Here is a 72,089-nt window from a genome sequence, read left to right as displayed (position 1 = left end):
AAATGCTGGGGCCCTGCCCAAGCAAGGGGGGCCCACTCGTGGGCGTCGGTACTGGCACTGGGCCCCTCAAAGTACAGCGGTGTGTCTGACGGCGGGTGTGCACCACCACCGTCAGAGACACTTGATTGCACTATGAGGGACCCTGTGCCAGTGCCCGCGCCCAAGAGTCGGCCTACCCACCTGTCCAGGGCAACGGCACTCGCACGGTGTCGTGCGGTAGGTGGTGACCCCGGCCATGGGGGGGGAGGCAGCACAGTTAGGGAGTTTTAGAAAGTGGCATATGTTGATGTTGGACATTCAGCTGATGCAAAAGGCGAAATAGGTGAAGTACCAGGAAGAGGTGGACCAAAGCAAGCCATTTTTCTGTCACCCTATGTGTCATCAGGGGAAGGTGGGACAAAATCCTTGGAAACCCATGCGTGGTTCATTTTAATGAAGGTTAGATCATCCACATTTTGGGTTGACAGACGGGTCCTTTTTTCTGTCAGGATTGATCCAGCTGCACTGAAGACTCTTTCCGATAGCACACTTGCAGCTGGGCAAGCGAGCTCCTGTAAGGCATATTGTGCCAATTCAGGCCAGGTGTCCAGTTTAGCGGCCCAATAGTCAAAGGGGAATGACCTGTATGGGAGAACATCGATATGGGAGGAAAAGTAGTTTGTAACCATAGTTGACAACTGCTGTCTCCTGTCACTTTCCATCGATGCAGTATTACCAGTTGTGTGAGCGGTATTTGAAAAATCAGTCCACAACATTGTCATGAAACCCCTGTCTCCAACGCCACTTCTGCTGTGTGCACCACGAACACCTCTGCCAAGCTGCCCCCGGCCCGTACGGCTCGTGTGAGAACCATCACCGCTGCTGTGTGCTGGGAATGCCTCAAGCAACCGATTTACCAGAGTTGCTTGTTTATTAGCCAATATTAGGTCAAGGTTCTCCTGTGGCATGATGTTTTGTAATTTGCCTTTATAGCGTGGATCCAGGATGCTGGCCAACCAGTAGTCGTCATCGTTCATCATTTTGGCAATGCGGGGGTCCCTTTTTAGGATCCGCAAAGCATAATCTGACATGTGGGCCAATGTTCCCGGTGTCAATGATGCACTGCGAGTGCTGGTTGGAGGAGCACTTTCTGGCAAATCCACATCCCTCCAGTCACGCACAAACCCTGTACCAGACCTTGCCACGCCAACATTTTCACTTGCCCCAAGAGATGCATCCTCCTCCCCTAAGTAATCATCCCCATCATCCTCCTCCTCTTCTTCCTCCACCTCGTCCAGGAGAGGTCCCTGAGCAGACAATGGCTGAATGTCATCAAGGATTCCCTCCTCCTCATCAACATTGGCTGCAGACGCCTGCTCCTTAAGGTGCGTCAAAGTTTGCATGAGCAGACGCATAAGTGGGATGCTCATGCTTAGGATGGCGTCGTCTGCGCTTACCAGCCGTGTGCATTCCTCAAAACACTGAAGGACTTTACAAAGGTCTTTCAGCTTCGACCACTGCACACCTGTCAACTCCATGTCTGCTCTCAAAGTGCCTGGCCGTGTATCCTCCCACAAATGCATTATGGCCTGCCTCTGCTCGCACAGCCGCTCCACCATGTGCAGGGTGGAGTTCCACCTTGTTGCAATGTCGATAATGAGGCGGTGGTTGGGAAGGTGGAGCAATCGCTACAGCTTCTGCATACGAACGGAGTGTACAGGCGACCGGCGGATGTGCGCGCACAGTCTTCGCACCTTCTGGAGCAGGGCTGTTAACTCCGGATAATTTTTGAGGAAGCACTGCACCACCAGGTTCAAGGTGTGAGCCAAGCAATGTATGTGGCTGAGTTTTGAAAGGGCTATGGCTGCCACAAAATTACGGCCATTATCACTAACTACCTTGCCTGCCTCAAGATGTACACTGCCCAGCCATGACTCAGTTTGTCGCTTCAAGTACTCGGCCAGCACCTCGGCGGTGTGTCTGTCGCCCAAACACATCATCTGCAACACAGCCTGCTGACGCTTTCCACTAGCTGCTCGATAGGGGGACACATCGTGTGCAACAGTGGCAGCTGCAGATGGAGTGCTCGTACGACTGCGCTCTGTGGACGAGCTTTCGCTTCTGGAGGAGGAGCAGGAGGAGGAGGGTCGAACGCCTACAGCCAACTGTTTCCTATACCGTGGGCTAGGCAGCACTGTCCCACCACCGCTGTCCCCTGTGGACCCTGCATCCACCACATTAACCCAGTGCGCAGTGATGGACACGTAACGGCCCTGGCCATGCCGACTGGACCATGCATCAGTTGTGAGGTGCACCTTTCCGCTCACTGACTGCTTGAGTGAATGGACAATGCGGTCTTTCACATGATGGTGGAGGGCTGGGATGGCTTTGCGAGAGAAGAAGTGGCGACTGGGTAGGTCATAGCGTGGTACTGCATAGGCCATGAGTTCGCGGAAAGCTGTGCTTTCCACCAACCGAAAGGGCATCATCTCAAACGAGATTAGTTTGGCAATGTGGGCGTTCAAACCCAGTGTACGCGGATGAGAGACTGAGTACTTTCTTGACCTACTCATAGTGTCTGGGAGGGTGAGCTGGACTTGAGAGCTGCATATGGTGGAAGTAGCGGTGGACAGGGCGGACTGAGAGAGGGTTGATGATGGTGATGGAGTTGGTGTTCTTTCTGATGGCCTAGAATCAGTCTTTCGTTGATATAACAGTGGGATTCCCTGACTGCTGTGGTCTTGCAACGACACCTCAACATTTGCTGCTGTGCTAACCGGTGGGCTTACAGTGGGGGAAACAATGTAGCGTTGCTGACTACCTTCGTTGTGATCAGTTGCACATGTGGCACTTGAGGTTTGGTGTTGTGTCCACGCTTGCAAGTGCATGCTGGTTAAATGTCTAAGCATGCAACTGGTATTCAAATTTTTCAGATTTTTCCCTCGGCTAAAGGTCTTTGCGCACTTCTTACAGATAACCTTGGCCTGATCATGAGGATTTTGTTCAAAAAAGTGCCACACTGCACTCTTCCTACTTTGGCAGACATTTTGCGGCCTAGCACGCTGTGATCTTTTGACCCTCTGGACAAGCTGTCCAGCAACTCTTTTGATGTTTGGAACCTGTCTTTGGAGTGCTCCGGGCCTGCCAGATAACAGCTGTTGCAATGTCGATGTCTGCTGTGGATGCTCCTCATCTGAGCTATTGGAAGCAGCACCCTCTTCCTCCAATGGATGCCAATCTGGGTCAACAACTGGGTCATCCATCACCTCCTCTTCTATGTCATGTGCACCTTCCTCTGTGTCACCGTGTATGGTGGTATAGTGTGCGGGAAGGGGCACCTGAGTCTCATCAGGGTCAGAATCTGGCTCTGTACACTGCGAGGACAATGTAGTGCTCTGAGTGAATGTACCAGCAGAATCATCCATCAGCGGCTGTGCATCAGTGCACTCCATGTCAGATTCATCTTGGCCTGGGTAATTCACCATTTCACTTGATAATCCAGGCATGGTATGTGAAAACAGCTCCATGGAGTAATCAGTAGTATGGCCTGCGTCATCCTTCAATCTTGGTTGGGGTGAAGGACACAAGGAAAGGTGTGGTTCATGAACATGAGCCTCCAATGACGACTCAGTGCTTTTACTTTTTACAACTGAAGAAGAGGAGGCGATAGAGCTGGAGGCTGAGTCAGCAATGTAAGACAAAACTTTTTCCTGATGCTCTGGCTTTAAAAGCGGTTTGCCAACTCCTAGAAAACTAAGCGTTCGAGGCCTTATGTAGCCAGACGATGACGCAGGGTCAGCACCTCCTGCATTCGGTCCTATTTTGCTCTTGCCACTACCATCAGATCCACCACCAACACCATCATTACCAGCTGCCAACCCCCGCCCAATTCCACGGCCTCTTCCACCAGCCTTCCTCATTTTTGGTAGAAATGTAGACAAAATCCAACAAACTATATAGTAATGTAAAACAAGGTACAAGGTGTCTATAGGACAGGGGAGATTTTGAATTTCTGCACACACTTTTGGACACTGGACACTTTTGGATTGTGTGAGGCCCACTGATATCTGAGCGCTATGTGACAGGCTCGATGGCACAGCTGTGACAAAAGTGACTAGAGGATAAGGGAGATTTTGAATCTCTGCACACACTTTTGGACACTGGACACTTTTGGATTGTGTGAGGCCCAATGAATATCTGAGCGCTATGTGACAGGCTCGATGGCACAGCTGTGACAAAAGTGACTAGAGGATAAGGGAGATTTTGAATTTCTGCACACACTTGTGGACAGTGGACACTTTTGGATTGTGTGAGGCCCACTGATATCTGAGCGCTATGTGACAGGCTCGATGGCACAGCTGTGACAAAAGTGACTAGAGGATAAGGGAGATTTTGAATCTCTGCACACACTTTTGGACACTGGACACTTTTGGATTGTGTGAGGCCCAATGAATATCTGAGCGCTATGTGACAGGCTCGATGGCACAGCTGTGACAAAAGTGACTAGAGGATAAGGGAGATTTTGAATCTCTGCACACACTTTTGGACACTGGACACTTTTGGATTGTGTGAGGCCCACTGATATCTGAGCGCTATGTGACAGGCTCGATGGCACAGCTGTGACAAAAGTGACTAGAGGATAAGGGAGATTTTGAATTTCTGCACACACTTTTGGACACTGGACACTTTTGGATTGTGTGAGGCCCACTGATATCTGAGCGCTATGTGACAGGCTTGATGGCACAGCTGTGACAAAAGTGACTAGAGGATAAGGGAGATTTTGAATCTCTGCACACACTTTTGGACACTGGACACTTTTGGATTGTGTGAGGCCCAATGAATAACTGAGCGCTATGTGACAGGCTCGATGGCACAGCTGTGACAAAAGTGACTAGAGGATAAGGGAGATTTTGAATCTCTGCACACACTTTTGGACACTGGACACTTTTGGATTGTGTGAGGCCCACTGATATCTGAGCGCTATGTGACAGGCTCGATGGCACAGCTGTGACAAAAGTGACTAGAGGATAAGGGAGATTTTGAATCTCTGCACACACTTTTGGACACTGGACACTTTTGGATTGTGTGAGGCCCAATGAATATCTGAGCGCTATGTGACAGGCTCGATGGCACAGCTGTGACAAAAGTGACTAGAGGATAAGGGAGATTTTGAATCTCTGCACACACTTTTGGACACTGGACACTTTTGGATTGTGTGAGGCTCAATGAATATCTGAGCGCTATGTGACAGGCTCGATGGCACAGCTGTGACAAAAGTGACTAGAGGATAAGGGAGATTTTGAATCTCTGCACACACTTTTGGACACTGGACAGTTTTGGATTGTGTGAGGCCCAATGAATATCTGAGCGCTATGTGACAGGCTCGATGGCACAGCTGTGACAAAAGTGACTAGAGGATAAGGGAGATTTTGAATCTCTGCACACACTTTTGGACACTGGACACTTTTGGATTGTGTGAGGCCCACTGATATCTGAGCGCTATGTGACAGGCTCGATGGCACAGCTGTGACAAAAGTGACTAGAGGATAAGCGAGATTTTGAATTTCTGCACACACTTTTGGACACTGGACACTTTTGGATTGTGTGAGGCCCACTGATATCTGAGCGCTATGTGACAGGCTCGATGGCACAGCTGTGACAAAAGTGACTAGAGGATAAGGGAGATTTTGAATCTCTGCACACACTTTTGGACACTGGACACTTTTGGATTGTGTGAGGCCCAATGAATATCTGAGCGCTATGTGACAGGCTCGATGGCACAGCTGTGACAAAAGTGACTAGAGGATAAGGGAGATTTTGAATTTCAGCACACACTTGTGGACAGTGGACACTTTTGGATTGTGTGAGGCCCACTGATATCTGAGCGCTATGTAACAAGGCTCGATGGCACAGCTGTGACAAAAGTGACTAGAGGATAAGGGAGATTTTGAATCTCTGCACACACTTTTGGACACTGGACACTTTTGGATTGTGTGAGGCCCAATGAATATCTGAGCACTATGTGACAGCCAGGCTCGATGGCACAGCTGTGACAAAAGTGACTAGAGGATAAGGGAGATTGGATTGCTTTTAAAAAAGCAGTTTGCGGAGCAGTGGGTAAACAGCAATGCAGGAATGTCAGGAAGCCTTAGAAGGCAGCCCAACAACCAACACCACTGATACACCACTATATAGCCTCCCCTTGCACTGCACACACAGTGACTGGTGTGTTGTGCAGGCCAAATTGCTAGCAGCAGAAGCAGTTTTTTTTTCTTCTCAGCAGGACAAAAAAAAAAAATTGGGATTGCTTTTAAAAAAGCAGTTTGCGGAGCAGTGGGTAAACAGCAATGCAGGAATGTCAGGAAGCCTTAGAAGGCAGCCCAACAACCAACACCACTGATACACCACTATATAGCCTCCCCTTGCACTGCACACACAGTGACTGGTGTGTTGTGCAGGCCAAATCGCTAGCAGCAGAAGCAGTTTTTTTGTCTTCTTCCCTGCCTAACGCTCTCCCTACAGAATCAGCAGCAACCTCTCCCTATACTAAGATCGGCAGAAGTAAGATGGCGGTTGGCGTGCACGCCCTTTTATACCCCCTGTGACGCCCACCAAAGCAAGCCAATCACTTGGATGCCCTTCTGAAAGATGGTGGTGACCCGTGCCTATGTCATCACGTTGCCCACAGTGTCCGTGGATCCTGATTGGCTGAAAAAGAGCGCAAAACAAACTTTTGAAACGCGACTTTGGCGCGTAAGTCGCCGACCTCGTGGCCGACCTCATCCTAGGGTCGGGTTTCGTTTCATGAAACCCGACTTTGCCAAAAGTCGGTGACTTTTGAATTTTTTCGACCCGTTTCGCTCAACTCTACTGAGGGTTATTTACATATTAGTGTTTTGTTTCTTTTTCTTTCTTCCTGAGATCCTTTAATGAATATTGATTGTATACATATTATATGTGACGATTATGAATTTTATGGTATATATCATATGTATTTTGTATTTGATCAAAGTGGGCAGTACCTTATGAGTGATTGGTGTGCATGTGCCACCACACTATATAAGGCTGCCATTTTATGCAATGTGTATGCTTGACAAAGAACTGTATTGTTCAAAATGTTGGATCATGGCCGAATAAAATTCACTTTAATTTTTTCATCACCTGGATTGGATGCTGTTCCTTTTTTATATGCTGGACTGATCTGTTTCCAATTGGGTCATACTCATTGGACTGGAGCGGGCATCCCAGCATTGATGTACTGTCGTCTGTCTTATACCTTCATTAGTAATGGATAGGTGTCTTATAGACGCATCTTAATTAATAATCCGTGGGCTTAACGTCACCTGACAATACAAAGGTGATATCAACCGGACAAATATTTACCCACTTACCACCGCTACAGGGCAAGTGGGAATAGCCAGGCAAATCACCATAATTGGCTCATCTAATAGATGTGCCTATTCTGGGCGGCTGTGGGCTGCTTTTTTTAGGCTGGGGGGCCAATATCCATGGCCCCTTACTAGCCTGAAAATAACAACCTCCAGCTGTCTGCTTTAGCAAGGCTGTTTGTCAAAAATGGGGGGACCCCATGCCATTTTTTGAAATTTTTTTTATTTAAATAATTTTAAAAAATATGGCTTGGGGACCCCTCTATTCTTGATATCCAAACTTTTGAAGCTGACAGCTGAGGGTGACAGCCCCCAGCTGTGAGTTTTGCTTTGCTGGTTATGAAAAATACAGGGGAACCCATGCTGTTTTTATTTAAACTATTTGTTTACAGTGCAGGAGCTGGCTGATGACACCAGTGAGAGGAGGTGAATTTTACACCTCCAATCACAGTTGAGCGCTCACGCTGTCTTTTGACAGCGTGGGAATTGCGGCTCTCTGACCGATGGGAATGATTTCACCACCGATCAAAAGCGGTGTTTGTTGTGCTGTCATGCACATGACTGCGTGACAAACACCCGGTGTTGAGGCCCCCCATTCAAGTGAATGTGGTCTGGTTCCGGGACCAGGTAATGTTCTGGTACCCAAACCGGAATTTTTTGTCACTGTCCAGCTGAACATGCTGGACCTGAACATCCAGGTGTTTGCCCATCTCTACTGAAGACACGTTTTGAGAGAATGCTGACTGCCGGGCATGACAAAACCTCCAAGGCATGACAGGTGATCTCAGGCCACTCTTCCATTTTTTAAGATCTCAAGAAGAAAAGAGCTCAAACCCCCCCTTTACGGTATTGATATTGAGCTTGAGATACTCCTGCACCATCCTCTCCAGTCGTTGACAATGTTTCAGGCTTGTGCTCTGTTCTGCTGTTGCACAGACTGGTCCAAAAAATATGTGAAGTGACTCACCGAACTTGCCTATGACACTAACACTGCTGTTGCTGCTGCTAATGTTTTTGCGATGATGCCTTGATGTTCCCGAGGTTAGACATCTAGTACTTGGATGCACACTGTGTTCCTCACTACTATCTTGGGTAAAACCACACTTAAGATAGTCTGAAAGCATGTTTTCATACTCCAGCATGTGCATGTCCCTTTCCAGGTGGGGAAGCATCTGTCTAAATTTACTTTTGTACCGTGGATCTAACAGAGTAGCAACTCAGTAGTCGGCACTATTTGTAACCCTAAGAATACGGCCATCATAGTGAAGCAAGAAGGTGCTCATGTGTCGGGCGCTTTCATGAGGTACAAATCTTTGATGTGTTGGTGGCGGGGTAACACTCAAGGTTGCTTTCCCCGTCCCCTCCCCCAAACCATGGACAATAGAGATGGGATCATTATCCTCTTCATCTCCTGACTGTTGTGCGTCCATCACCTTTTACTCCTCCATGTGTTCCTCAGCTCCTGCACCTTCACTTATAGTTTGTGTGGTACCATGAGTCCCCTTCAATCGCTGTAATCACCCTCCCATGGCACCCGCCTGTGCGACGACAGTCCAGAAATTTGAGATGGTATCCCTTCCACATCCTCCTCTGTTTCCACCTCTTCCTCTTGACCACCACCCCCCCACACAGACTATTAAAAGTATGCTCCAGCATGTAGATGACCGGGATAGTGAGGCTGATGACGGCATAGTCATCCCTAACCATCTTAGCAGCCATTTCAAAACTGTGCAGAAGGGTGCAGGGGTCCTTTATCTGTGCCCACTATGCAAGCATGATTTGCACCACATCCATACTGCTTGGCCAAGGACATACTACACTAGGGCTTGTTGCTGCTGCCATAGTCACTGCAACATGTGCAAAGTGGAATTTCACCTTGTCACAACATCACAAATCAAAGGGTTAACTGCTAGGCCGAAAGACTTCTGTAGTGATACAAGTTGATGACCTGCAGGGTGAAATTGTCGGAACTGAGCACACAGCGACCGTGCTTTCTGCAGCAACGCATCCATGCCGGTATAGTAGTGGAGAAATTTCTGTAGCGCAGGTACAGCTTTCTTAGAGAAGTAATGGTGACAGGGCAACTGGGGGACTGAAATGACCATCAACTTTCAGAAACCATCTGTATACACGAAGCAAAAAAGCAGCATTTCAGTGGCCAACAGATTGGAGATGGTTGAGTTCAAGCTCTTAGCTTTGGCATGTGTAGGAGGAAACATTCTTTTACTTGATCACAACGGCAGGACCAATGGCTGACTGCTGTGCTGAGAGAGGGTGGAGTACGGAGAACAGGACAAACTGCTGGACTGTGAGTGAGGTGCAGGTGGAGATATCATGGTGGTTTGAGAAAGATATGTTGTGCGAAGTGACACAAAAACAGCAGGGATGTCCACTTCATAACAGCTGACAGGCTTTCACTCACCCTGATTGTAGGGGTGAACAAGTGGAGTTTCTGCTACCGGATACCTGTGTTAGAAGACTTGGCAGGGTGATGGAGGAGGTAGAAGCATCAGATGTGGTCCATGGGATGGCTGGTGGTTGGCGAGGCCCCCTAATCGTCATTTTAGAGCAGTGAGATCCCCAGACTAAGGCATGTTGATTGCGCATGTGCCAGTTCATGCATGTAGTTGTCAAATGATTGTAGTTTTTGCCTCTACTGAGTTTTTTTTCAAATTTGCAAGATAACATGAGTTGGGTCATCCTTTGTGGTCTCAAAAAGGGCCAAAGTTTGGCAACCCTTGCCGCCCATGAGAACTGCACTCTCGCAGCTAGTGTGGGCCAGAGCCAGAGTTGGGGCTGAGGATGCGGTGCTTGTCATTTTTGCATCACTTCTTGTCTGTGTGGGAAGCCGGAACATAACCTCATTGTCTTCTTCCTCCTCTACCTCCTCTGGTGAGCTACTCAGCTGCATACCTCTGGGTTCACACCAAGTGAGATCTACAACCTCATCTTCATCCTCTCTGTTTTCCCACTCCTCATTCTGAGAGTCACCCTCCTCCTCTTACTGACCTGACACCACAGTACAGTCCACGTGCACCTCTGGTATCTAAGTCTCATCAAAATCACTTCCTTTCCCAATGGTTAACGTCTTGTGATGAGGGTCTGGATTCTGCTTGGACCCTACTTCATCCGGCCCTGGATTCAACATGAAAACATTTTGGGCATCCGTGCAGATGCTTTCCTTCTCAGGATTCTGTGAATATTTTGAGCCGATCTTTGATGCCCATGGAATAGAATGTTTAAACAGCTCTGCAAAATGGCCAATCTGTGGTTTCCCACAATCAGTTGGGCGTTTGGAAATTTGTGACGCAGGGGTAAACAAGGGTGATTGGGGTGCCACCTCTGAGGATTGTACTGTGTGTGATGTTAAGGTGGAGGAAGAGGAGGAGAAGCCACTAGTTGCAGTGCTTGCCATCCATTAGAACACATGCTCCTTCTGACCCTCATCTACCGCTGTGTGGCTGTCAAAGAAACGGAGTGGATTAGCCCATCCAGTAACAGATGTTATCAGTGGTCTTTGGATAGGACCAGACGGTTTTTGTTCAGTTGAGCTGTCATTAACACCTAACCCACGTACATGTTGAACACCAAGCTTATTCCCTATTTCACCACGACCTCACTTTTTCCTCACTCATGTTGTATGTACCATTCACCTCTTGTAACCTGCTGTTTCACAACCTTAAACTCACATCTGTCAGTCACCTGTCTCTAAAGGAACAATCAGTATTTATTTTCTTAGCTAGTGTGCCTGAACAACACTGTCATACCTACCGATTTTTAAGTGGAAATCTGGCCTTCTGATTTCTCACTGAAACAGTTTTATCACAAACGATTTGGATTAGCAAATTGGGCCTCCTGGCTGCACCCAAATATTAGGCCTAATGATTGTTAAGTGGAAATCTGGCCTTCTGATTTCTCACTGAGACACAGTTTTATCACAAACTATTTGGATTAGCAAATTGGGTCTCATGGCTGTGCCCCAATATTAAGCCTAATGATTGTTAAGTGGAAATCTGGCCATCTGATTTCTCACTGAAACAGTTTTACCACAAATGATTTTAATTAGCAATCTGAGCCTCCTTGCTGCATCCCAACATTAGGCCTAAGGCTATGTGCCCACGTAGTGTTTTTTTCCGGACATTAAAAACCGGACTCCTTCCCAGAAATCGTGCATTTTTTTCCACGCGATTTCACTGCGATTTTACCGCGATTATGTTCGCGATTTTGCCGTGATTTTCGCGTGCGATATTCAAGCACTTTCCAAGCGATTTGAAGCATCGCTTGGAAAGTGATTGACAAGTTGGTCACACTAGTCAAACATAATGTTTGACAAGTGTGATCGGATTTTTACTATTGAGGCCGCCTATGCGGCCTCAATAGTAAAAGATAGAATGTTAAAAATGATAAAAAAAAATAAAAAATTGGGGTATATTTACCTTCCGACGTCCTGCGCAGTCTCAGCAGCGCTCCTGTTCCCAGCGATGCCTTGCGAGACCAGTGATGACGTTGGTCTCGCGTTGCTATAGCGATTTCACGAGACCGCTAGAGTCACGCGAGACTACGTCATCACAGGACCTTGCCGCAAGGCATTACTGGGAACGCTGAGGCCGGGAAAGCAGCGCGGGACGTCGGAAGGTAAATATACCCCGATTTTTTATTTTTATTCTTTTTTTTACAGGGGTATGGTACCCAGGGCCTGGAGGACAGTCTCCTCTCCTCCACACCGTGAGTACCAACCGCACATGAGACGCTTAACTTCACGCATGGTGGGCATAGCCACATGCGGGAAGTAAGCGATTCTCATGCATTCCTATGGGTGCGGAATCGCGGCAATTCCTTGCGATTCCGCACAAATGAATGGAAATCTGGCCTTCTGATTTTTCACTGAAACACAGTTTTATCACAAACGATTTGGATTAGCAAATGGGGCTTCCTGAGACTGCAGCATAGTTTTAGTACAACCTAGTTAGATGCTGGAAGATCGATTTCACACAGGACAGGATCCTATCTAGCTAACTGACAATTTCCCTTGCAGCAGTAGCAGGAGCGACCTCTCTGCACTGTAACACTGAGAAAATGGCACCAGCAAAACAGGATGTCTGCTTTTTATATGGCCAGGGACATATCACTTCGGCAGCCAATCACAGAAGACCTTGTGTCATGACGTTGTGGATTGTTTCTGTTCCCTTATTGGCTGCCGGAATGTACACACATTAAGTTATTAAAGAAAAAAAAATTACACTCCACAGTTCATCTGACCTATACACAGCCCCTCCCCTCATCAAACATGTCCCCCCCATTTCCACCATTCATCATACAGCACCAATATCCTTGCTAAAGTCATAACAAAGCATTAGTGGAAACACATTGATTTACCGAACAGTGACGGAATTTTGCCAAATTTGAGTAAAAATGCTCGGGAAACCAAACACAAATCTGAATCTGAGACATTTGTGTTGCATTTGAGATTGGCGAACATTTTTCAAACAATTTTGCTCACTACTCGATTGGCGATTGAGAACTGTTGTTGATTAAATTGACTTTGGAGGAGTGGCGCTTTCCACTTGAAGGAGCGGTTCATCCAGTAATTACTCTAACCACAAGAACTTGGCCTACCTACAGTCTGCACAGAGGCTAAATCCACCCTAGAGGACCTTTGTCGTGGAATTGGACAGGAAGCTCGTTCTTCAGTTGTGTCACTCATCTAAATTGGCTGGTTATGTCATGCAGAAGAAAACAGCTCTTCTCATTTCATGGCATTATTAGTGGCTATACCTGTGCAAAAATATTGTGGATTTCATCACGGCCTGTCTGTGCCCAGAATAAGGCTCCAAAACTGTTTCTGTCCAGCCAGTTAATACTCCTGCCTGTACCATCAGCTGACAGCACATCGCAATGGATTTCATTACGGATCATCCAGTGTCCGCTGAAAGTAATGTCTTCCGAGCAGAGGCATAGCTAGGGTTTCGGTTTAGGGGGGGCGAAACTTCTGAGTGGGCCCCTAACTAGGTAACTTTGATTACAACTCGGTGACGCACCGTAATAGTGGATGTAGGAGATGACTGCGCTGTTACTGAAAATAATCCCTATATAAAGACCAACATGGATATTACCACAATATGGTCAGTGGTAAATACCAGTCCTACAAAACATATGTGTTACTGCACAGGTATAGTTCGTGTCTTACCGCTGCCGTTCTTTCTGATGGAATTGGTCACTTTTCACGTCTTTTCCATCTGGCCCAGACCGACATGACAACTCCTCCAGCCAGGACTCGGCTACAGAGAATACAACAACGACACGTTTCACTTCTCATATTCCAGCCCCATCACCATGTATCCCCAACCTGCACAAACCCATAATCCTGCTGATACCCCAATGCTGAGCCGCTGTTGCCGGTCCCTATTACAGCACCTGATACCCCAATGCTGAGCCGCTGCTGCCGTATGTGTCCTTATTACTGAACCTGATACCCCAATACTGAGCCGTTGCTGCCATATGTGTCCCTATTACTGCACCTGATACCCCAATGCAGAGCCGCTGCTGCCGTATATATGTCCCTATTACTGCACTTGATACCCCAATACTGAGCCGATGCTGCTGTATGTGTTCCTATTACTGCACTTGTTACCCCAATACTGAGCCTCTGCTGCCATATGTGTCCCTATTACTGCAGCTGATACCCCAATACTTAGCCGCTGCTGCCATATGTGTCCCTATTACTGCATCTGATACCCCAATGCTGAGCCACTGCTGCCGTATGTGTCCCTATTACTGCACCTGATACCCCAATACTGAGCCACTGCTGCCGTATGTGTCCCTATTACTGCACCTGATACCCCAATGCTGAGCCACTGCTGCCGTATGTGTCCCTATTACTGCACCTGATACCGCCTATACACACGGCTCTGCTCCACACCCCCTTTACACACACGGCTCTGCTCCGTACACCTTGTACACACCTGGCTCCGCTCTGTACACCTTGTACACACACGGCTCTGCTCCACACACCCCGTACATGCGGCTCCGCACCATACACCTCGTACACATACGGCTCCAATCCGTACACCTTGCACACACGGCTCCACTCCGTACACACCGCACACATGGCTCTGCTCTGTACACCCCGTACACACACGGCTCTGCTCTGTACACCCCGTACACACTTGGCTCTGCTCCGTACACAAACAGTTCTGCTCACCCCATACACACACGGCTCCGCTCTTCTGTACACCTCATACATGCATATCTCTGCTCCGTACACCTTCTACACACACGGCTCCGCTCCGTACACCTCATACACACACAGCTCTGCTACATCCACCCTGTAAACCAAGTCCTGACCCCACACAGAAACTTACTTCACCTCATCCAGCACCATGACAACCAGCACAGCAGAGCCCTGTGCTGAAGCCCTGATCATGTGTCTCCCTGACTCCGCCCCTCCTGTGACCACATCACAGGTCCTGTGCGCACAGAAAATCTCATAACGACGTTGCTGGCTGTGAGGTGGGGGGTCCACTGCTGGCACCGGGGCCCCCCACCGCATTCTCAGGGACCCATAGCGGCTGGGCGGCAGAGTAGGGAGATCGATTCTCCCTGCTCTACCGCAGAATGTAACTGTATGGGCGCGCTGTGCACGCCGATACAGTTTAAACAGTAGCATAGCTCAGTGGGCCCCTCAGAACTCGGGGCCCGGGGCGACAGCCCCCTCTGCCCCCCCCGATAGGTACGCTACTGCTTCCGAGTAGTTGTGGATCGCTTCTCAAAGATGGCACACTTTACTCCTTTGTTCGATCTCCATTCTGGTCCTGCGTAGACTGAGAAGTTCCTCCAGCATATCTTCTGTCTTCAGGGGTTACCTCTCCATAAAGTTTCTGATAGCAGATTCCAGTTCATGACACTATTCTGGAAGGCTATATGTTAGCTAATGAAAGTATCCCTGGATTTCTCTTTAGCCTACCATCCTCAATCAAACGGCCAGGCAGAGTGGGTCAACCAGATCTTAACCAATTTTCTGCGGCATTTCGTCAATATTCACTAATGTACAGTGATTGGGTGGAACTCTTGCCTTGGGCTTAATTCTCTTACAATAACTATGTAAGTGAGTCCTCTGCTAAGTCCCTGTTTTTTTATTGTGTATGGACCATTCCACACCTCAATATTCTATTCACTGTAGCTACAACCTCCAATATTCCTGCGGCCAAATCTCTCACCAAGGACTTCTCTAGAATGTGGGAAGACACCAGGGCTACATTGGTGAAGTTTTCCGAACGAGTGAAGAGACACACGGACAAGAGGCACTTGGATCAACCTCTGCTTTGTCCTGGGGACAAGGTTTGACTTTCCTTGAAGTTTCATAACTAGAGGAACAGCGCTCCAAGGAGCACTGTTCCTCTATTTCTGAATGTTTGGTTTTTCCACGAGGGTTCTGTTAGGAATGGCGGAACGCACTAAATAAAAATAATAATAAAGTGCGTTCGCCGCTCGGGGTCCACCGTGCAGTATGTGTTACAACCACTGCTGAGTAATGGCAGACGAGCAATATGGTATACAGTATAATGCGCACGGGTTCAACTTCACCCGAAGTGCGCAGAGCGGGCTCTGTTCACACACAGAGGCGCCGCAACAAAAACACACAAACGGCTGAGCCTGTTAGAGACACAGGCCTCAGGTAAATGCACATACGGTATAAGGTCACAAGAGCAGGAACTAAAGACAGAGGGGCTGCGTCCGTCTAGACCTACCGTGTGTGCGGCGTCGCTACTGCGAACACCAAGAAGGGCTGCAACTGCAGCACGGCGCAGGACACTGCCGCTGGACGACACAGCTACAAAGCAGGCGCTATGCCGGACGCTAGCACAGAGGTGCCGTGTGCACAGTGGCCTAAGGCTTGCCACAGACTGGTGCAGACTACTGAACTAATTTCCTAACCACATGCGCAATATCAGAGGGAAGGGGTTTCATAATAAGTCAGTCACCAGAATCATACATCCGTCACCATTCACACATAGCAGTATAGTCTATACTAGCGCATGGCCGAACGGTCATGCGCACTTTTTATAGCCGTGCGGGACCTTCCAGATCTCTGAGATGGACCAATGAGATCTGGAGCAGGACCAGGGCACATAACTCCCGATCTCCAATGAGAGATCGTCTCATGAGCATGCTCAGTAGGAGCACAGAGGAACTTAGTTTCTGGAGCGGTCTGCTGCAAAATAATCTTCTCTGCATTGGATAGACAGCAGGAGACCGCAGAATGTGAGGCTCTGGATTCCTGCAGAGCAGACGCAGAAACCTGACGCTTAACATTACCACCCCTCCTAGGGTCCCCTCCTCTCTGAGCCTTCCAATCCACCACCCTGTGCCCATCAGAGGCATAGGCCTCAGACTCGTCCGGAGGCAAGTCTGATGTCCCGGTAGGTGACACGGAAAACCGGGACACGTGGAAGGTATCAGAGGCGGAAAGATTGCCAGGTTTAAGAAGGGACAAGTGGGAGACAACGGGAGCGGCAAAACCACCCAAAGCATAAGTTGAAGTGGGATGCCGTGGTGTGTCGGCGAACGTCTCCACTCTCTGTTTAAGGAAGCTTACCCGAGTACACGAGGCGCGTGCCTGAATATATTTCTTAATGTCCCGAGCCCTGTGCGGCCACCAATACGACCCTGCCAGGAGTTTTGTGGTCTGCATGTAGCCACAGTGACCACCCGCCCTGGACGTGTGTGCCCACGCGAGGACCTTCGGCCAAAGGCGAGGGGGGACAAAGGTCTTGCCCGGTGGCACAGAGTTTGGCCATTGTGGGGCCCCGTTATCCTGGTGAACAGAGTGCTGACCGTGGCAGCCGCAAGTGGAACTTAGTGTCGGACGTGTCTCGAGACTGGCGCGAGACACCTCCATGGGCTCTGGGAGTGAACAATCTGGCTCGGGTGATTCCAGAGGTTCAAAGAGGTTGGGAGCCAGAGTAACCTTCTGTCTGGATTGAGCACGCTCCAGCCCGCGCTCCGAAAAACGGAGATCAGTACGGGTGGCAATAGCAATCAGCTCCTCCAGACTTGCAGGAACCTCTCTGGTAGAAAGAGCATCCTTAACCCTCCGTCAGGCGCAATAGATCTGACAGGCACACAGTAATTAGTTTCACTTCTCTCTCCTTGCCCACTTATCAGAAAACCCCACCCCTCCTAGTTATCTCCTGACTCTACAGGCTCTGTGAAACCTGATGTCACAGTGACTCAGCAGACCTTCTAGTGAGCAGATATCAACACTTTGGCTTCTCAGGCACATTGCGCCTGATTTCAACACAAATTGAAAGGTTAGTATTTTCTTTTTTTACTCATCACGATTGTGTATTTAGCTTGTTTTATGAAGGATTAATGCTAAGTTAGTGTACATAAGTACTGTTTTCTTAGACAAAAGGAGGGTGGCTTCTAAGGCACATTGCGCCCTAACACATACTCTTTCTCTCTTGCTTCAGATTTTCTGCTGCAATGGCCAGAAAACAGTATGATTCATCTAAACCCCTTCATTTAGAAGAAATGAAGATTTTTTTTGTTAGAAGATGATGAGGAAGAACCAGCAGTAACTGAGGATTTAGAGGAATCTAGTGACATTTCATCTGAAGATGAGGTAGCAGAATGTAACACTGATTCCGGAACAGAGCAGGATGGTGATGACACTGATACAGAGGAAACAGACACAGATCTAGCTTATTATTTGGGCAAAGATAAAAATACAAAGGACGTCCCAAGGACGTTCCAGAACAAACACCGACTCTACCACCTTCTAAAAGACGCAGTTGTACTACCTGCTCATTTGTATCTGGTTTCAGAAGGCTTTCTAAATATGACTGCAAAATATGTAAAGAAACAATCTGCCTTTCCCATGCAACTTTCGTCTGCCAGCCTTGCTTTTCTAAGTGTACCTGTGCTGCTTCTGCTGCAATTGAAACCACTGAAGATGAGTAGAAAATAATTAAGTAACATCTAAGTGCAATATCCTTTAAGTTTTTTTCCATAATTTTATATTTAAGCAATAGTTAAGTAAAGATAACTGGAGCCTATTTGGCGGTACTACCGAAAAGTGGTATTTTTAGTTTTAATAAGTTTATGGTTAATAAATGGTTTTTTTTGCATCTGATTTGGTGCAATCTCTTTTAATACATTCCTATGAAGGTCACTGACTACTTCTATAGTCCTGAAATTGAAATATGTAGCTACTATAGGTGGTTTTCTGACCTGTGCTTGTCAGGCACATTGCGCATGAACTGAGGAGAATCTATATTGCGCCTGACGGAGGGTTAACATGCTCAGCTAAACCTCTCCAGAACACAGGGATGAGGGCTTTGTTAGACCACTCCAGCTCGGAAGCCAGTGTCCGAAAACGAACGGCATACTGACTAACCGAGAGGGATCCCTGAGTCAAAGCCAGTAGCTGTAGAGAGGTGTCGTGCATGACCCATGGTCCCAGGAAGACCTGCTTAATAGCTGTCAAAAACTGAGCAGCGGTCCGAACCTCTGGGTCACCACACTCCCATAGTGGCGTAGCCCACTCCAACGCCTTGCCCGACAGAAGGGAAACAATAAACCCCACCTTTGCCCACTCTGTAGGGAATCGCGTAGCCAGTAACTCCAGCTAGATAGAGCACAGGCTGACGAAACCCCTACAGGAGGCGCCATCGCCAGAAAATTTTTCGGGCAACAGGAGGTGGGTAACTGTCGGCGCGTGGGAGGACGTGGACATACGAGAAACCGCCTCTGCGATCGCCTGTACAGCAGCCTCCGAAGACTTCGCCGCTGCGATAACACTCTCAAGAGTAGCCAACCGGCCCTCTAGCTGGTGAATGCACTGAAGGAGTTGCTGCTGATCTGCCATCACTAGCCAGACCCTGGCGCTAGTATAATGTTAGGAACGGCGGAACGCACTAAATAAAAATAATAATAAAGTGCGTTCGCCGCTCGGGGTCCACCGTGCAGTAGGTGTTACAACCGCTGCTGAGTAATGGCAGACGAGCAATATTGCGATATAATGCGGACGGATTCAACTTCACCCGAAGTGTGCAGAGCGGGCTCTGTTCACACACAGAGGCGCCGCATCAAAAACACACAAAAGGCTGAGCCTATTAGAGTCACAGGCCTCAGGTAAATGCACACACGGTATAAGGTCACAGGAGGAGGAACTAAGACAGAGGGGCTGCATCCGTCTAGACCTACCGTGTGTGCGGCATCGCTACTGCGAACGCCAAAAAGGGCTGCAACTGCAGCACGGCGCAGGACACTGCCGCTGGACGACACAGCTACAAAGCAGGCGCTATGTCGGACGCTAGCGCAGAGGTGCGGTGTGCACAGTGGCCTAAGGCTTGCCACAGGCTGGCGCAGACTACTTAACTAATTCCATAACCACATGCGTAATATCAGAGGGAAGGGGTTTCATAATAAGTCAGTCACCAGAATCATACATCCGTTACCATTCACACATAGCAGTATAGTCTATACTAGCGCATGGCCGAACGGTCATGCGCACTTTTTATAGCCGTGCGGGACCTTCCAGATCTCCGAGATGGACCAATGAGATCTGGAGCAGGACCTGGGCACATGACTCCCGATCTCCAATGGGAGATCGTCTCGTGAGCATGCCCAGTAGGAGCACAGAGGAACTTAGTCTCTGGTGCGGTCTGCTGCAAAGTAATCTTCTCTGCAGTAGATAGACAGCAGGAGACAGCAGAATGTGAGGCTCTGGATTCCTGCAGAGCAGACGCAGAAACCTGACGCCTTATAGGTTCCTTGGATCAGGAACGAGTGCTGTCAGCTTTCTCTTATGTACTTTACGCGAAGTTTGCCCATCTTAAGATATCTCCTTACAAGTTGAATCCTTGCTTCTTCAGTCCTTTCGAGGTTTTCAAACAGATAAATGTTTTACCCTACAAGCTCAAGCTCCCGGCCTTTTTAAGTATCCCCCAACTCCTTAGACGTATCTCTCCTCAAGCCTATCGTTTTCTGTTTCTTCTTCAAGTACCTAGATACTACTCCTGCTCCAGTTAGCTCTGAAGATGTCTTTGAGGTAGAGAATATTCTGGCCACTAAAATAGAAAGAATAAAAATCTTTTGCCTAATGGAGTGGCAGGGATTTGGTCCTGAGGAGAGGACATGGGAGCCCAAAGAAAATATCCATGCCCCACTTCTACTTGAGAGATTTTTTGCAGTATTGAAGAAGAGGCTTCGTAAAGGGGGTAGTGTAGTTCCAGCGTCCCTGCATGATTCACATTCTCTTCACCCACAGCTGGGATGCCGACTCACCGTCCAGGTAAACAGGATGCACGTTCTCCTGCTGCTGCAGTCTTCCAGTGTCTGTGCACATCTAGCAGATCCAAGGGCACTGTGCTTAGGGATCGGGCGCACACACTCCTGGTCTCTTAAAGTGACAGAACACACTGTAATAAAGTGTCTGCAGCCAATAGTTGGGAGACACTTATTATTTAAGGCACTGCCACTTGTTGAGAGTTACCAGAGCAATGTGTTCTGTCTGTCTGTACGCTTGGTAGTTGCCAGGTCTCCTATGCTTGTATCCCTTAATATGTTTTAAATACAACTGTTTACTTTTTAATACATCCTGGTATTTTGCATTTTTTACATGTGGAAAATAAATTGATATGTTGCAGATATGAAACACACACAGCAGTTCAGATTACACTAGGTAAAAAGAAACACATTTGGTATTGGGTTTCTAAAAATCCCATTCACTTTGCTTGAACTGTAAGATGCTTTGTTTGACACCACCAAATTATGCAGCAGGTTGATAACACTTCTATCATGCGGTAAAAAAAAGAACAATTTTTAAAATACCAAAATGCATTAGAGAATTAGTCCTCATATAGATTCTCCCATAAAAACTCTTATGTTTTTTTCACCAGGGGTCTCAAACTCAGCCTGGAAAATGGGCTGCACATATAAAATAAATTGAACATGAAGGCTGCATTATTTGCTGGAGAAGATTACATTTTAAGTGGTGCCATTACTTTTCTATATGACTATTTGATAATTTTTTTGGCGTGTTTTTCATTCTTTTTAATGGTATATATCATATGGATTATGATACAGGTCTTCTTTTTTACTTCATTTATTACATGAAACAGCATTATTAGTGACTGAATATTATTCCGTTATTTTTTACTTCTTTATTTTACTTTTTTCTAAATGATTTCCTTTAACCTTAAATGGTCCCATGCTGTAATACAGTTTTACAATTAGCCCATATACTGTAGCAATTCTGGCCTTCATCCTGTAATAATATCTCCAATCATGTTATTATATCCCGTCCTGTAATAATGTTTGCTATCCTGTAATAATGTCCCCAAGGAGTGTCAGAGCCACAGAACAACTAGCTCTTGTCTTTATCAAAGTATGTCAGTTGTGCAGTAAGATCTCCTGCCTGTAAAAATGTCACCAATCCTGAAATAATGTCCCTCAGCCTGTAATAATGTCCCTAATCCTGTAATAATGCCCCCTGTCCTGTAATAATGTCCTTCACCTTATATTAATATCCATCACCCTGTACTGATGTCCTTTGTCCTGTAATAATGTCACTCAGCCTGTAATAGTCGCCCCTGCCCTGTAATAATATCTCCAAGCTTGTAATAATGACCCCGTCCTGTAATAATATCGCTCGTCCTGTAACAATGGTCCCTGTCCTGCAATAATTTCCCTCAACCTGTAATAATGTCCCCAATCCTGTAATAATATACCCAAGACTGTAATAATGTTTACCTATCCTTTAATAACGTTCCAAATCCTGTAATAATACCTTTACCCAAGTAAAAATGTCCCCCATCTTGTAAAAATGTCTGTAAGCCTGTCATAATGTCCCTCAGAATGTAATAATGTCACCAATCCTGTAATTATATCTCTCACCCTGTAATAATATCCCCTGTCCTGTAATATTGTACCTCACCCTGTAATAATATCCCCCATCCTGCAATAGTGTCCCGTCCTCTAATAATATCCCCAAGCTTGTAGTAATGTCCCCTTGTAGGAGGAAGGGCCCCCCACCGCATGTCTGGGCCGGAACCAAGAGGGCCGTCACAAAGGTTTCTAGGGGACCTGTTTCCAGGGGACAGAATTAGCAGACGGACGGCAGAGATTTCCAGAACGGTTGGGGGAGGAGCTAGTATAAAACGGGCGGAGAGTGAGTCAGCAGATTGGCAGAGGAGGAGCAGGAGACCTCAAGGGTGCCAGGGAGCGAGAGCCTTCAGCAGCCACCAGAAAGGAAGACAGCGGCAGGAGAGACGAGAGGCAGACTCGCTGTGGACTGCAGGGAGACGGCACAGAGCCGACCGACGAAAGATCACTGCTTCACTCCAGCCTACGGCCGTTACCGCTTCACTCCAGCCCGTGGCTGCGGCCTGCCCGCTGCCGCCTGTGGCCATTGCCGCTTCGCTCCAGCCCACGGCTTCGGCCTTTCATTCAGCCTCCATTCTCCCGCTAACATGGGGTATCCCGTTACCGCCGCTGAGAGATACCCCGCCAAAGGACTCTCCCAGGGCCTGTTGTGCCCACACCTCGCCTGGGTGTAGGAATGCCCGAAGCCTTCGACAGATCCTCGGCGGCTGGGCCCAGCGGCTGCGATGCCGAAGCACCACCGTACAGCACGCCGTGGGACGTCAGGACGGCTAAGTGACACATAGTAACTAAGGACCTGTAGTCGGCCATACCGCGGCCCTATAGTGACCGGCCATTGCAGGGTTAGTCATGTTCATATTATTTGTGTTTGGTCCCTGTGAGGACAATCGTTATCTTGTTTGGTTGCTCAGGATAGCCCTATTGGCATCCCGATATATAAAAGCCACCACCAAAAGTTACATCCGTCTCGTGTCTCATCACTGCATCCCGCGTGCCTGCTGTTCCTACACTTGGCGTAGTCGGCAGGATGCAGTCTCCGAGCATGGACGACGATGCTGCGGACCAGAGTGGGGCCACAAACTCAGCAAATAACGAGGGCCCCCGGTCCAGTATTTCTTTGGGGGCTATGCTGAGCAACCTGCAACACCTTTGGTAGGGTCCTGCGGATCCTGGAAGATACCCATGGGGATCCGACGAATGTGGGGGACTTGTGGATCCGGTTGTTCAGTCGCATGCATGGAGAGGGGGAGACCATCACCCAGTATATGAATGTCCTTCAGGGGCTATACACCACCATCGAGCGGAAGGATGGCGTAGGTGTAGGACCCATCGACATTACCCTACGTGACCTGTTAGTGACTGGACTTCGAGACTCTCTGACGAAGCAGGCATTGTGAGAGCAAGTCCGGGTGAACCCGTGTATGGCTTTCGCCAAGGTGGGAAGTCAGGCGCGCGCTTGGGAACAGGAGCAGAGTCTGACGGTCCCTGTGGGGAAGGTCCGGGGCGTGGAGGCCTGTGTGAATGCTGTCGGGGAGCCCCAATGGATAGAAAAAATGAAGCAAGAGTTGAAGAACATCAGGGGTGAGTTGGACGAAGTAAAGAGGAGGACCGAGACCATGACTGGGCGGCCTAGGTTGACCCCAGGCACCTGGGGGCCTCGCAATGCCTGGAGCGGCCGGCCCTCGCAACCCTGGTGTTATGAGTGCGGGGAGTTGGACAACATTGCACGAGAGTGTCCGCTGTGGAGCTGACCAGGTTGATGGAGGTTCCTCACCTGATGATGATAATTGGGAACCTGGGATTGCTGGCTGGGAGCATATAATTGAGCTGGCTGCTCTTGAAGGTTGCTGGAGATTTCCTCCGTGTGCATTTGGAGTTCTTTTGTCCCCTGCCTGATCTGCATGGTTCAGCTAAGTGATTCTTTTACAAATCCTTTGCATCTAATCTGGTTGTGTCTTTTTTTAGCTTTCTGTTTTGCTGCTAGGGTTCAGCATGCTCTCTGGTGGGGGCAGCGCTGGGCCCTGCTTCATATGTTGTAGCTTGTTCAGTCCCCTGTTATGCTAGTATCTTTTTGCTTTGCTGCCGGTTTATACCAGAGTGCTGATCTAGCGGCGGTGAGGTTGTGTGACCTCAGGTTTTTTGTATATCAGACATGTTGGACTTTTTTAGGGTTTTGTGCGTGATTGCAGACAGTATCTTTTCTGTCCTGTCCTGTCTAGGCAGCTTTGGCCCCACCATTTGCTCAGTCTGTTCTCTGCCTTTGTTTGTGTCTCTTCTTGCCTCACCGACAATATATGTTTGGGGGCTGTCTATTACTTTGGGGATCTGCTCCGGGGCAGTTTAGATTTCACTTTTCTGTCATTAGGCTTAGTTAGTTCTCTGGCTGTGACAAAGCGTCTAGGGCATCGTAGGAACTCTCCACGGCTACTGCTAGTTGTGTTGATAGGATCAGGGGGTCTGCAATCCGCTTAGTTACCAACCTCTCTGGTCTTCTGGTGGCTTAGCCTGTTCCTGCCATCCTCCTCGGTGACCCATTCATAACAGTCCGTGGCATGGGAGATGCCCACCTCGGCGGCCATTAAACTAGTGGGCTCCGGGCTGGGGGGAAGCCGCTCGGAGCCAGAAGCCACAACATGGGGTGGTGGAAGTCCAGAAGACCTGGTCACAAAGTGTACGTTGGTATGGGCAGAGGTCGAGGGCCGAGCCGTACGGTGCCTGGTAGACACGGGGTCTCAAGTAACAACCATGCCAGCAACTTATTTTCGGCAGCATTTTCCCGAGGCAGCGAGACCCCAGTGGGGGTCCATGATAAAACTTGTAGCCACCATCCAACTGTCGGTCCCGGTCGCTGGAGTGGTTTGGATGCAGATGACGCTGTGTGGCAAATCCCTCGGCCGCCGGGGGTGATCCTGACCTAGGGGGAGACCAACAACAAACACCCAGTCACCCTGGGTATGAATATACTGCGGGGATTCGGCAATTTACTCCTTAATGACCCCCCGCAAGAGACCCTGAACCAGTGGGGCTCCCACATGCCCCAAGGACAGGTCTTCCAGCAGTTGGTTCTGGGGCGTGAGTCCTCCAGGACTGCCAGGAGGGCGAGGTACTGGGAAAAGTGATCACGTCAGCAGCTCCCCCACTCATGCTGCCGCCTGGGCAGACCATAGTGGCCCTACCCATACGGGCCCCGGTACCTCTGGAAGCCGTGGAAATGCAGGTGGAGCCATGCTTCTCGGAATGCCTGCACCCTGGCATACTGGTGGCCCGCACCCTGGCCACTGTGCGGAGGGGGCCGTCCTGGTGCACTGCGTCAACCTCGAAGATCAAGACATCGTTCTAAGGCTCAGGGCCAAAATGGCGAAGCTTGTGAGGCCTTTGGAGGAGGTGTTGCCAACCCCTGGGATCCAACTGACGGTGCAGCCCAAGGACTCTTGGGCAATGACTATCCGAACCCTGCAGACTGCCGAGTCCTGGGGAAGACTCCTGAGGAGATCATTTGCATATTCCCAGTGCCTTCTGGGATAAGTGAAGAGTCTCCACGAGCTCAACGATCACTGGATTTTGGCCGTTGCAGCTGAAAAGATGAAATCGGTAAACCAGGGGAAGAGTCCTGAGGAGATCACTTGCATATTCCCAGTGACTTCTGGGATAAGTGAAGAGTCTCCACGAGCTCAACGATCACTGAATTTTGGCTTTCTGGATCACGGAGTGAATTACCTATACGATGGACTATTTGCTAGAGATGGGGTGCACCTTACGAAGACTGGAAAACATGTATTTCGAAGTCGCCTTGCTACACTCATCAGGAGAGCTTTAAACTAGAACAATGTGGGAAGGGAAGCAAAAGGCCAGAAAAAGCCATACACCTGACAAATGTTATTGAGAACTCTGCTATTAGAAGTGGAAAGGAAGAACAAAGACAAAAAATCTAAATAATAAAAATATTGGAGAAAGAGAAACCAATCACAAACTAAAATGCTTCTATACTAATGCACAAAGCATGGGCAACAAACAAGGAGAATTGGAACTACTAACACAGGAAAATAAATATGATGTCATTGGAATCACTGAAACTTGGTGGGACAATACACATGATTGGAATACAAGGCTAGAAGGATACAACTTATTTGCAAGAAACAGACTTGATAAACGAGGAGGAGGTGTCACATTGTATGTTAGAAACGCATATGTCTGCACAGAGATTGAAGCTTCAGAGACCGGGAGTTCTGTGGAAACTGTTTGGGTAAGAATACAAGGACAGAACAATGGAAAGGACACCATTGTAGGCATTTACTACAGGCCGCCTGTGCAAGCTGAAGATATGGATGAACTCTTTATGCATCAAATAGCCAAGTTCTCCAAAAAATATGACATAGTTGTCATGGGAGATTTCAACTATCCAGACATTTGTTGGGAATCTCTCTCAGGCAAAGCTAACAGGTCAAGGAAATTCTTATCCTTTCTTGCTGACAACTTTATCTTCCAAAAGGTAGGGGAGAAAACAAGGGGAACTGCTACCTTGGATCTAATCCTTATAAACAGGGAGGAAATGGTTGAGGAGGTAAAAGTGGCTGGGACCCTAGGAGGTAGCGACCATGCTATTTTAGAATTTTGGATAACTAGAGGAGGAAGACCTGTGAAGACCTGTGAAGACTCAGATGTCAAGGTTAGATTTCAGAAAGGCAGATTTTAAGGGACTCCGAAAGAGAATTGGAGGGATCCAATGGCTGGATATCCTTAAAGACAAAAATGTCCAGGAAGGATGGAAAATCTTGAAAAATGAAATTCTCAAAGCACAATTGTTAATTCCGAAAAGAGGGAAGAATAGGAAGCATTTAAGGAAACCAGGATGGATGAACACATAACTTAAGCACATGCTAAAAAGGAACAAAGAAATGTTTATAATGGAAAGAGGGAGGCATATCTAAAGAAGAATATAATGCTGTCTGCAGAACCTGCAGGGAACGAATCAGATTACTAAAGCTGACAATGAATTGAGGCTTGCAAGAGACGTCAAAAGCAATAATAAAGGATTTTGGGGATATGTCAAAAGAAAAGTCAAAGATGCTATAGGATTTTTACAGGATGAAAATGATGAAATGGTAAGACAGGATGTTGAGAAGGCCGAACTTTTAAATTCCTATTTTGCATCTGTTTTCTCTCAGAAAGGAAATATAACATCAACTGTTCTTCACTGTTCTATTAAGGGAATAGAAGATTCCAGGATATCTATAAACAGAAAGATAGTGAGGAAACACTTAGCTAACCTAAATGAATTCAAGTCTCCAGGTCCAGATTAATTACACCCCAGAGTACTGAAGGAGATAGCAGAAGAAATTTTTGAACCCCTCTCCATAATCTTTGAAAATTCTTGGAGAACAGGAGAAGTCCCAGAAGACTGGAGAAGAGCAAATGTTGTTCCTATCTTCAAAAAGGGGAAGAAGGTGGACCCAGGCAACTATAGGCCGGTGAGTCTGACTTCTATACCAGGAAAGATCTTTGAACAAATTATTAAACAACATGTATGTCAGTACCTGGATAAGAATGAAGTGATTAAACAGAGTCAGCATGGGTTTATAACTAATAAGTCATGTCAGACTAACTTAATTTCCTTCTATGATGGAATCACTGATTGGGTGGATCAGGGAAAAGCTGTAGCTATAGTATATCTTGACTTCAGGAAAGCATTTGACAAAGTATCTCACACAATCCTTATTGAAAATATGACTAGGTATGGAATGGACAAAGCAACTGTTAGGTGGATTCATAACTGGCTTAGTGATCGGACCCAAAGAGTGGTCGCAAATGGCTGCACATCCAGTTGGAAGAATGTCTCAAGTGGGGTACCACAGGGCTCTGTCCTGGGCCCTGTATCAACATCTTTATCAACAATTTAGATCAAGGAATTGAGGGTAAACTGTTTAAATTTGCTGATGACACAAAGCTAGGAGGGATAGATAATACTAGAGAAGAGAGAGAGGATTCAAAACAGTGTGATGCAGCAGCAAAAAAGACAAATGCAATTCTAGGATGTATTAACAGAAGCATACAGTCTAGATCACGTGAAGTCATTATTGCCCTCTACTCCTCTTTGCTCAGACCTCATCTGGAATACTGTGTCCAGTTTTGGGCACCACATTTTAAGAAAGACATCAACAAACTGGAGCAAGTTCAGAAAAGAGCTACCAGAATGGTGACCGGTCTGCAAACCCTGTCTTATGAGGAAAGGTTGCATGATTTGGGAATGTTTAGCTTGCAAAAGAGAGGAGACTTAATAGCTGTCTACAAATATCTCAAGGACTGTCACATTGTAGAAGGATCATCTTTATTCTTATTTGCACAAGGAAAGACTAGAAGCAATGGGATGAAACTGAATGGGAGGAGACACAGATTTGATATTAGAAAAATTTTTTTGACAGTTAGAGTGATCACTGAGTGGAACAGGCTGCCACGGGAAGTGGTGAGTTCTCTTTCAATGGAAGTCTTCAAACAGAGGCTGGACAGACATCTATCTGGGATGATTTAGCGTATTTTGATTTGAGCAGGGGGTTGGACCAGATGGCCCAGGAGGTCCCTTCCAACTTTACGATTCTATGATTCTATGATTCCATGATTCCTTGGCCCAGGAAAAGAGCCTAACCATCTTGGAGAGAATGCGGACCAAACTCTCTGGCCTGACTCCAGCTCAAATTCTCCAGGTGGAAATGCTACTCGGGCAGTACCAGGAGGTATTCACCAGCCATGAGGATGATTTTGGATGTACCACCGCCATTACAAACAGTATTCCCACTGCAGGGACGGCTCCCATCAGGGAGCGATATTGGCAGATCCCTCCTCAACTATACAAGGAGTTAAAAACATTACTGGGCCAAATACTGCTGAAATGGGTCATCCGAGAGAGCCAGAGCCCCTGTGCGGCCTCTATCATGTTGGTTCGCTAAAAGGACGGTACCCTACGGTTCTGTGTGGACTATCGGAAATTGAACGCCTGCACCATCAAAGACTCGTACCCGCTGGCTCGCATAGAAGAGTCCCTGTCCGCATTGGGGAAAGCGACGTACTTCTCAACTCTGGATCTGGCCAGCGGGTACTGGAAAGTGCCAATGTTGGAGGAAGACAGGGCCAAGACTGCGTTCATCTTTCCCATGGGACTGTTCGAGTTCAATCGAATGCCGTTCGGGCTGGCCAACGTCCCGGGAACTTTCCAACGGCTGATGGAGCGGTGTTTGGGAGATCTCAACTTTGAGGCCACGCTGATATATTTGGACGACATCATCATCTACACCGCCACGTTCGAGGACCACCTGCGGCGGTTGGGACAGGTGCTCGGCCGGTTGCAGAAGTACGGGTTGAAGGTAAAACCCCAGAAATGCCACCTGTTTCACCCCCAGATCGAATATCTGGGGCACATCATCTTCGCCGAAGGCGTTAGACCATCCCTGGAAAAGGTTGCCGCAATCCAGAGGTGGCCTACCCGAGACGGTAAAAGATGTGCGGGCCTTCCTGGGGTTGGTCGAATGCTGCCATCGTTTCGTAAAGAATTTTGCACATCGAGCTCGAGCCCTGCAAAACCTGCTAAAGGGGGCTCCCGCCGGGGCCAATGGGCAGAAGATTCAGTGGCAAGAACAGCAGGAAGCAGCCTTCCAAAACCTTAAGGCCGCACTCTCGGGTGCCTCAGTGTTAGCTTATGCTGATTTCTCGCAGCCTTTCATACTGCACACCGACGGGAGCCTCCATGGGCTGGGGGCTGTATTGTCACAAGTTCAAGATGGCCGGGAGAGAGTGGTCGATAATTGAAGCCGATCACTTCATGACTCCGGACGTAATCTCGACAATTACAGCTCCTTTAAGCTCAAGCTCCTCACGGTAGTGTGGGCCATGACGGAGCGGTTCGTAGAGTACCTGACAGGCTCTGAGGACCGAAAACAACCCGCTGGCCCACCTTGAAAATGCCAAACTAGGGGCTTTGGAGCAGCGATGGGTGGCCCGGAAAGCCAAGTTCAATTTTAAGATCATTTATAAAATAGGAGCTGAAAATGTGCATGCTGACGCCCTCTCCAGGATGCGGCATGCAGCTCCAGGGCAGAGCAGAGACGACGAATTAGAAGGAGAAGAGACACCATTCAATCTGGCCCCCACTGCACTCACAGCTACCACCCAAGAACCATCCCATCTAGGACCCCCCAGGGGTATGCTGGAACAATCTCGTGACAAATGGATTCAACAGCAGCAAGAAGACAGAGAAATCGGGTCCCTATGCCAATGGGTAGCCATCAGCAAACTACCCACCGATGCCCAGAGGCAAACCTTGACACAGGACATGCTACTGATGCTACGGCAGTGGGAAAAATTAGTCATCAAGAAAGCACTATTATATCGTAAGGCAGTATCACGGACGACATCCACAACATTTTGGCAGGTCGTGGTGCCCGGAGCTCAACTCGGTGAACTGGCTTGGGAAGCCCATGAAAAAGGGGCCCATTTTGGAGCTCAAAAGACCTTCCAGTGGTTGTAGCAAATGGTCTACCACCCTCACTTACAAACGGCAGTGGAGCAAGCCTGCTGGGTGTGCCGCCTGTGCGAGCTGGCTAAACCACCCGCACAACGGGCCCTGGTACAAACGATAGTAACATCAGCTCCCCTGGAACTCTTGATGGTGCACTATTTAACCATTGGCCCTGCATACCAGGGGTATGAACATTGCCTCCTCATGGTTGATCATTTCACCAAATTCGCCGTGGTAGCCCCCACCCGAGATCAAACTGCGGAGTCCACTGCCTATGCAATTTACAAAAACTTCATTCAAGTGTACGGCTGCCCCAATGGATACATTCCGATCAGAGGGCATGTTTCCTGGAGAAAGTTATGGAGGAATTACACCATCTCTATGGCATCGACAAATCCTGAACCACGCCGTACCACCTGCAGGGAAACGGGGCCTGTGAACTATTTAATCGAACACTCATCCAAATGCTGCGCACCCTGGAAAGCAACCGAAAGGCCCGCTGGCCTGAGTACGTTCCTGAACTCATATGGGTATATAACAACTGAGTCACCGGCTATACGCCCTACTCTTGCTATTTTGGCAGGAAGGCAAAGGGATCACAGAGGTAGAACTGAACCCGGAAGAACCTAACCCTGGACAGGGGTCTCGTCATGGGTACGGAACCACCGGCACCGATTACAAACCCTCCACCGAATCGTCCATACCAAACTCCAGGACCTAGAACATCCAGGGGGGACTCTGCCTCCACTCATCGACCTCCAGGCTGGAGATCGAGTACTCGTACTGGACCAACGCCCTCAGAACAAGTTGGAACCCTGGTGGGAGGAGGGTCCCTATCGAGTATTGCGTCGAATAAGCCCCGAAGGGCCTGTGTACGCAATACAATCTGAAAAAGATGGAGCCCTCCCTACTCACACTGTGCACCGTAATATGTTGCGGCCCTGCACGTCCACTGACCCCATACGACCCGAGTCCACTCCCCAGGCCCCCAAACCCCTGCCAACGGTTTGGGACCTGGACGACGAGGAAAACTCTCCAGTGGTACAAACGAGCCCTCCAAGGAGCGATATCTCGGTAGGTCCAGTTGACCCGCCAGAACCGACCAGCCCACCACCATCCACCACCCACCACCCAGAAAGCTCCACCACAATCGAACCAAGACCAGAGCCGGCCCGAATGTATAGGCGAACTAGGCGGCCACCTAGGGCGCCGACCCAAAGGGGGCGCCAGAGAAAAAATAGAAAAAATTATAAAAAATCTTTTCAAAAGGCAAAAAGTTTTAGGGATGGAAAGAAAAGTGTACATATTTAAGGGCAAATATGACGCAAGAGAGGTTGGTTGGGTTGGCAACAATTTCAATAGAATCTGAAGTTGCTAAACAAATTAATCTCGGTGACTTAGTGTCATCCTTTTAAAAAAAGGCAAGGAAACAAAAATTTTAATTACCTATGGTTGTTTTTGTTTTGTGTTATTGATTACTTTGTATATATTTGTCCTATACAACTTCTCAGAAGATTAAAGAGTTAAGAGAGAGTTAATTAATCATTGTTGTTGTGGTTTATTTTGCTCCTAAATTTATATCCCAAGTTTTCATCTACTGCCAAGAATAGTAGGGGCGCAACAAAATAGTTTCGCCTAGGGCGCCGTAATCTCTCAGGCCGGCCCTGACCAAGACACTCCAAGCGGTCAACAGCCGGCAAACTCCCCGAACGGTATGAACAAGATCAGTTCACATGGCAATGAGAATTTCATCTCAAAAGGCAAACCCAGGCCCACTCAAGCCCTCGCCTGAGGACTGGCGAGCATACAGGACGGGGGAGTGTAGGAGGAAGGGCCCCCGCCGCGTGTCCGGTCCGGAACCAAGGGGGCCGTCAACAAGGTTCCTAGGGGACCTGTTTCCGGGGGACAGAATTAGCAGATGGACGGCAGAGACTTCCAGAACGGTTGGGGGAGGAGCTAGTATAAAAGGGGCGGAGGACGCTAGCGAGAGGGAGTCAGCAGATTAGCAGAGGAGGAGCAGGAGACCTCAAGGGCCCCAGGGAGCGAGAACCTTCAGCAACCACCAGAAAGGAAGACAGTGGCAGGAGAGACGAGAGGCAGACTCGCTGTGGACCGCAGGGAGATGACACAGAGCCGACCGACGAAAGATCACTACTTCACTCCAGCCCGCGGCCGTTGCCACTTCACTCCAGCCCGTGGCTGCGGCCTGTCCACTGCTGCACGCAGCCATTGCCGCTTCACTCCAGCCTGCGGCTGCGGCCTGTCTGCTGCCGCCCGCGGCCGTTGCTGCTTCACTCCAGGCTGTGGCCTGCCCGTTGCCACCCACAGCCGCCACCGCCCCACTTCAGTCCATGGTTGGGGCCTGCTCCTCGCCATCCACGGGACTCCTAGCATAGCCCCAGGCTGTGCCAGCGGCCTACCAGCCACCACTCCGCATCACTGCAGCCCGTCCTGCCCTGGGGCCGTGGTCTCCATTCTCCCACTAACAGGGGGAGCTACCCCGCCAAAGGACTCTCCCAGGGCTTGTTGTGCCCCCACCTCACCTGGGCGTAGGAGCGCCCAAAGTCTTCGACAGATCCTCGGCGGCTGGGCCCAGCGGCTGCAATGCTGAAGCACCACTGTACAGCACGCCGTGGGACGTCAGGACGGCTAAGTGACACATAGTAACTAAGGACCTGTAGTCGGCCATACCGCGGCCCTATAGTGACCGGCCTTTGCCGGGATAGTCGTGTTTGCATTATTTGTGCTTCTTTGTGTTTGGTCCCTGCGAGGACATTCATTGTTATCTTGTTTGGTTGCTCAGGATAGCCCTATTGGCATCCCGATATATAAAAGCCACCACCAAAAATTTCATCCGTCTCGTGTCTCGTCACTGCATCCCGCGTGCCTGCTGTTCCTACACCCTGTCCTGTAATAATGTCCCTTGTCCTGTAATAATCATCCCCATCCTGTTGTAATGTCTCTCGACCTGTAATGTACCCAATCCTGTAATAATATTCCCAATCCTGTAATAATGTCCCTCACCCTGTAATAATGTCCACTGTCCTGTAATAATATACTGCAGCCTGTAATAATGTCCACAATCCTGTAAGAATGTCCCCAATCCTGTAATAATGTCCCTCAGCTGTAATAATATCCCCAATCCTGTTATAATATCCCTCACCTTGTAATAATTAAGAAAAAAATCACAGCATTCCTGGGACAGGTGTTCAAGTAGGGTCTAAACCTGTAAGTATACTCCGAAAAAACTTGGCACTCAAGTAGATAGACTAATAAGGAATTTTAATAACAATCCAAAGTTAGTACAAAAGAGCAGACGTTTTGGTCTAAAAAAAAATCTTCATTAGTGTATAATAAAGTAAATAAAAAAACAACTTTATCAACATAAATATTCTCAACCAAGGGAAACATTGTCAAAGTACAAGAATAATTATCATATTATAAATATGCAGAAAACAACACATTTTGTCTGTGTTTCTAAGGATATAAAAATAGGATATATGCTAGAATACAAAAGAGGTGGTAGTATGTTAAATGAACCTATCCGACTGCTCAGCAAGAAAGAAAAGGAGGACACAGTATCCAGCAAAGTGTTTCATCTGCGAATACCAATGATTACGAGGTAACTGAGAAAGCAAGAACATGGTATCCAATGCTTGTTCTAGTGTTCGCCATAGCAAAGTACTGGATGTACAAAATCGCGGGGCGAGACTAGTGTGGGGTAAGCTATCAGAAGCGAAGTGTCTGCGGTGTCACAGGATGTGACATCACTCGGGAGCACTAAGGAAGCGTGGATGTCGAAGGGCTCCTGGCTTGCTGGACGCGATTGTCTCAGGGGCCCGAGGGCCGCACAATGGAGCTTCAGAGGCTACGTGCTTGTTTTAGTCCATTTCCTATAAAATATAATGACTTGCTTTAGAATCTGCTAGACCAATGTTGGAAAAACACAATGTTTATTCTTTATGCCTACCTGAGACAGTGAGCTAGTAAAATTGATATATTACTTTACAAAGACTGGTTGGGGTATTTTATGTAGAGCTTTTACTATGTCTAAGGGAGTTGTTAAAATTACTACTGTGTGTTGTAAAATCAACATGAAACCAAGAAAAAGCCGTCTTGAGTAATAATAGCTACCTATAATTACAATCAGCATCCAGACAAGCTAACAGTAAGCTGAGCTAAACCTATCAATGCAGGGGTAATTAGTTATAACTAGGGATGAGCGAGCTCTAAAATGTTCGGATACAATTCCTAATACTCGAGTGCTCGTTTTCAGTAACAAGTGTAATGGGAGTGAATAAGGAAATCTGAGCATTTTTCCGGCAGATCCTACAAGGAGGTATGGGGGTAGTGAAAATGTTGAAATGGATGGATAAGTGCTGAATGGAAAGAGAACTGAATGGGGAAGACACCTGGAAGCATCTTTGGCTCCCTGATCACTGCTGAGAACAATGGAGTCACACTTTTACTCCACTTTAAGGATCAACAATAAAACATTCAAAAGGAGGGTATTACAGTAATCCTCACCAGGTGTCCATCTCTTCTTCTCCTTCTTTGCCTCCACCTGCTTCCTGGAGCCTGATTCTCAGGTGCCTTGGTTGTAAGTGACCTAACTTCAGCTATTGCTAGAGCTCCTGACATGTAGAAATGGGTGACAGTCCCCTGTGTTACCTGCACTGCACCATTGCCTATAGGTGGTGGGGAACCCCAAGGGCAGTCTGATTTCTTGGGGGTGGTAGCTGCATCTCAAGGAGACTCTCCCATGCCTGTTCATTTTGCAAGAAGGGTTCATAGTGCTCCCTTCCTTCTTGGATCACACCCACTGCAAACCAGCGATGTTGTCCCTCCATTTTGAGGAAAGTAACCCTGGTTCCAGCTGTCAGCTCTTGCTGCATTCGAGATAAGTGTTCCGTCTATACTGCCTGCTGGTTGAACAAGATATGATGATGGGTCCCAAACTCTCCTATGTTCCCCCATCGCTGCTGCCAGTCTTATGTAACAACCTCCCCCCGGAATGCCAATTAGTGGTACCTTGCGAATAGCAGTCCCACTTCTCTCTTCCAACCAGTCTAAGCCCTGCAGTCTGCTCACCATTTGCTGGATTCTGGCTATCAGTGAAGTCTGTGGCCTGGGTTCAGACCTTAGTGGTTCTTGGAAAACGGCCAGTTCCGGACCATAGGCTCCTACCACCTCTGCTGTCACGCCAGCTTAGTCTGGCTCCAAAATTCCTCCGCAGGACTCTGTCATCTTTGTCGTCTCATCGCCCATTAAGCATGTTACACTGTATGGATTACTAATTCAGTCCAGAAAAAAAAATTTTGAACTGTGTAAAAGATACTGCAAGCTTTCTTATTTCTGCTAGTACATGATGGCAGGGGTGATGAAGCTGCGTGCTAGTTCTCGGTATTTCTGGGCTGTTGGGTATAGTGTGTGCTGAGAGATTTGTGCTTTTAAAGCAACAGTACTGTATTGAAGTGGAAAGTAATATTATGAGTTGAATTTGGAAGTTTAAAGTAAAATATTGTGCCTATTTTAGAAGAAAATTTGAAAGTGATTGTTTGATCATTAATATTTTTGTACCTTCTAGTTGTGTGATTGATGTACAGCTAGTTGAGGATCAGCTTAAGGGGATAGCCAACTGCATGGCTGATCTAGTAGGTGAGAGTCCTATCACTGTGGGTTAGAGAGGCATGTGAGCCTTCCCACTGTCCATAAAACTGGTCTAGTAGGTGAGAGACCTATCACACCTGGACCTTCCTACTTTAGTCAGCTGGTCTAAAGGGTGAGAGAGCTGAAAGAGCCTTCCCATTACACCCTGCAAGTCTACTGGGTGAGAGAGCCACGAGAGCCTTCCCGCTACAACTTGACAAGCTCATTTTGACTTGCTAGAATGTGGCCTTTAGACAAGGTCCAGGCACAGTGAATGGGCATTTGCAGAAAGGTGAGCTGTCTGGAGAATAGGTTGAAGCCAAGGGCAACTTGTTCTGTGTGCAGTCAAGGGCCCCAATGGGATCCAAAACAGCTATACAGATTGTAAAATACAGAGAAGGAAAGGAAGCAGTGAAGGATGTGGGACCAATATCGAAAAAGGCAAACATACCAGAGTGTGGATGTTTGGATGTACAAAAATGGCACAGACAAGGGAAGAAAATAGCAAGTAAATAAATGGTGTTGTGTAGCTAAGAAAGTGCAGTAGTACGGAAGTAAGGTGTATTATGAATGATTTGATGCACAAAAGTTTAAGACTATAGGCCCCTTTACATTTAGCTATGCACCAGCGATCCCGACAGCAATACGACCTGGTCAGGTTCGCTGGTGCATCGCTAAATGGTCGCTAGTGAGCTACCAAACAGGCAGATCTCACAGCGCTATAGCGACGCAGCAGCGGTCGTTACTTACAGTAGCTTTCAGACGCGGCGATCCTGACATCCTCCCGCCCGCGTCCATGCGTCGCTCGTCGGCGCCAGCAGGAATCCCAGCAGGAAATACCCGACGAGAAATGGAGCTGCATGATCTCGCGTGATCAGCGACAGACAGCGGGGGAGCCGGTCGGAGGTAAGTATCACACATAGCGATATCGCTAGCGATATCGCTGCTGTGTCAGAAAATCGGTGGCGCTTTAGTGATATCGCTAGCGATATCGCTATGTGTAAAGGCCGCTTTAGACCGCCACATGTCTGCTAGTGCCCCACCTCTATATACAGTTGTGGCCAAAAGTATTGACACCCCTGCAATTTTGTCAGATAATACTCAGTTTCTTCCTGAAAATGATTGCAATCACAAATTCTTCATTTAATTTGTCTTAAATGAAAAAACACAAAAGAGAATGAAGCAAAAGGCAAAACAATGATCATTTCACACAAAACTCCAAAAATGGGCCAGACAAAAGTATTGGCACCCTCAGCGTAATACTTGGTTGCACAACCTTTAGCCAAAACAACTGCGACCAACCGCTTCCGGTAACCATCAATGAGTTTCTTACAATGCTCTGCTGGAATTTTAGACCATTCTTCTTTGGCAAACTGCTCCAGGTCCCTGATATTAGAAGGGTGCCTTCTCCAAACTGCCATTTTTAGATCTCTCCACAGGTGTTCTATGGGATTCAGGTCTGGACTCATTGCTGGCCACCTTAGAAGTCTCCAGTGCTTTCTCTCAAACCATTTTCTAGTGCTTTTTGAAGTGTGTTTTGGTTCATTGTCCTGCTGGAAGACCCATGACCTCCGAGGGAGACCCAGCGTTCTCACACTGGGCCCTACATTATGCTGCAAAATTTGTTGGTAGTCTTCAGACTTCATAATGCCATGCACACGGTCAAGCAGTCCAGTGCCAGAGGCAGCAAAGCAACCCCAAAACATCAGGGAACCTCTGCCATGTTTGACTGTATGGACCGTGTTTTTTTCTTTGAATGCCTCTTTTTTTCTCCTGTAAACTCTATGTTGATGCCTTTGCCCAGAAAGCTCTACTTTTGTCTCATCTGACCAGAGAACATTCTTCCAAAACGTTTTAGGCTTTTTCAGGTAAGTTTTGGCAAACTCCTGCCTGACTTTTTTGTCTCGGGATAAGAAGTGGGGTCTTCCTGGGTCTCCTACCATACAGTCCCTTTTCATTCAGGCGCTGACGGATAGTACGGGTTGACACTGTTGTACCCTCGGACTGCAGGGCAGCTTGAACTTGTTTGGATGTTAGCCAAGGTTCTTTATCCAACATCCGCACCATCTTGCGTTGAAATCTCTTGTCAATTTTTCTTTTCTGTCCACATCTAGGGAGGTTAGCCACAGTGCCATGGGCAGGGGTGGATTAAGGGTAGCCAGGGCCCGGGGCAGTTCAGACTCTGTGGGCCCCCCTCGTCATGTGACGGGGGTCACGAATCGTAGAGCCACACTCTACATACAGAATAATGGGGCCTCCAGCACCGACCTCCACCCGCAGAGCCCCACTCTACATAGAGAATAATGGGGCCTCCAGCACCGACCTCCACCCGCAGAGCCGCACTCCACATAGAGAATAATGGGGCCTCCAGCACCGACCTCCACCCGCAGAGCCACACTCTACGTAGAGAATAATGGAGCCTCCAGCACCGACCTCCACCCGCAGAGCCACACTCCACATAGAGAATAATGGAGCCTCCAGCACCGACCTCCACCCGCAGAGCCACACTCCACATAGAGAATAATGGAGCCTCCAGCACCGACCTCCACCCGCAGAGCCGCACTCCACATAGAGAATAATGGAGCCTCCAGCACCGACCTCCACCCGCAGAGCCCCACTCCACATAGAGAATAATGGAGCCTCCAGCACTGACCTCCACCCGCAGAGCCGCACTCCACATAGAGTATAATGGGGCCTCCAGCACCGACCTCCACCCGCAGAGCCACACTCTACATAGAGAATAATGGGGCCTCCAGCACCGACCTCCACCCGCAGAGCCACACTCTACATAGAGAATAATGGGGCCTCCAGCACCGACCTCCACCCGCAGAGCCGCACTCCACATAGAGAATAATGGAGCCTCCAGCACCGACCTCCACCCGCAGAGCCACACTCCACATAGAGAATAATGGAGCCTCCAGCACCGACCTCCACCCGCAGAGCCGCACTCCACATAGAGAATAATGGAGCCTCCAGCACCGACCTCCACCCGCAGAGCCGCACTCCACATAGAGAATAATGGGGCCTCCAGCACCTACCTCCACCCGCAGAGCCGCACTCCACATAGAGAATAATGGAGCCTCCAGCACCGACCTCCACCCGCAGAGCCACACTCCACATAGAGAATAATGGAGCCTCCAGCACCGACCTCCACCCGCAGAGCCGCACTCCACATAGAGAATAATGGAGCCTCCGGCACCGACCTCCACCCGCAGAGCCGCACTCCACATAGAGAATAATGGGGCCTCCAGCACCGACCTCCACCCGCAGAGCCGCACTCCACATAGAGAATAATGGAGCCTCCAGCACCGACCTCCACCCGCAGAGCCACACTCCACATAGAGAATAATGGGGCCTCCAGCACCGACCTCCACCCGCAGAGCCGCACTCCACATAGAGAATAATGGAGCCTCCAGCACCGACCTCCACCCGCAGAGCCGCACTCCACATAGAGAATAATGGAGCCTCCGGCACCGACCTCCACCCGCAGAGCCGCACTCCACATAGAGAATAATGGGGCCTCCAGCACTGACCTCCACCCGCAGAGCCGCACTCCACATAGAGAATAATGGAGCCTCCAGCACCGACCTCCACTTGCAGAGCCGCACTCCACATAGAGAATAATGGAGCCTCCGGCACCGACCTCCACCCGCAGAGCCACACTCCACATAGAGAATAATGGAGCCTCTAGCACTGACCTCCACCCGCAGAGCCACACTCTACATAGAGAATAATGGAGCCTCCAGCACCGACCTCCACCCGCAGAGCCGCACTCCACATAGAGAATAATGGAGCCTCCAGCACCGACCTCCACCCGCAGAGCCACACTCCACATAGAGAATAATGGAGCCTCCAGCACCGACCTCCACCTGCAGAGCCGCACTCCACATAGAGAATAATGGAGCCTCCAGCACCGACCTCCACCTGCAGAGCCGCACTCCACATAAATAATGGGGCCTCCAGCACCGACCTCCACCCGCAGAGCCCCACTCCACATAGAGAATAATGGAGCCTCCGGCACCGACCTCCACCCGCAGAGCCGCACTCCACATAGAGAATAATGGGGCCTCCAGCACTGACCTCCACCCGCAGAGCCGCACTCCACATAGAGAATAATGGAGCCTCCAGCACCGACCTCCACTTGCAGAGCCGCACTCCACATAGAGAATAATGGAGCCTCCGGCACCGACCTCCACCCGCAGAGCCACACTCCACATAGAGAATAATGGAGCCTCTAGCACTGACCTCCACCCGCAGAGCCACACTCTACATAGAGAATAATGGAGCCTCCAGCACCGACCTCCACCCGCAGAGCCGCACTCCACATAGAGAATAATGGAGCCTCCAGCACCGACCTCCACCCGCAGAGCCACACTCCACATAGAGAATAATGGAGCCTCCAGCACCGACCTCCACCTGCAGAGCCGCACTCCACATAGAGAATAATGGAGCCTCCAGCACCGACCTCCACCTGCAGAGCCGCACTCCACATAAATAATGGGGCCTCCAGCACCGACCTCCACCCGCAGGGCCCCACTCCACATAGAGAATAATGGAGCCTCCAGCACCGACCTCCACCCGCAGAGCCGCACTCCACATAGATAATAATGGAGCCTCCAGCACCGACCTCCACCCGCAGAGCCACACTCCACATAGAGAATAATGGGGCCTCCAGCACCTACCTTCACCCGCAGAGCCACACTCCACATACATGGCTGCTCTCAGTGCTCTGTGCTGTGTGCACAGGACCTGTGATGAGGTCACAGGAGGGGAGGAGACAGGGGTCACATGATCGGGGGCCCTGACACCTTACCTCCTGTGATCTCATCACAAGCCTTTGCACGCTACCAGCAGCATCAGCGTTCACGCTACTTGTAGATGCTGCTGGTAGCAGAGCACATAATGCCGCCCCCACGGTCACTCACTTTTAGGTGGGGAGAAGATGGAGTGCCATTGCAGCAGCCAGCAGGAATGTGGTGGGGGCCCCCTTAGAAGCTCTTGTGGTGGGGGCCCAGGGGCTGAAGCCCCGCCTGCCCTGCCTTTAATCCGGCCCTGCGCGGTGGCGGATTGTAATGGGGCAATTTACTGGCCTGGGCTGTGGGCCCCTTAACCCCACTGGGCCCGGGGCAACTGCCCAAATTGACCTCATTATAATCCGCCACTGGCCATGGGCTTTAAACTTCTTGATGACACTGCGCACGGTAGACACAGAAACATTCAGGTCTTTGGTTTCTCAAGTCCTCAGACAGTTCTTTGGTCTTCCTTCTTCAAGGACACAGGACAGAGGTTGAGTCAACTTTAATCCATGTCAACTGGCTGCAAGTGTGATTTAGTTATTGCCAACACCTGTTAGGTGCCACAAGGAAGTTACAGGTGCTGTTAATTACACAAATTAGAGAAGCATCACATGATTTTTCGAACAGTGCCAATACTTTTGTCCACCCTCTTTTTTATGTTTGGTGTGGAATTATATCCAATTTGACTTTAGGACAATTCTTTTTGTGTTTTTTCATTTAAGACAAATTAAATGAAGATAATAATAACAAAGAATTTGTGTTTGCAATAATTTTCAGGAAGAAACTGAGTATTATCTGACAAAATTGCAGGGGTGTCAATACTTTTGGCCACAACTGTAAACAGAGACCAAGACAAGATAAAAGGACTTTTAAACACAGTGGTCAGACAAACCCAGACTGGAGACATACTTGTGTGACGTGCTACCATCCGACCTAAGCAAGCTACCCTGAATCCTGTCCCGACAAGATCACATGTAGGCTATGGGCCCACGTAGCGTTTTAAAACGCACAGTGAAAACTGGACTCCTTCCCAGAAATCGCACGTTTTTTTCGGCGCGATTTCACCACGATTTTACCGCGATTCTGTTCGCGATTTTCTCAAGCACTTTCCAAGCGATTTGAAGCATCACTTGGAAAGTGATTGACAGGTTGGTCACACTTGTCAAACATAGTATTTGACAAGTGTGAGCAGCTTTTTACTATTGAGGCCGCCTATGCGGCATCAATAGTAAAAGATAGAATGTTAAAAATGATTAAAAAAAAAAAATCGGGGTATATTTACCTTCCGACATCCCGTGCTGCCATCCCGGGCCTCAGCGTTCCCAGTAATGCCTTGCGAGACCTGTGATGGCGTTGGTCTCTCGTTGCTATAGCGATCTCGCGAGACCGCTAGAGTCACGCGAGACTGCGTCATCACAGGTCCTTGCCACAAGGCATTACTGGGAACGCTGAGGCCGGGAATGCAGCGCGGGACATCGGAAGGTAAATATACCACGATTTTTTATTTTTTATTCTTTTTTTACAGGGGTATGGTACCCAGGGCCTGGAGGACAGTCTCCTCTCCTCCACACCGTGGGTACCAACCGCACGAGACGCTTAACTTCGTGCATGGTGGGCATAGCCACATGCGGGAAGCGATTCTTTTGCATTCCTATGTGTGCGGAATTGCGGCAATTCTTTGTGATTCCGCACAAAAGAATGATTATGCTGCGATTTTTTCCGCAATGCGATTCCGCCGCGGAAATAAGCGCAGCATTAGCACAGCATGTGCGGAATGCCATAGGAATGCATGGGGGGCGTTCTGTACACAATTTTTAAACGTTTTCGCAGCATTTTCAAGCAGAAAATCGCAGCAAAAACGCTTAAAAATCGCATCGTGGGCACACAGCCATAGAGACAGAAGAAGCTAACACTAAAGTGAGAAATTTGACTTTTGGGGAGGAAGCTGACAGTAGCCCTGAGAGGGAGGAAGGTGTAGGACATCATCTCCCCCCACACCAAACATCTGGTCATCTTCACCACCAGGCAACCATCCACATCAGGACCAAGTAGGGTGACTAGAGTAAGACAGACACAGGAGTATTATCCCTGGAGCCCCTCTGACCAGCTTGCTATGTTGAAACCGTTTATGTGCTGCATGTATACCAACTCAAACCAACATCAATTTTGGTGTTTTTTTTTATTTTAATGTTCAAACAATTGCCTGACCCTGAGAACCAACCTTTCCCATGTTAAAGAAAGAAAAAAAAAGACAATACAACGGACGTATAAGTGCACCAGGGCAGACCTAGAGAGTTTGGTGAATGCGAACGTAGGTGACAAGGACACTGAGCAGACTGATTTTCCCATTCCTTTGCCTTCAGACTAGGAAACTGGCAACCCCGTGAAAAATGAGTACCCTGTTCTTGTCCCCTCAGGACCTGGTCCTACTTTGATGATGACCCAGGGAGGGAAGAGGCAGAATATTTGATTGACACTGGGGCAGCCGGGACTGTGGTGCAAAAAGACCTAATAATGCCAGACATGATTACTAATGAGATTGTGGAATGTGTGGGTTTAGAGGGACAAGTGACTGAAGCTACTCTGACTAAACAGATAAAACTAAAATTACAAGATAGCCAAGATGTGTTTACAAAGCTTATTGTTAGAGAGAATATTCCTATGATTTTGCTGGAAGCAGATGTGTTGAGTGCTATCCAGGCCACCATACAAAACACTTCTGAGGTTATTACAGTCACAAGTCCCCGCTTAGATAAGCACTTGTCTAAGCTTGGAGCAATAGTGCATATGACAAAGCTGAGAAAGTAGCACCTGACAACAGAATGTGTGAGGACAGGGAAGTGAGTCAGGTACCAGAAATTATTTGAGCAAAGGGAAAAACTGATGTGGGCTGGCTACCCATCATGCCTTGGCCATGATTGAATTAAAAGAGGGAACCACTCCTCCTTGTTTAAAACAATACCTCTTTAAGCCTAGCTAAATCCATGGCCCTGACCAGGGATATAAAAGAGTCAAGGCAGGGGCTCTGGTGCAAAGATCTTTCCCCTGCAACACCCCTTTGTATCTGCAGCACCTGCAAGGGTCGGGGGTACTCTGTACCGGGCCGGTCAGTTCTCCAGAGGATGTCACAGCAGCAGTGACCCGGTCCATGGCCCTGGGCATGCAATGGCAATAAAGATGATGATTTTGAGGAATAATGATGGAATTTAACGTGACGCCACCCGCGGTGTTCGGCAGTAGATGGTATGGACAATTCTGCAGTTCAGATCCACTGGGGCAGTTTGTGATGCAGCAGAGTTGGTACAGCTCTCCACGGGTAGAGCTAGGTCCCAGGGCAATTATGGTATTATATAAGATGATGGTGGTTGTAGTGCAGGGCAGGTGATGCTGTAAATAATTCGGAGGACACAATGGAGAGCAGTCTTGACACTTTTACTCACAGTTCTTCCAGTTACAATCCCCAGCCAGGGTGCTGTGTCCTCTGGGTCGGTGGTCCAGTCAGCTCTCAGGTAGTTTGTGGTACGCTGTTCCAGGACCCCCTTCTGATGTTCCTTCCTCGGCCATCTCACTGTGATGGCTCCCACCTCTCCTGCCCTGCACCTCACACACAGTGTCCCAAGCCAGCAGCCTCAGATCCTGTTGGGCGATGTACTCTAGGTCCCTTTGATCCTATGCAACTGCCTTTTCAGCGAATGTGTGTGGATGTGGCTGCAGCCTCCGGTTTTCTAGCTGAGTCCTCAGTTCCTCCACTAGTCTGGGGCCTGTCAGGACTCAAATGTCAGGACCCTGTCAGCTTCAGCAAACTGCCACGCAGAGCAGGGTGACTTACCCCCACTATGGGAGAGCACGGGGTCCAATACAGTAGTGATGGTTCAAGCAGACAGGACCTGCGGCACTGAAAATAGTAAGGAGTCCCAGGACCTAGATCATGTGACTGCAGGGGATGGTGTTATGAATGAGTCACCGTAGGAGGCAAAAACAGAAATACAAGCTAAGTCCAGAAAACCAGAGAAGTTGGCAACTATCAGATTGCAGACCCCTGAACCTATCAACACAACTAGCAGCAGCCGTGGGGGGTTCCTACAATGCCCTAGACCCCTCGATCACAGCCGGAGAATTAAATAGGCCTAAAGAAAGAAAGGGGAAATCTAAACTGCCCAGAGCAGACCCCAAAGCAATAGGCAGCCCCCAACATATAATGACGGTGAAGCAAGATGAAAACACTAACACAGACAGAAAGATAGACTGAGCAAAGACGGGGCCCCAAAACTACCTAGATAGGAAAGGACAGGAAGGCTGCTGTCTGCAATCTGCCAAAACCCTATCAAAGACATAAGCCAACAAGCTGATATGAAAAAAGGCCCTGAAGCAGCTAGGCTTCAAAAACTAAATCAGCACTCAGGTATTTTCAGAAGACAGAGCTAAAGGAATTCAGCACACCCCAGCAGGGAATTGCAGAAATCCAGAAAAACAAAGCAAAACAAAGTCAAAGCACAAAGCAAAAGGCCGAGCAGCAAACTTAGCTTTAGAGGAGCAGGAATTCAGACTGGTCTCCAAGGATCCCACAGAGAAATCACCCGCAGGGCAGAAGGGCATCGGCAGCCTTATATCCAGTCAGTAACTCCACTCAGCCAGTCATCATCATCAGCCTCAGGTGTTTGATAATCAGGCTCACTACCTTTCTTTACCAGATGAGGGAGTTCCTCGGGCCTCAGTAATGAAGGGGAAAATGAACTCACAACAGGATGGGGCTTAATGACCTACTTCTGCAGATGATATAATGTACCTACTGCAGGGAAACTGTAGTGGAGGAAAACGCAGGTCAGACAAGTGAGGGTTCGTACACGGAGAGGGCTGTGCGGTACTAGAGGGACGAGCAAAGAATAGTCAAGTCACAGGCAGAGGGTCATACACAGAGAGATAGCGCAGTACAAGAGGGACAGGCAGAACTCGTAACAGGGACAGAACCGGATCAAAACCAAACAAGCAAGCAAGATATCAGGCACAAGGCACACATACGCACGAGGTCAACTAACTCAGCCGAGGGCAGGAGTATAACTGACACCGGACCTAGGTCAAGTGAGCTTTAAATAGCCGCCCTGCCAGAGATAGGCAGAAACAATTAACCCTTGTCTGACCAAGACAGGCCAAAACCAGGGGAAGAGTCTTGAGGAGATCATTTGCATATTCCCAGTGCCTTCTGGGATAAGTGAAGAGTCTCCGCGAGCTCAACGATCACTGGGTTTTGGCCGTTGCAGCTGAAAAGAGGAAATCGGAAAACCAGGGGAAGAGTCTTGAGGAGATCATTTGCATATTCCCAGTGCCTTCTGGGATAAGTGAAGAGTCTCCGCGAGCTCAACGATCACTGGGTTTTGGCCGTTGCAGCTGAAAAGAGGAAATCGGAAAACCAGGGGAAGAGTCTTGAGGAGATCATTTGCATATTCCCAGTGCCTTCTGGGATAAGTGAAGAGTCTCCGCGAGCTCAACGATCACTGGGTTTTGGCCGTTGCAGCTGAAAAGAGGAAATCGGAAAACCAGGGGAAGAGTCTTGAGGAGATCATTTGCATATTCCCAGTGCCTTCTGGGATAAGTGAAGAGTCTCCGCGAGCTCAACGATCACTGGGTTTTGGCCGTTGCAGCTGAAAAGAGGAAATCGGAAAACCAGGGGAAGAGTCTTGAGGAGATCATTTGCATATTCCCAGTGCCTTCTGGGATAAGTGAAGAGTCTCCGCGAGCTCAACGATCACTGGGTTTTGGCCGTTGCAGCTGAAAAGAGGAAATCGGAAAACCAGGGGAAGAGTCTTGAGGAGATCATTTGCATATTCCCAGTGCCTTCTGGGATAAGTGAAGAGTCTCCGCGAGCTCAACGATCACTGGGTTTTGGCCGTTGCAGCTGAAAAGAGGAAATCGGAAAACCAGGGGAAGAGTCTTGAGGAGATCATTTGCATATTCCCAGTGCCTTCTGGGATAAGTGAAGAGTCTCCGCGAGCTCAACGATCACTGGGTTTTGGCCGCTGCAGCTGAAAAGAGGAAATCGGAAAACCAGGGGAAGAGTCTTGAGGAGATCATTTGCATATTCCCAGTGCCTTCTGGGATAAGTGAAGAGTCTCCGCGAGCTCAACGATCACTGGGTTTTGGCCGTTGCAGCTGAAAAGAGGAAATCGGAAAAACCGTGCGCCGATAGGCGCGCGAAATTTGGCTCATCTTTCATCGTTTTTAAGAAATCTCAAGATGGAAGAGGCCAGGAGCCATTTGGTGAGCTGCATTTCTTGCTACATGTTCACAGATTTACCAGTGGAAAAGCCAAACTTCACATGCCACAAATGCAAGCTTGTGTCCCTGTTGGAGGAAAAGTTGCAAAATCTCGAAGAGAGGTTAGCTACGTTGAAGATCATTAAGGAAGGTGAAGAGTTCTTGGACAGAGCAGATTTATCTCTTCATGTTACAGAAAGAGAAGAAATTCGAAGTGCACCTGAAGAAACAGAGGAATGGAGACATGTGACCCAGAGAAGCAGGAGGATCAGGAGGCAGTCAGCACCCAAACTGCTCAGGAACCAGTACCAGGCTCTCACGCAGGAAAACGATGAAGAAATACATCAGGATAAGACTTTGCCAACAAACAGCAACCTTGTACGCCCTCAGAGTCCTCCTGGATGGAGAAAGAAAAATGTTGTGAAGAAGAAACGGAGAGTGGTGGTCATGGGGGATTCCCTGCTGAGAGGAACAGAGGCCGCTATCTGCAGACCGGATATAACTACAAGAGAAATGTGCTGTCTTCCAGGTGCAAAAACTAAAGATGTGTCTGACAGGATATCAGGACTCTTCAGACCTACAGATGACTACCCATTCCTGCTACTACATGTGGGGACAAATGACACCGCAAGAAACGACCTGGAAATCATCTGCAGAGACTTTGAAGACTTAGGCAAGAAAGTGAAAGAACTGGGAGCGCAGGTGGTCTTCTCTTCCATCCTCCCAGTGGATGGCCATGGAACAAGGAGGTGGAATAAGATTCTGCAGGTGAACAACTGGCTACGTCGATGGTGCCGTCAGCAACGATTTGGATTTCTGGATCACGGAGTGAACTACTTATACGATGGACTACTTGCTAGAGATGGGGTGCACCTTACGAAGACTGGAAAGCATGTATTTGGAAGTCGCCTTGCTACACTTGGAAGGAGAGCTTTAAACTAGAACAACATGGGAAGGGAAGCAAAAGACCAGAAAAAGCCATACACCTGACAAACGCTATTGAGAACTCTGCTATTAGAAGTGGAAAGGAAGAACAAAGACGAAAGAATCTAATTAATAAAAATATTGGAGAAAGAGAAACCAATCACAAACTAAAATGTTTCTATACTAATGCACAAAGCATGGGCAACAAACAAGGAGAATTGGAACTACTAACACAGGAACAGAAATATGATGTAATTGGAATCACTGAAACTTGGTGGGACAATACACATGATTGGAATACAAGACTAGAAGGATACAACTTATTTGCAAGAAACAGACTTGATAAACGAGGAGGGGGTGTCGCATTGTATGTTCGAAACGCGTATATCTGCACAGAGATTGAAGCTTCAGAGACTGGGAGTTCTGTGGAAACTGTTTGGGTAAGAATACAAGGACAGAACAATGGAAAGGACACCATTGTAGGCATTTACTACAGGCCGCCTGTGCAAGCCGAAGATATAGATGAACTCTTTATGCATCAGATGGCCAAGTTCTCCAAAAAATATGACATAGTTGTCATGGGAGATTTCAACTATCCAGACATTTGTTGGGAATCTCTCTCAGGCAAAACTAACAGGTCAAGGAAATTCTTATCCTCTCTTGCTGACAACCTTATCTTCCAAAAGGTAAGGGAGAAAACAAGGGGAACTGCTACCTTGGATCTAATCCTTATAAACAGGGAGGAAATGGTTGAGGAGGTAAAAGTGGCTGGGACCCTAGGAGGTAGCGACCATGCTATTTTAGAATTTTGGATTACTAGAGGTGGAAGACCTGTGAAGACTCAGACGTCAAGGTTAGATTTCAGAAAGTCAGATTTTAAGGGATTCAGAAAGAGAATTGGAGGGATCCAATGGCTGGATATCCTTAAAGACAAAAATGTCCAGGAAGGATGGGAAATCTTGAAAAATGAAATTCTCAAAGCACAGTTGTTAACAATTCCGAAAAGAGGGAAGAATAGGAAGCATTTAAGGAAACCAGGATGGATGAACACAGAACTTAAGCACATGCTAAAAAGGAAGAAAAAAATGTTTATAAAATGGAAAGAGGGAGGCATATCTAAAGAAGAATATAATGCTGTCTGCAGAACCTGCAGGGCACAAATCAGATTAGCTAAAGCTGAAAATGAACTGAGGCTTGCAAGAGATGTCAAAAGCAATAATAAAGGATTTTGGGGATATGTCAAAAGTAAAAGAAAAGTCAAAGATGCTATAGGATTTTTACAGGATGAAAATGATGAAATGGTAAGACAGGATGTTGAGAAGGCTGAACTTTTAAATTCCTATTTTGCATCTGTTTTCTCTCAGAAAGGAAATGCAACATCAACTGTTATTCACTGTCCTATTAAGGGAATAGAAGAATCCAGGATATCTATAAACAGAAAGATAGTGAGGAAACACTTAGCTAACCTAAATGAATTCAAGTCTCCAGGTCCAGATGAATTACACCCCAGAGTACTGAAGGAGATAGCAGAAGAAATTTTTGAACCCCTCTCCATAATCTTTGAAAATTCTTGGAGAACAGGAGAAGTGCCAGAAGACTGGAGAAGAGCAAATGTTGTTCCTATCTTCAAAAAGGGGAAGAAGGTGGACCCAGGCAACTATAGGCCGGTGAGTCTGACTTCTATATCAGGAAAGATCTTTGAACAAATTATTAAACAACATGTATGTCAATACCTGGATAAGAATGAAGTGATTAAACAGAGTCAGCATGGGTTTGTAACTAATAAGTCATGTCAGACTAACTTAATTTCCTTCTATGACGGTATCACTGATTGGGTGGATCAAGGAAATGCTGTAGATATAGTATATCTTGACTTCAGCAAAGCATTTGACAAAGTCTCTCATACAATCCTTTTGAAAAAATGACTAAGTATGGAATGGACAAGGCAACTGTTAGGTGGATTCATAACTGGCTTAGTGATCGGACCCAAAGAGTGGTCGTAAATGGCTGCACATCCAGTTGGAAGAATGTCTCAAATGGGGTACCACAGGGCTCTGTCCTGGGCCCTGTATTGTTCAACATCTTTATCAATGATTTAGATGAAGGAATTGAGGGTAAACTGATTAAATTTGCTGATGACACAAAGCTAGTAGGGATAGCTAATACTAGAGAAGAGAGAGAGAGGATTCAAAAAGATTTAAATAAACTGGAGAAGTGGGCAGCAACTAACAGAATGGTTTTTAACAGGGAGAAATGCAAAGTACTACATCTGGGCAATAAAAATGAAAAAAGCATATATAGAATGGGAGGAATAGGGCTAAGTGACAGCACATGTGAAAAAGACTTGGGTATACTAATAGATCACAGACTGAATATGAGTCAACAGTGTGATGCAGCAGAAAAAAAAAGGCAAATGCAATTCTAGGATGTATTAACAGAAGCATACAGTCTAGATCACGTGAAGTCATTATTTCCCTTTACTCCTCTTTGGTCAGACCTCATCTGGAATATTGTGTCCAGTTTTGGGCACCACATTTTAAAAAAGACATCAACAAACTGGAGCAAGTTCAGAAAAGAGCGACCAGAATGGTGACCGGTCTGCAAACCCTGTCTTATGAGGAAAGGTTGCAGTATTTGGGAATGTTTAGTTTGCAAAAGAGAAGACTGAGAGGAGACTTAATAGCTGTCTACAAATATCTAAAGGGCTGTCACATTGTAGAAGGATCAACTTTATTCTCATTTGCACAAGGAAAGACTAGAAGCAATGGGATGAAACTGAATGGGAAGAGACACAGATTAGATATTAGAAAAAACTTTTTGACAGTTAGAGTGATCAATGAGTGGAACAGGCTGCCACGAGAAGTGGTGAGTTCTCCTTCAATGGAAGTCTTCAAACAGAGGCTGGACAGACATCTGACTGGGATGATTTAGCGAATCCTGCTTTGAGCAGGGGGTTGGACCAGATGGCCCAGGAGGTCCCTTCCAACTCTACGATTCTATGATTCTATGACAAAGCCCATCCTGGATCATGACAGTACCCTCCTATCAATGGGGGGTCATTCGACCCCCGGGTCTCTCAGGATACTTGGCGTGAAAGGCCCAGACCAACCGATCCGCATGAACCAATCGAGCATGAACCCACGACCGGTCTTCAGGACCGTAGCCTTTCCAATGTACAAGATATTGAAGGGCACGGCAGACCAACCTAGAGTCAATAATTCGTTCCACATCGTACTCAGACTGCCCATCTACCAAAACCGGTGGTGGGGAAGACGATGATCCCTCCCCACAGGACCTCACAGGTTTCAAAAGAGCCCTATGGAAAACATTGGGGATCCGTAGAGATGGCGGGAGACGCAACCGAAAAGCCACTGGGTTAGCCGCTTCTGTAATTTCATAGGGACCAATAATCTTAGGTCCAAGCTTCGCAGAGGGGACCTTGAGCCAAATATTCTTGATAACCATACCTTATCCCCAATCTGGAACACCGGCCCCGCGGACCATTTTTTGTCTGCAAAAATTTATCCTGGTCCTTCGTAATGTTACTCTGGACCTCCCGCCATACCTCCCCCAACCGCTGGATAGTCTCATGTGCCCCAGGACACCCAGAGTCCAAACGGGAAAACTCTCCGAAATGAGGATGAAACCCATAGTTGCAGAAAAAGGGAGATGTACCCGTAGACTGGTTAATGCGGTTGTTAAATGCAAACTCGGCCAAAGGTAATGCAGTACACCAATCATCCTGTCGGGCTGAGGTCAAGCAACGCAGAATTTGCTCCAGAGACTGATTGGTCCGCTCGGTCTGCCCATTAGTCTCTGGATGGTAAGCAGATGAAAAGGACAGACCAGACAAGCGAGGGTTCGTACACGGAGAGGGCTGTGTGGTACCAGAGGGACGAGCAGAGAATAGTCAAGTCACAGGCAGAGGGTCATACACAGAGAGATAGCGCAGTACAAGAGGGACAGGCAGAACTCGTAACATGGACAGAACAGGATCAAAACCAAACAAGCAAGCAAGATATCAGGCACAAGGCACACGTACGCACAAGGTCAACTAACTCAGTCGAGGGCAGGAGTATAACTGACACCGGACCTAGGTCAAGTGAGCATTAAATAGCCGCCCTCTGCCAGAGAGAGGCAGAAACAATTAACCCGTCTGACCAGGACGGGCCAAAGACAAAGCCCTTCCTGAATCATGACAGGGCCGGTCCCCAACTGCGACTTGGTCCCTCCACCCGACTACAGTGCATTCTTCTCTGTACCCATTGTCAGTATCTTTTTGCCTTCACTCATGAGGGGAGACAATACAGTTGGATGGTCCTCCAACAAGGAGGAATGACCACCTGTCTATAGCCAGACAGGTCAGACTTGAATGTGCTCTACTAATTCCTGAATATGTCACCTTCAAAAGGTGTAATGCTCTAAATCCAGCCACCCTTCTGCCTGTGCATTCAGAAAAGGGTGAATTGGTGACAGTATTAGCAAGTTAGGAAGAATACTTTGAAATGACACACGAACATGACTGCATAGAACTGATGAGTCAGTAAACAGTGGGTTTTCCACATCTTCATGAAAAACCTGTTCCTAATGCAGATTTTGAGCTTTTTGTAGATGGCTCCAGCTACCACCAGGATGGGCGATTCTACACTGGGTTTGCAGTAGGATCCTCACAAGAGGTAATCTGAGCTGAATCACTCCCTCCTCACATGTCAGCACAGGAGGCAGAGTTGAATGCACTCACTGAGGCACGTAGAGCTGCTGCAGGTAAAGTTGCTAACATTTACACAGATTCAAATTATGGATGGGGAATATCCCTTGATTATGGCCCTATCTGGAGAAGCAGAGCTTTTCTTACATCAGCTAGTAAGCCCATTAAAAATGCAGAGCTGGTGAAACAATGGAGGCATTGATGTTACCAGTCCTGGTTGGCATAATAAAGGTGAAAGCACACACAAAAAGTGGCTCCCTGGAGGTAGAGTGCAACAGAAAGGTGTACAATGCTGCTAAAGTAGCATCAAGGCAGCCTAGGGAGCAGAGGACTGTGGCGGGGAGTCAGCGAAACCCAGCCACACTGAGCCTAGATGTCCTGAAATCCCTCCAGCAACAAGCTTCCCCCTCAGGTAAGGAACACTGGGGGAAATGGGAGCTGAGCTGAACTCAAATGGAGTATGGGAGAATAAGGATAAATTGTGTTACCGAGGTCCCTGTTCCCAGTGATGGCACAAGCAACACATGGCCCCACTCTCGCCTCAAAAAGTCACATGTGTACCATGATAAATGCCTTCTGGATCGCTCCTGTTTCAGTTGGGTCAATTTTGAGAATGAGGGAAATGTGTTTAACCCCTTACCTACAATGGACGTAATATTCCGTCCATGTGACCCTGGACCTAATTACCATGGACGGAATATTACGTCCCAGCGATCAGCTGCGCCCACGTGGTGAGCGCCGCTGATCGCGGCCGGGTGTCAGCTGATTATCACAGCTGACACCCGGCACAATGTGTCAGGGGCGGTCACGGACCACCCCCGACACGTTAACCCCTTGTACACCGCGATCAAACACGATTGCAGTGTACCGGGGGTTAAAGGGAAGCATCGGCAGGGAGGGGGCTCCCTCCTTGCTTCCCTGAGCCCCCCACAGCAGCGCAATGTGCAGCGCTGCTGCGGGGGTCTCTTTCCTCCCTGTAGGGAGCTGACTTCCTCACTGCCTGCAAAGCGCAGGCATGAGGAAGTCTGCAGAACTGCCTGTGACAGATCGCTGATCTGTCACAGTGATCTGTGATGTGACAGATCAGCGATCTGTCACAGGACAGTGATGTCCCACCTGGGACAAGGTAATAAAGTAAAAAAAAAAAAAAGTGTTAAAAATAATTTTAAAAAAAATCGCTAAATAAATTAGTAAAAAAAAAAAAAAAATATTCCCCAATAAATCCATTTTTTCAAAAGAAAAAAAAATAAAAATAAAAGTACACATATTTGGTATCGCCGCGTCCGTAGCGACCCGCCCTATAAAACTGTGCCATTAGTTAACCCCTTTAGCGAACCCCTTAAAAAATAAAAATAAATAATGAAGCAAAAAATAATGATTTATTATCATACCACCGAACAAAAAGTGCAATAACGCACGATCAAAAAGACGCATATAAATATCCATGGTACCACTGAAAACGTCATCTTGTCCCGCAAAAAACGAGCCACCATACAGCATCATCCGCAAAAAAATATAAAAGTTATAGCTCGCAGAATAAAGCGATACAAAAATAATTATTTTTTATATAAAATTGTTTTCATTGCAAAAAACTGACAAAACATAAAAAAAGACCTAAATGAGGTATCGCTGTAACCGTACTGACCCGAAGAATAAAAACGCTTTATCAATTTTACCGCACGCAGAACGGTGTAAACGCACCCCCCAAAAGAAATTCATGAAACGCTGGTTTTTGTTCATTCTGCGTCCCAAAAATCGGAGTAAAAAGCGATCAAAAAATGTCACATGCCCGAAAATGGTACCAATAAAAACGTCAACTCGTCCCGCAAAAAATAAGACCTCACATGACTCAGTGGGTCAAAATACGGAAAAATTATAGCTCACAATATGTGGTGATGCAAAAACTATTTTTACAATAAAAAGCGTCTTTTAGCGTCTGACAGCCGCCAAACATAAAAACCGCCATAAATAGTAAATCAAGCCCCCTGTTATCACCCCCTTAGTTAGGGAAAAATAATAAAACTAAAAGAAAATGTATTTATTTCCATTTTCCCATTAGGGTTAGGGCTAGGGTTAGGGCTAGAGCTAGGGTTAGGGCTAGGGTTAGGGCTAGGGCTAGGGCTCAGATTAGGGTTAGGGGTGTGTTGGGGTTAGGGTTGGAGTTATAATTGGGGGGTTTCCACTGTTTGGGCACATCAGGTGCTCTCCAAAGGCAACATGGCGTCTGATCTCAATTCTGTGTTGGAAAAAGTCAAATGGTGCTCCTTCCCTTCCAGGCTCTGCCATGCGCCCAAACAGTGTTTTACCCCCACATATGGGGTATCAGCCTACTCAGGACAAATTACAAAACAACTTTTGGAGTCCAATTTCTCCTGTTACCCTTAGGAAAATAAAAAATTGTGGGCAAAAATATAATTTTTGCGGAAAAAAATGATTTTTTTATTTTCAGGCCCAGGCGTTATAAACTTCTGTGAAGCACTTGGGGGTTCAAAGTGCTCACCACACATCTAGATGAGTTCCGTGGGGAGTCTAGTTTCCAAAATGGGGTCACTTGTGGGGAGTTTCAATAGTTTAGGTACATCAGGGGCTCTCCAAATGCACATGACACCCGCAGACCAATCCATCAAAGTCTGCATTCCAAAACGTCACTACTTCCCTTCCGAGCCCCGACGTGTGCCCATACAGTAGTTTTCTCCCACATATGAGGTATCAGCGTACTCAGGACAAATTGGACAACAACTTTTGGGGTCCAATATCTCCTGTTACCCTTGGGAAAATAAAAAAATGGGGACTAAAAGATAATGTTTGTTGAAAAAATACGATATTTTTATTTTCACGCCCGGTCGTTATAAACTTCTGTGAAGCACTGGGGGGTTCAAAGTGCTCACCACACAGCTAGATAAGTTCATTAGGGGGTCTAGTTTCCAAAATGGGGTCACTTGTGGGGGGTTTCCACTGTTTAGGTACATCAGGGGCTCTCCAAAAGCAACATGACACCCACAGACCATGCCATCAATGTCTGCATTCCAAAACGTCACTACTTCCCTTCCGAGCCCCGACGTGTGTCCATACAGTAGTTTTCTCCCACATATGGGGTGTCAGCGTACTCAGGAAAAATAGGACAACCACTTTTGGGATCCAATTTCTCCTGTTACCCTTGGGAAAATAAAAAAATTGGAGACTAATTGATCATGTTTGTGGAAAAAATACAATTTTTTTATTTTCATTCCTGGGCATTATAAGCTTCTGTGAAGCCCTTGGGGGTTCAAAGTGCTCACCACACATCTAGGTAAGTTCCTCAGGGGGTCTAGTTTCCAAAATGGGGTCATTTGTGGGGGGTTTCCACTGTTTAGGTACATTAGGGGCTCTCCAAAGGCAACATGACACCCGCAGACCATTCCATCAAAGTCTGCATTCCAAAACGTCACTACTTCCCTTCCGAGCCCTGACGTGTGCCCATGCAGTAGTTTTCTCCCACTTTTGGGGTGTCATCGTACTCAGGACAATTTGGACAACAACTTTTGGGGTCAAATTTCTCCTGTTACCCTTGGGAAAATAAAAAAATGGGGACTAAAAGATGATGTTTGTGGAAAAAATACGATTTTTTTATTTTCACGCCCGGGCGTTATAAACTTCTGTGAAGTACTGGGGGGTACAAAGTGCTCACCACACATCTAGATAAGTTCCTTGGGGGGTCTAGTTTCCAAAATGGTGTCATTTGTGGGGGATTTCTACTGTTTTGGTACATCAGGGGCTTTCCAAACGCGACATGGTGTCCGATCTCAATTCCAGCCAAAAACGTCAAATGGTGCTGCTTCCCTTCCGAGCTCTGCCATGCGCCCAAATAGTGGTTTACCCCCACATGTGGGGTATCAGTGCACTCAGGATAAATTGCACAATATCTTTTAGGGTCCTGTTACTCTTGGAAAAATAAGAATTGAGGGTGAAAAGATCATTTTTGTGGAAAAAATATGATTTTTTAATTGTACGGCTGTATGTTATAAACTTCTGTGAAGCCCTTGGGGGTTCAAAGTTCTCACCACACATCTAGATAAGTTCCTTGGGGGGTCTAGATTCCAAAATGGTGTCATTTGTGGGGGGTTTCCACTGTTTTGGTACATCAGGGGTTTTCCAATTGCGACATGGTGTCCGATCTCAATTCTAGCCAAAAACGTCAAATGCCGCTGCTTCCCTTCCGAGCTCTGCCATGCGCCCAAATAGTGGTTTACCCCCACATGTGGGGTATCAGTGCACTCAGGATAAATTGCACAATATCTTTTAGGGTCCTGTTACTCTTGGAAAAATAAGGATTGAGGGTGAAAAGATCATTTTTGTGGAAAAAATATGATTTTTTAATTGTACGGCTGTATGTTATAAACTTCTGTGAAGCCCTTGGGGGTTCAAAGTTCTCACCACACATCTAGATAAGTTCCTTGGGGGGTCTAGATTCCAAAATGGTGTCATTTGTGGGGGGTTTCCACTGTTTTGGTACATCAGGGGCTCTCCAAACGCGACATGGCGTCCGATCTGAATTCCAGCCAATTTTGCATTGAAAAAGTCAAACGGCGCTCCTTCCCTTCTGAGCTCTGCCATGCTCCGAAACTGTGGTTCCCCCCCACATATCAAGTATCAGCGTACTCAGGACAAATTGCACAATAACTTTTGCAGTCCAATTTCTCCTGTTACCCTTGGTAAAATAAAGAAAATTGAACCTGAAGTATTTTTTTTGTGAAAAAAAGTTAAATGTTCATTTTTTTTTAAATATTCAAAAAATTCCTGTGACGCACCTAAAGGGTTAATAAACTTCTTGAATGTGGTTTCAAGCACCTTAAGGGGTGCAGTTTTTAGAATGGTGTCACTTTTGGGTATTTTCTATCATATAGACCCCTCAAAGTGGCTTCAAATGTGATGTGGTCCCTAAAAATAAAATGGTGTTGCAAAAATGAGAAATCGCTGGTCAATTTTTAACCCTTATAACTTCCTAACAAAAAAAAAATTTTGGTTCCAAAATTGTGCTGATGTAAAGTAAACATGTGGGAAATGTTATTTATTAAGTTTTTTGTGTACCGTATCGCTGTGATTTAAGGGCATAAAAATTCAAAGTTGGAAAATTGCGAAGTTTTCAAAACTTTCGCCAAATTTCCATTTTTTTCACAAATAAACGCAAGTTATTTGAATGCAATTTTACCACTAACATGAAGTACAATATGTCATGAGAAAACAGTGTCAGAATCACCGGGATCCATGGAAGCGTTTCAGAGTTATGACCTCATAAAGGGACAGTGGTCAGAATTGTAAAAATTGGCCCGGGAGTTAACGTGCAAACCACCCTTGGTAGTGAAGGGGTTAAATGATGCCTCCTTTCACAGGAAGGCAAGAGATCTTGCAGAATGTTTTCGACAGAAGGGTTACCCTGAACGTGTGATCAGAAAGGGTTGGAGAAGGACATCTGGATCGAGGTGGGAGATCCAGTGAGATCCATGCAAGCACCATGAGCGCTCATGGCTCACGGTGCTAGCGGGGATCTCACTGATGTCACCGCAGTTCAACCTGGCTGGGAACGAAGACTCAGTGACCGGAGGTGACCTGTATGACGTCACCACCGGTTACTGAGCGTTCACAGTGCTAGCGTGGATCTCACCACAGCTCAGCCTGGCTGGGAGCAGAGCCCAGTGACCGGAGGTAACCTCTATGCATTCCCAGCAGCTCTTTCACCAGTGGTTTTCAGCCTGGACGGTCGCATCTTGGTACCGTCCAGGTTGAAAACTAATTATCCCCTAGACATGTATTACGGCGTGGGACAGAACAACGGACAGGTAGTATGGTAAATTGTTGCTTTTTTATTTTATTTTTATTACAGGAGTTCGAAGGCTTCACTGGGATTAGGTGATGCAGTAAGTATGGTTTAATTGAGATTAATAAAGGAGTCTGTGTCATTTTTTCAAATAAAGGACTTTATTCTGGTTGTGTCTTTATTTACCATACAACTATAGGATTAGTAATGGATAGGTGTCTTATAGACGCTTCTCCACTACTAAGCCGTGGGCTTGTTGTCACCTGACGATAGAAAGGTGACATCAACCCCACAAATATTACCCCACTTACCACCGCTACAGGGCATGTGGGAAGAGTCGATAAAAGCACCAGAATTGGTGCATCTAATAGATGCGCCTTTTCTGGGCAGCTGTGGGCTGCTGTTTTTAGGCTGGGGGGCCTATATCAATGTCCCCTTACCAGCCAGAGAATACCAGCCCCCAGCTGTCTGCTTTAGCAAGGCTGGCTGTCAAAAATAGGGGGACCCCACACCGTTTTTTAAAATTATTTATGCAGATAATGATTCCTCAATCCTTGGTAACGAATATGAATGTCGCACATTGCAGGCATTCAGTTTACGGTAGTCCACACAGAAACGTAAAGTTCTATCTTTCTTTCATACTAGCACAATGGGAGCAGCCCATGGGCTCTGACTCTCTCAAATAACACCGCTCTGTAGCATCTGTGTCAACATCCCCTTCACCTCTTGGTACATTTGCGGTGGGATTTTTCGGTATCGTTCTCTTATGGGCACGGCATTTCCAGTTGGAACCTCGTGGGTGATTGCTTTAGTGCAGCCAAAATCATCCTCGTGATATGCACTGCAAATACATCCTGATATCGCCTTAATAGAGCTTCTACCTGTTGGACCTGTTGGGGTGTAAGTTCTGTTAATTCAGCCCGCATTTTCTCCAGAATACGGCGCCCCTCCCACAGGTACTGAGGTCCTGGTACTGAAGACATTTCTGCAGCCATGGTCCAAGGATCTCCCTGTTTCATTGTCAATTGTATGGCCTGTGGTGCTATTGGCTCCTCCGGCATGCCCAGAATTTCCGCAACTTCATTCCAGGGTGGGAGTGTGAGATTATCTTCTCCCAGATTAACACATCGTACTGGAACCGTTCCATCGTGCACAGTAGCTAATGTCCACACAAAGAGGAGCCCTGGAGGTAGTTGCTCCATAAAAGCTGGCTCTATCTGTATCTCCACTCCTTCCAAAGTGGTACAAGCTCGGACGGGCAGAGTAAGGCTGGTTTCACATTAGCGCTTTTTAAGCGCACGCACGGCCGGGGGTAGCTCCGCCCCCGAGCCGGCTCTCTGCCCGGTGTGCCCGCCCCTTGCTTGTAGCGCCGCCTCCTAGCGCACAGCGGCGCCTGCGATCGGCGCACCCTATCTTTAGCATAGGGTGCGCAGATCGTGCGCAGGCCGTGCGCTAGTTGCGCTTTGACCTGCGCTGCGCACTTTTGACGGTGCGCCGTGCGCGCCAAAATCCGAAAAAATTGATTATGGCGCGCACGACGCACCGTCAAAAGTGCGCAGCGCAGGTCAAAGCGCAACTAGCGCACGGCCTGCGCACGATCTGCGCACCCTATGCTAAAGATAGGGTGTGCCGATCGCAGGCGCCGCTGTGCGCTAGGAGGCGGCGCTACAAGCAAGGGGCGGGCACGCCGGGCAGAGAGCCGGCTCGGGGGCGGAGCTACCCCCGGCCGTGCGTGCGCTTAAAAAGCGCTAATGTGAAACCAGCCTAAGCATGGTCTGGCCCGGTGGCAGAACCAGGTTGGCTATGGCTGAAACGATCACTTTTTTCAACATCTTCCCATTAGTAGAGGTTTCTTGAGCTTGGGCCGTACAGATTAGCTGCTGGACCACTCTCCTCTGGGGAGTGCGAGGGCTCCACTGTTTCAGCAACACATCTGGGTACTCGCTGATGAGAAGACTTCCGCATTCCTTCAATATGTTCATCCCTAGAGTGACAGCATGTCTGTTACCCGTGTCTTTGGCGGTCAGCACCACTCCCTTCCGATCCAGGTCTTTACCACAGAACGTGATTTGCATCCAGACCACACCTGTGACCAGGATGGGTAAATGATTAGCAGCCGTCAACTTTATTACCTTGCCACATTCAGGCAACATAGCTTCAGGGAAATGTCGTCGGAAGTATGTTTCAGGCATCATGGTCACCTGTGAGCCGGTGTCAACCAAACAACGAACGGCCCAGGCATCCATTTCGGCCCAGACGAGAGGACACATGGAAACTAGACTTGTGGGATTTCTGATTCTCCTTGACTGCTCAGGTTCCGGGCAGCATCCCCCAGCCTACTAGTTTTACTCGTCGTACACAACCTCAAGCCAAATGTCCAATATCACCACAGTTGTAGCAGGTAGGGAATTCTCTGTGGGACATTCTCACTTTGCAACGAGGTTCAGGACCAGTTCTACCCCCGGGTGGGTTTGGTGATGCTGGTTTCTCCTTTGAATCAGACAACTCTTCCTGTATTTCCTGCATTTCTTTACGCAACTCTTCCACCCATTTTGGTTAGGTGGCCATTATCACAGACACCTCTCCGTTCCGGATCTTCCCCACTGGTACTGTAACCCCCTGCTCCTGCTCACACATGCGCGTTTTGCTCCCCACCTCAGAAAATGCTATGCGTGAATTTACCCGCAAGCGCTCTCGCAAGGCCTGTTTCAGCAGCAAGTCTCGCAAGCCTGTCACCAACTGATCCCGCAGTATGATGTCAGTAGCCCGTTCATGTACTGGGTCACTGTCTCACCCTTCCTTTGAACCCGGCAAAATAAACGCCTGCGTAACTCCCCTATGTCCGTGGAGTCTCCAAGTGTTTCCTCCAGTATTTGTAACACCTTATGAAAAGTGTCCCGTTCTTGAGGGGGTTGTAGCATCACAGAATCCTTCGCCTCTCCATCTAAAGCCTTCATGGCAATGGATCGCCCTCACACCCAGGGCGGCGGGGTACTCGGTACCGGGCCCGTGGAGTTCAATGGGAGATGTCACGGTAGCTGTTACCCGGTCCTTGGCCCTGGGCGTCCATTGTAAAAGGGGAATAGAGTGGATGATGATGTTTAAAGTTTATAAGTGAATGATTCGTGATGCCACCTGTAGTGTTCGGCAATGAAGGTGTTAAGCCGATGCTGCAGATAGATCCTCTGGGACAGATGGTGTGTTGCAGCAATGATGGTGTAGCCCTCCACAGGCAGGGCTGTAGTCCCAGGGCAGTGTAGATGGGGAGAGCGTGAGGAGAGCGTAATGATGCAGTGTCTGGCACAGAGATGTAGCAATGCCGAGTGGGTTGGCACAGAATAAGCGGAGGACACCAGGGCATGTAGTTCCAAAGCTTTACTCACAGTCTGTTGTGCATACAGGTGCCTGCCTCAGTGCTGTGTCCTCCAGGTCAGGAGCTCAGCCAACCTCCAGGCAAGATGAAGTACTCCGTTCCAACACTCCGCCAACATATGTGCCTTTTCTGAACGTCTCCCTTCTAGCGCCTATTTGAAGTACTCACAGTACTGAGTTACTGTCACGTGCCCTGTCCTGAGTGACACAGCCAGCAGGCCGGTAACTGATACAACATGACGTGGCACGTGTAATTGTCCTATGTGACTCGGCCCGCAGGCCAGTAACTAATACAATAAGACAAAGGAAATAGGGAAAACCTTGGTAACAATAACAATGGCGCCCTGCGATAGGGAAATGGGGAAGTGGAGAGTCAGTGTCTCTACAATCCTAACGTTCCCTAGTCCGGTCCCGCACCGGGCGATAATCAGGAACCTCAAAACCCTGACTCGCGCTGCACCTAAACCCTCACTAGGGAATTGGTCGGTGCAGAAACTAATCCCACCACTGCACTAAACACACATAAGGAAAAGTCACAAAACAGGGGAACACCACTTAGCTTTGCTCTGTTGCTAACGCTCCCAGCAACAGAGCCCACCACCTGCGTGCACCTTTTCCTCCACCGTGTCCGACATCTGGGTGTGCTGTCCAGAAACGGACCTTCTCGGAATCATAGTGCAGCCTTGGAGCAAACAGTGTCCACACCTGCGTGCAGCTGACCAGAACCAGAGTCCCGCAAATGAGTCCAGCTTTTCTGCCAAAAAGTCCAGCATGCTTGAGTCCAGCTCTCAGCAACCAAGTCCAGCATTTTGAGTGCAGCTTTACACCATAGCCGCCACTCCACCAATTCAAACCCGAACTCCTTGCTGACACCATAACTGCGACTCCACCACGCCATGCCAGCACTCCTTGCAGACACCATAGCTGACACTCCCGGACTCTCACTGAGCTGTCCGTGACTCTCCTCTAGCTCCATCCTTCCCCTAGGCTTGCTTGCAAATGAATACCTTATCACCAACTGTGATTAACACACCTGATTCTCTCTTATAGAGCTATCACACCTGTTATAATTACGTGCACAATCTAAGGTAACCAGAGTGCAATGACCCTAATGGCCACCGGGGGGAAAACTACAACTGAAATCACCACAGTGCAATGACCCTAATGGCCACCGGGGGCAAAACCACCTTTGACACACAGCCAAGGGAAAAAAAAGGTTACTTTGTGCATTTACTCTGTCAGATCCAACCTGGATCATGACAGTACCCTCCCCTTAATGAGGGGCCTCTGGACCCTCAAGACCACTCCTCATCAGGGCACCACCTACAGCGGAGATGCCTAGATCCAGAGTTCACCCCAACCACTACCTGCACTTCAGGTTTATGACAAACGCACCGCTGGTATTGGCAAAATAAGTTCTGGAGGCACCACTCATCTCCAAAGCGTCGACCTGGGGAACGAGTTATGTATGTGTATGCTCGGTATGAGCTGGCAAGACTCCGCAACACACTTCCAAGATGTTTTTTGGTGGAACCCATACACACTCGTTCACACACAGGTCCAGACCCGAACGTTTATTGCCACACATTCGTTTGTCATTTTTAGGTGAACTCATTCTAGGATCGACAATAGAGGCACCCCCTGTGTCACCACACTCACACCCCTGCACTCCACCAAGGGGTACACCCCCCCAACCCTTTACACCACGAGGTCTGCACCTTCCAGGGTTGGCTAATGGCGAGGGTTGAGATTTGCCCCTACTCCCCCACAGCACACCTGCTGCTCACACCGGTGAGGGAGGGGCCTGGGATATGGAGGAAAAATACACTCCCTGGTCGCCTTCCTCCGAACGACCAGGAGGGGCGGCTACTTCGGTGTAAGGAAGATTTGGCGTAAACCCTGCGGACTATCACACCAGTCTGCTAACTACAGGGACACACCCCTTCATCTCGGGGAACTCCAGACAGCACCATGGGGACCAACTCCACCCATCTGTCTGGGTATGTCCACCTGTAAAAGCAAGTCCCACTCCCCAGCAGCGACTCTAGGGGCTTCATTGCCAGCCACTATTTGATTTCCTGGATGAGCCAAACGGGAGGCCCCAGACCCTGATAATTGCTGCTGAACTGCTTCACACCATGCAGCTCCTCACTTTCCTCAGTGAGGCCCAGCAGCCAATACTCACAGGTCTGAACATGGCCTGAGGCTAACCAGAAAAAAAAGTAAGGTTGGTGATAATGTCACGTGCCCCATCCTGAGTGACACAGCCAGCAGGCCGGTAACTGATACAACAGGATGCGGCACGTGCAATTGTTCTGTGTGACGTGGCCCGCAGGCTAGTAACTAATACAATAAGACAAGGGGAATAGGGTAAACCTGGGTAACAATAACAATGGTGACCCTGCGATAGGGAAACAGGGAAGTGGAGACCTCCTGCACTCTCCTGAGTCAGTGTCTCTACACTCTTAGCGTTCCCTAGGCCGGTCCCGCAATGGGCGACGATCAGGAACCTCAAAACACTGACTCGCCCTGCACCTAAACCCTCACTAGGGAATTGGTCGGTGAGGAAACTAATCCCACCACTGCACTAAACACACATAAGGAAAAGTGACAAAACAGGGGAACACCACCCAGCTATGCTCCGTTGCCTACGCTCCCAGCAACAGAGCCCACCACCTGCGTGCATCTTTTCCTCCACCATGTCCGACATCTGGGTGTGCTGTCCAGAAATGGACCTTCTCAGAATCATAGTGCAGCCTTGGAGCAAACAGAGTCCACACCTGCGTGCAGCTGACCAGAACCAGAGTCCCGCAAATGAGTCCAACCTTTCTGCCAAAAAGTACAGCATGCTTGAGTCCAGCTCTCAGCAACCAAGTCCAGCATTTTGAGTGCAGCTCTACACCGCAGCTGCCACTCCACTAATCCATGCCCAAACTCCTTGCTGACACCATAACTGCGACTCCACCACGCCATGCCAGCACTTCTTGCAGACACCATACCTGACACTCCAGGAATCTCACTGAGCTGCCCGTGACTCTCCTTTAGCTCCTTCCTTCACCCCTAGGCTTGCATGCAAATGAATACCTTACCACCAACCGTGATTAACACACCTGATACTCTCTTGTAGAGCTATCACACCTGTTACATAATTAAATGCACAAACTAAGGTAACCAGAGTGCAATGACCCTAATGGCCACCGGGGGGAAAACTACAACTGAAATCACAACAGTGCAATGACCCTAATGGCCACCGGGGGCAAAACCACCTTTGGCATACAGCCAAGGGAAAAAAAGGTTACTTTGTGCATTTACTCTGTCAGATCCAACCTGGATCATGACAGTTACACTGGAGTTCCTCCTGTCAGATGTTATTAGAACTCTACTTGTACGGCAGACAGCTGTAGCCTGCTTCGGGGACTCCTTGCTACTAAGTCCCGGCTCTCTCACGTTGCTGTTGTGCCCCCAAGTCTTGTGTGGGAATAAAGTGGTGACAACTTATATTCCTCTGGTATCTGTCTCAGGACCATTAGTATCCATACAACCTCGGGGACCGGACCCCGGCCATGCACTTAGAACTTGAGGAAGGGCTCTGCTCTAACCCTAATCCTTAATTCTCTTCTTCTCCTTACATTCCGTACAAATCAATCTTTCTTATCGAGAATTAGGCTTTCTGAATATCAGGTCTCTGAGGTCTACTGCAGCACTTCCTTCAATTCATCCCACTCAGGGGATCTTCTCTCACAGACTGACCTCGTCAGACTGACCTAGTCCTAATGAGCTCCCGCTCTCTTATGCAGACTAAGCTCCACCCACCTCCCAGCACTCTTTGTGTTCCAAGCAGGGAGCCACCAAAGGTGCTTTGCTACACTACTATGTTGTGTGGGATGCAGGTGTTGGAGTGTGGTCAGGTGTCTCCACCTTACCTGGATGGTGGGGCACCACACCTCAGGAGGAGGTGTAGTACCTCTGTGGTGACTGAACCCTCAGGAGGGCCACAGCAACCTCCACCTCTAATGCAGGAGTCAAGGGGTGCATCCTCATCATTCCCCGGATCCTCTCAGTCCAGCTCCATAGCATGGTGTTGTTCCCAGTAAACTTTGGGAGGTTACTCAACATTGCCCCCCAGGAATATGCTGGACCTTGGGCCCACCCCAACTTCTTGGTCTGCCGCCTCCGTACTGTTGGACTGCTGACTATGCCAAGTGTGAGCAGGTAGCAGGATGCAGTAACGGACAGGAGGCAAAGCAAGGGTTAATGATAATTTTAATTGAACAGGGGAGTACTCCACACAGGGAGATGAAGGGAGAGATAGGGGTGTGGCAGATTATATGAGCACAATAGATGTGCAGAGGGAGGTAACAATTGTGATAAGAATAGCAACTGTTCATTAGGGGTTAACTTATCAGTCCGACGGCTTACTGACTGCAGAGTCATAGGTTCAAACAATGGCACCAACACAGTTAGCGCGTGATGAGTCCGATGTCCTGAAGGCATTGATGATTTGGTTCCTGGCGGTGACGGTAGGTCCTCGACGTCTTGTGCGGGGTCCTGGGGCCAGTACTCGTGGTGCAAAGAGAAGTGCAGTCTCTAACACTGCCGGAGCTTAATGTAGCTCAACAGAAGTATACAGGTGAGAAAGGGCACAGTTCCCGGTGATTCACCCGGTCTTTCATTGACCCGGAGAGTTTGGTACCTTCAGTTGCGGGGGCCAACGGGCATACGGTGGGTCTCTGGTTACAGTATCTGTAAGTGGCAGCAGGGATCCTGTAGCACGGGCCTGCGTTGTCATGGTGCTCAGAGGATAGAGCACCAAACTTACCCTGCTGCTCGCTGTGTGTTCCCGCCAAGTCTCCCAGCTTTTTCGCGCTCTCTGCCTTTTTTTTAGCTTAGCCACGCCCCCTTCTGTTGAGTTCAAAGGTCAGTCCAGGTTTCTAAGCTTTCCCCTGGACAAGAAAGGTGACAGCTCTGACAGTTCCGGACCCGGCGTAAGAGAGGTACTCCCGGTCCGGTCCTTCTTCTTACAGGGTTTCTGATCCAAAGGCAGAGGGGCTGTCAGCCCTGTGCCAGCTTCCAGAATGTTGAGATCTTGTTTTATCGCAGTATTTCGGGGGATAAAGTGCTGTGAACACTTCTGGCACCTAGTGCCGGGTGTCAGCTGTCAGAATCAGCTGACACCCGGCCATGAACGGCTGCACAGCCCCCCATGAGCGCGGCCGATTGCGATGACGTAATACTCCGTCCATGGTCAAATTGGCCTAGGTCACATGGACGGAATATTACGTCTGATGTCAGAAAGGGGTTAAAAGGGATATCTGGGACTTTGTGAAAAACATAAAATGTCCCTAAGCTCTAACAGGCAGGTAGTTGGTACCTATCAGCCTGTAGTCCTGGCGTCGTTCATCCCTGACAAAGAGTGGTCACAGATCACCCCTGCTGGTGATTCAGCTGCCGGTGCTGACATTATGTGGACAGAGCGGCAGTTTATTTTCCACCCCGCTCTATTGATGGGGTGGGACTTTGACGTCATCCTGATTGACAGCCAGATTCTCTCTGCCTAACTGGGAGAGTCGACTGTCAATCATATTGAGACTCAATGTCACGACTCATCAATAGGGTGGAACGAAAAAGAAGATGACATCAGCACAGGCAGTGGAATCGCTGGCAGGAGCGCTCTGTGACCGCTCTGCGCCGCCGATGAGCGCAGCTTGATTTCTCTGTCCTCCCTGGGACTGTACATGTTTTTTCCCCTCTCTCCTCTTTCCCCTCTTTGTGTACACACCTATACCCCTTCTTGATATTATCTTTAACTTTGAGATAAGGGAGAGTAGAGAAAGAGGTGAAATACAGGATTAGGAGCTCTGATGGATTTTTCTCATTTTTGCCATTCAACAACATGTAGGATTTACAGGCATCTGCAGTAGCAAAATTGTAGAACAATGTTATTGAATACTATTTAGAAAGCTGCATAACTTTGCATATAGGAAGAAAATGAACAATAAAAAATCTGTGAAAAGGTGCACATAGCATTACAGCTCTTAGATTAAAAAAATGATGAATTGCCCAACTGTCTGACACTGAAGACTTTGGAATTAACATTACTGTGGAGCACAGCATCTTATGTTCACATTTTAATAATTACAATGGTCACTAAATTACTCTTTTTTTCCTGATTGTTCTCAATTTGTATAAATGTAATTATGAGAACTGATTTAGTTAAATTAAGGTTCTCGTACAATATCAGTTTACATGACCTAAAAAAACCCTTAATCTTCTCCTCTATCATGTAAATCAAATTCTGTGCCACTACAAAGCTATTTCTAGGGTAAAAAAATAATTGTCATATTCATCTTTACTGAGATAATGTCCTGTAAAAAAGAACCGAGCAAAGATAATCCCTGCCGGAGGCTTTGACAAGTACTTAATGATTGTTTTCCTTGTAGAGATGAAACTTGGCTGAGTATGGAGATGATAACCATATGAAGCTGGCATGAAACCATTTGGCAGCACAGCAGAGAACACACATGCAGAGTAGGAGGCTAGCAATATATAACTGTTTGTGTTGTTTGTGTATAGCATTAGGACTAGCTGTTAAGGAATGTGCTCTCTATTGTAAGTTTTCCTTAAAGGGGTTGTCAGGTGTAATGGTACACATCTGCAGTCACTCCATGTGACTTCAGACTTGTGGATCCTTCCAGCGCACACTGCAAGCTGTGAGGATTCTCAGGTACGGCATTAGGAGCCGGTGGTCATGTAATTTGCATTCTTCCGGTCACATTACAGCTAGATGTGTCTGGCCTCACTCAATACACTTTTAATAAGCAAGGCCAAGCATGTCTATTCAGTATATGACTGCATGGATGCAAATCACATACTTGCGGTAACAACCCCCCCCACTCCCAGCGCTGGCATGAGGAAATTCTCACAGTGAGCATGCTGAAAATAGGATTCATAAGTCTGCAGTCATATAGAGTTACTGCAGATTTGTGCCTTAAGGCCCGACAACCCCTTTAAAAAGTGAACCCTCTTTAGAATATTGAAAAAAGAAAAAGGAGATCAGCTCACCACTGTGAAGATTCCTCACCGCCAGCTAACGCCCAGCATGGTTCCAATTTGGAGCAAACATATTGTGAAAGCAGGAAGAAAGGATCCAGCGGAGTTTGAAGGCAGTTAAAATCAAACTTTTATTCCAATCCAAATAAAACGTGGAAAAGAGCACATGAAGTCGGGTATATAGCACATCAATTGGATCAACGCGTTTCGATTGAAAAGTCTTTATCGATCTTGATAAACTCCAGCCTTAGAGCTCATACTCATCAGCCTTTAGAAAATTGGTCCAATGTTGGTCCTGAAAAGTCTGATGAATGTCATGCCAGTGTCATATCAGTACACTGCGAGTTTTCTCAGTTAGCATCCCTATGACATCCGTTTGACATGGAAATGCGTTTTTAGCATCAGCTTTTACATACAGGAATTCTCTGTCATTTCAAGCTAGATTTCTAACTGTTAACACAATCTTAGCTACTGATATAGATAGATAGATAGATTGAATTTAGAAATATAATCAGCGCAGGCGTGTGTAGTTTAGTGTTCATGTATTAAGCTAATAATTCACTAAATTAAAAAAAAAAATGGTGTGGGGTCCCCCTACTTTTTCTTAACCGGCTGAGGGAAAGCCAACAGCTGGGGGCTGATGTTTATGGTCTTGGAAGGGGGTAATAAACATGGTGCTTCCCAGGCTATTAATATCAGCTCACAGCCGTCTACTTACTGGTTTACTTACGGTCTACTTACTGGTTATTAAAATGAAGGACCCCGTCAAAAAATGATGTGGGGTCTACCATATAATAACCAGCAAAGGCTGATATTAATAGGCTAGGAAGGGGCCATGGATATTTGTCCCTTCCCAGACTAAGAACATCAGCTTTCAGCCAACCCATAAGGTGTGCCAATTCTGGCAATCCTGGCAGTCTCGCTTTTCCCACTTGCCCTGTGCAATGGCAAGTGGGGTAATAGAGTTGGGGTTGATGTCAAAAGGAGAAGCGTGTATAAAATGCTCCAATTACAACACTGTGGTGTTGCTATCAGTGTGCCAAGAGTGGGAGAAGAGGGTTGCATTGACAATCCAACACAATGAACAGCACTTTGAACTCATTTTATAAGTGGTCATAAACTTGTAAATAACTAATGAAAGAATAAAGTTACGTTAAAACCAAGCACACCATTGTTTTTCTTGTGAAATTCTCAATAAGTATGATGTGTCGGATGACCCTTCTTCCCATTGAAAAAAATAAAGTTGGATCCAAAATGGCCAACTTCAAAATTGCCGCCATAGTCACCACCCATCTTGAAAAGTTTCCCCCCTCCCATATACTAATGTGCCGCAAACAGGAAGTTGACATCACCAACCATTCCCATTTTATTTAGGTGTATCCATATAAATGGCCCGACCTGTATAGTGTTGCAGCCACTAGGCCCAATTAGCTACTCTAAATCGTATGTGCTAAAACTGTGTTTCAGTAGCAAATCAGAAGGTGAGATTTAAAAATATTAATTTTTTTGTGCTAATACCGTTGTCCTGAAACAATGCCACATTTTTTCAGAATAATATGTTGTGCTGGTAGTATTTTGGCCAAGGCAGGAGTCCACATTTTAAACTATAAATTATTTGTGGTAATACTGTGGCCCAGAAAAAATGCCAGATTTCTCCCCCAAAAAATATTTTTTGCCATCCATGAGTCCTCATTTGAAAATACAAATTGTTTGTGCTAATAGCATGTTCCTGAAACATGGCCACATTTAAGTATACAAAAATATTTAGTGCAACTAGTTTTTGTCCAGCCAGGAGCACACATTTCTGAATCTAAATTGTTTTGACTAATAGCGTGCTATAGAAAGCAGGCTACATTTCTGTACAAAGATCCTTTGTTCTAATTGTGTGCTCTAGCCAGCAGGCCACATTTCACATTTCAGCATTGGACAGAGCCTGGGACTGAGCTTGGAGCAGCATTTGTAGCTTAAACATTGATCAGTAATAGTAGTGACTAGAGTTGAGCGAAACGGGTCGAAAAAATTCAAAAGTCGCCGACTTTTGGCAAAGTCGGGTTTCATGAAACGAAACCCAACCCTAGGATGAGGTCGGCCACGAGGTCGGCGACTTACGCGCCAAAGTCGCGTTTCAAAAGTTTGTTTTGCGCTCTTTTTCAGCCAATCAGGATCCACGGACACTGTGGGCAACGTGATGACCTAGGCATGGGTCACCACCATCTTTCAGAAGGGCATGCAAGTGATTGGCTTGCTTTGGTGGGCGTCACAGGGGGTATAAAAGGGCGTGCACGCCGACCGCCATCTTACTTCTGCCGATCTTAGTATAGGGAGAGGTTGCTGCTGATTCTGTAGGGAGAGCGTTAGGCAGGGAAGAAGACAAAAAAACTGCTTCTGCTGCTAGCGATTTGGCCTGCACAACACACAAGTCACTGTGTGTGCAGTGCAAGGGGAGGCTATATTGTGGTGTATCAGTGGTGTTGGTTGTTGGGCTGCCTTTTAAGGCTTCCTGACACGCTGGCATTGCTGTTTACCCACTGCTCCGCAAACTGCTTTTTTAAAAGCAATCCAATCTCCCTTATCCTCTAGTCACTTTTGTCACAGCTGTGCCATCGAGCGTGTCACATAGCGCTCAGATATCAGTGGGCCTCACACAATCCACAAGTGTCCAGTGTCCAAAAGTGTGCACAGAGATTCAAAATCTCCATTATCCTCTCGTCACTTTGGTCACAGGCAGCTGTGCCATCGAGCGTGTCACATAGCGCTCAGATATCAGTGGGCCTCACACAAT

The sequence above is a fragment of the Dendrobates tinctorius genome, unplaced genomic scaffold (assembly GCF_039654945.1).
Source record: "Dendrobates tinctorius isolate UK_male_01 unplaced genomic scaffold, ASM3965494v1 ptg000069l, whole genome shotgun sequence".
Lineage (NCBI taxonomy): Eukaryota > Metazoa > Chordata > Amphibia > Anura > Dendrobatidae > Dendrobates > Dendrobates tinctorius.
Note: the sequence above shows the minus strand (reverse complement) of the source record.